General features: G+C 38.0%; 1 protein-coding gene across 1 annotated transcript; it reads left to right on the forward strand.

Moving 5' to 3' along the window:
• The first annotated feature begins 23,004 nt into the window (after nt 1–23,004).
• LOC122226320 lies at nt 23,005–32,389 on the forward strand. The gene is made up of 2 exons (XM_042949298.1): nt 23,005–23,896; nt 25,140–32,389. The coding sequence occupies exon 2, from the start codon at nt 31,348–31,350 to the stop codon at nt 32,329–32,331; it is 984 nt and encodes a 327-aa protein (XP_042805232.1). The 5' UTR covers nt 23,005–23,896; nt 25,140–31,347; the 3' UTR covers nt 32,332–32,389.
• Nucleotides 32,390–72,089: the final 39,700 nt, after the last annotated feature.

Below are 72,089 nucleotides of genomic sequence, written 5' to 3' on the forward strand. Positions count from 1 at the left end.
AATATTTCATTGTGCTTTTCAGTAAGTGTCAGACTCTCTGGGAAGCAAAAGGTTTTGCGCAATCATTATCTTTCTTTCACATTTGGAAATTGAAAACATGAGAGTGTGACTATAATTGATATTCTGTCATGTGGTTAAAGCAAATGTTCCTTGGCCCTCTGACTGTAATGTATATTCCAATTCTACTTTTACTTGAAGCAATTTTCTGTAGTCTCACAGTGTGATTGTCCCAATGTGGCCATCAGGGTTGGCTCCAGGGGGACCTGAGAATTTTGTATTCCTGGCCAATCTTCAGACCATGACCAGAACTCATGAACCTCTCAGCCACTCAGAGTCATTCTGTGTAAAAGGGCCTTTTCTGTCCACACTTTCTTCTTTTGACTTGATTGGAATTCTATGAGCCATAGGAATGAGGTTATGTTTGGGAAAGGCTGAGAAATTGAGGTCTTCTTATGCGAAGCTGTCTAATGTAATATAAGGCGAATAATAGTTGGAGTTAATATTTCTTTACTAGACTGAAGTACAAGTTTTCTTTCACATATCCATCCCACCACACACAAAGCAGAGAATATGAGAGACTTTTAGCTCTTAAGTGATCCTTCATATTTTGTTGACTTGTTAGAACCTTTTTTTAAATAAATGTATATTTATTTATTTTGAGGTAGCACGAGTTGGAGGAGGACAGAGAAAGAGGGAGAGAAAGAATTCCAAGCAGGCCTTGCATTGTCAGTACAGAACCCAATGTGGGGCTCAATACCATGAACCATGAGATCGTGACCTGAGTCGAAATCGAGAGTTGGATGCTCAACCAACTGAGCCACCTAGGCAACCCTAGAATCTTTATTTGCTATTCTATTTTCAATATCTATATCTGTACCTGATAATGTTAAGGATATTAACAGAGCCAATAATAGGAGGGAAGAAAATACATATATTACCAAAAAATATAGGAAGAGATGCTCAACCTAGGGTTAATTAGGAAAACAAGACCACAGTGAGATACCATTTTACATACAATAGACTGGAAAAAATTAAGCGGTCATAATACTAAGTGTTAGTGAGTATGTGGATCACTGGGGTTTCTCATTCATTTCTGTTTGGGATATAAATAGAAAATAATTATTTGTAATAATAATGATAATTATTTCTGGCATTATCTTATAAGTGAAAGCATTGCATACCATTTGACTCAGCAATTCTACAAATATATATATATATATATATATGTGTATATATATATATATATATATATATATATATATATATATACACATACATACACAGTCATGTGTACTAGGAAACATAATATGTTTATAATAGCCCTACACTGGAAACAACCCAATTGTGGCTCCCAAATGAATCAATGATAGTGTCATTAACTAAGGATAATGATTCTGCACAATTGATTGCATCAATGTAAAAGACTAAAACCAGAAGGACCATGAATGTCTAACACAGCAGCTAAAACATTGAATGTATATAATCACTTATTGAATAGATTAATGATAAAAATCATTGATTTGGGGATACAATGTTACTCTAGGTATCGATGAATGTTTAACAAGACTGCTAACTTATTTCCCTTCAAGAGAAAACAAATATTTATTAAGAGCTTTTTTACCAAATATTTTCTCATCATATAATGATCCTGGATTGTATTAGTTTGTATTTTGCTGTGTAAATGGTGCTAAAAAATTGTCACCCTGTCCGTTTTGTAACTAGAACCATATCATGAACTTCTAAAGGGCAAGGACCACATTTTTCCTTTTCCTTTCTCTTTTCTTACAGAACTACATGGAGTACACCATCAGTAGCTGCTTAGAACTTACTCTTGAAACAAAAATCCACTCTAATTTTCTTCCTTTATAAAATATATATGTCATATATATATATATATATATATATATATATATATATAATATATCTGTTTTGAAAAAGGACAAATCATGGTCAAAAGTAGAAGCTTTCAAGTGGATACTTTTAAAGAAAAGCTTAACATATATGGTGAAGGTGTGGCGATTATCTCTGTGTGTAGGAATATTCTTGTGACAAATACAAAGAAAATCTTATGTGGTAATTCTGAGATGTAATGAAATTCTTAGCACACAAGGCATCGGTGATAGAAGAACATGTATATCTAATATACATCCAATTAAAAATATTCTAAACAGTGTACTATGCTCATTATCTTGCTAAGGAAAATGGAATCCAGAAAGCTGTTGATATGTCAGTTCTAAGAGGCGATTTTTGTTGTTGGTGTTTAATCAAGTACTAATCAGGAGAGATGCACTTTATAACAAGAGAGCCAATTTATCTGACTTCAAAACTACCCAGGCAGTTAGCCTTACATGATTATTCTTAGAAGTATGTTAGCCCATTTCCAATTAAACTGTACTTCCTGTTGTTATAGTGGTTACAAGAGGCACAGATTTAAAGAGAAAAAGAAATGTGCTTCCCCACCCTTTTCCTTTTACCCAGTTCATCATCAAACCTTCTGATATGCTAATTTGTTCATAGATATCATATGAAAATCTTTGGAGAGAAACAACAAAAACCCCAAACCAAAATAAGTCAACCAAAAAGGAAGTTTATTGTTTCATTAACTGAACACTCTGTATCTGCCATGACCAGGATTTATTGCTAGTTATGCTTCCTCTGGGTTGGCTCCATTTTAAAATAGGCTTTTTAGTGGTGGTTCCATATCTAACAGGAAAGAGAACTTCTCTCCTTCAAGAGTAGAGCAAAAACTTTGTTCTTATAGACTGATATTGAGCCATGGACCCATCCCTTATCACTGTGTCCAGGGAAAGAGACTTAGTTTAGACTCATGATATGTGCTTCCTTTCATAGACATGCTAGTGGGGAATCAGTTGACTGCAAACACATAGGCTGCATCTAGAATGGCTTGATATTTGGACAAAATTTAGAGTACTGTTACCAAAGGTAACTCTGCCAAATGTTGCAAGTATCTATTATACCCTTTATGTCAGTCCCACATTTTCTTATATCTTTAATAATTATGGGCTATATCTTTTCCTTGAAATAGAGGTATGAGTGATACCCAGCAAGAGAGAACAGTTTTTTGTTTTTTGTTTTTTGTTTTTCTTGCATGGTGAAGAAGCTGCAAGCTACTTTTCTGCTAGGTGACAGTTTGGAGCCAAAGGGTCCAAATTGGAGCCATTTTTCTTAATTCTGAGGAGTTTCTTGAAGCTCTCTTCTTATTCAAATGGAAGAAATGAGAAACTATTGACTTAGGAGAAGCATATATCAGAATATTTTGTGGCTTGATAAGGTTTCCCCCAAAGAACCTTTGCTATGCAAGCTTTGGGAAAGTGAAGTAAATCTGCATTGTCAAAGACTTCTAAGGGGGAAACAATCTCCCCATTTCAATGGAGACCATCTATCAGAAGAGCATCATATGACTGAGATGATTTCAAATAAGTTCCCTATGTCTCTGAAGGAGCATTCGCCCTGAGGGAAGACAGATGTTTGACTAGCGAATTCTAGAACATTATGAAGGAAGATTCATCCCTTAATGGTCTGTGGTTGGAAGACCTCTCTGTCACAACAGGCACATTGTGAGAACAATGTCCCTAAAGGGTAAAAGGAGACCTGTAACTTTGGAAGCCTATATGTGGTATACCTTTGTGGTGTGTTGTGTCACTGGGGAGGGTAGAAGGCTCAAATGGTTGCACTGGACTAGATCTGTTAAGTGCAGTGAGTTGGTATAGCAGTGACAACAGAAATGACAGTTGAATGTTGGGGCTGGTACTGGTCAGACAGCTGGAGTGCCTGACTTCTCTCCTTCTTTAGTATTTCTCTTTCTCTCCCTCCCTTCCTCCTTGCCTCCTTTGTTAATTCTCCTGCTAACAATGAGTAGCTGAGAAACAGAGATGACCCCATTGGGTTACATAAGAAAGGGAAAGATTTCAAGAGGTAGCCATTGGACTTCGTTTTAAATTGGTCCTGTGGGGGATTGAATGATTAATTTGAATATTAAAAAGATTTATGATCTTAATTATACCTCAAGCTGGTAATGAAGGCCACATTGATTTTACCATATTAATTTTTAAAAACCCACAAAAACAGAAACCAAAGCTTAAAGAGTTATTCCTAAGAATTCTGCAACTCCTTCTGCTTTCTAGCTTCTGAACCTGATCAGCATAAAATTAAAATAAATTATTCCCACAACATCAAATTTAGGTGTGGGTGTTAGGAACGTATCTCAAGAAAGAGTAAAACAAGTGGAAGAGGGGAGGGGTCGTGGGTCGGCAGAGAAAAATGAGGGCCAGAGAGTCAAGTATTGGCACTTTCCATCCCTGCAGAGGGACTGCACTGGCAGTCCTGGCTCATGGACCTGTCAGACATCTTGGCAGGAGTATCTCCCTTCTCAGTCATGTTTCCTTAGCCAGATGCCATTGAACAATGAATTCAAATAATTAACCCCTTCCTTTTTAAATTCCATGTTCGTAAAGAAAACTTACATGTTAGCCTCTCCATAGGGAAAGAATGAAGTATGTATTTTACTAAATAAAATACGTATTCAACTGGACTCCTTGGTGGCAGAGGATGGCAACATTAAACTGAGCTTTGATAACACTAATTTCAAAATTAATGAAACAAATGCATTGGAAAATGTAAAAATAAACAAAGGTGGTATCATTCTCAGTTCAAACTAAAATGCATGATTGAAGGATGTCCACTTTCTCACAAAAATCATAAAGAGAGTAAAAAGTTTGTATTAGACTTTTATTTTTCAATTTTTTTTTTGAGAGGCTTGCCACGTGAGATGTGAGGTATATAGTGTGGAACATGATAGTCATGTTTTCTGCTTTGTTCTAGTCTGAGGGCTCGGGGTGGGGGTGAGGGGGAAATAGTATGTGACCTGGGATATGAAGTCTGAGGGAGGAAGAAGATTAATGGGTGGGGAAGATTTCTACATTAGATCAGTCCGGGTTCTTGGTCACAAACAATGGAAGCCAACTGACACCAGATTAAAAAACAAACTACTGAAAAAATATTGGGCCGGTCACAGAATTGTTTAGAAGACGGGAAAATAGGATTAGAGAATGAGAATCTAAAAAAGTTAGACAAAAAAAAAATAAATAAAATAAAAAATAAAAAAATAAAAAAGTTGGACAATCAAAAATACAGTGCAGGACACACCAGGATAATTTTTTGGCTATAACCAGTGCTGTCCCCACTTGATATGAGTAATCTTTACCGCCACTGTATCTTTGTTTCGTTTCCACAGATTTTGAAGTCCTGGCAGGAGCATCTGGCTGGCCAAGTATGGTAGCCATTCTCTAAGATGGGTTCCTACCGATGATTGCTACTTGGTATTCATGCTTTTGTGCAGACCTCCCACCTCCACCCCAATATTGCATTAGGGCTGATCTGTGTGACCAATAGAATATGGTAGAAGTAATGGTTTGTAACTTCTCAGACCAAAACATAAAAGACATTGTTATTTCTGCCTTGCTTTCTCAAGGATCATTTGCATTAGAGGAAGCCAGCTGCCATCTTGTGAGGGCACTTAACACAGCCTTTTGGAGAAGTAGACATGGTAAGGAACTGAGGCCTCCTGCCAAAAACAGCACCAACTTGTCAGCCACGTGTGGGAACCCATCTTGGAAGTGGCTCTCCAGTCACAGTTAAGCATTCAGCTGATGCCTTGATTGCAGCTTCATTAGAGATTAAGCCCGAATGGCCTGGCTAAGCTGCCCCTGAATTCTTGTCCCACAGAAATTGTGCGAGATAATAAAAGTTTATTTTTGTTTTAAGTTGCTAAATTTCAGGTCAATTTGTTATGTAGAAATAGGTCACTAACATACATGCCTGATTCTTCTTACCTGTCAGGAAGAGAGAAAGGCCTCTCTCGTTTTAGAGATGAGGATATTAACTCAGGTTTAAAAAAGTCTACATTTTTTCAAAATCACTTAATAAACAATTTTCATGGCCCTTCTCCATACCAGCCACTGTTCTAAATACTTTACAGATATTAACTTATGTGATTACCCTAGCAGCACTGTGAAGTAGGCACTCTTCATACCTATTAGAGACTGCATTGGTCTCCCCAAAACCAGTATGTTGCAGCCCTAACCCCCAATGAGACTATATTTGGAGATGCGGCTTCTACAGAAGTACTTGAGGTTAGATGAGGTCATAAATGTGGGGGCTCTAATCCACTATGGTTGATGTCCTTACAAGAAGAGGAAGAGAGGGGTGCCTTGGTGGCTCAGTCAGTTAAGTGTCTGACTCTTGGTCTTCGCTCAGGTCATGATCTCCTGGTTCAGGAGTTCTAGCCCTGAGTTGGGCTCTGCACTGACAGCACGGAGGCTGCATGGGATTCTCTCTCTCCCTCTCTCTCTGCCCCTTCCCTGCTTGTGCTCCCTCTCTCTTTCAAAATAAATAAATAAACATCAAGAAAAGAAGAAGTGGAAGAGACACCAGAGATGTAGGAACACAGAGAAATGTAGGAACACAAGAACACAGACCATCTGCAGGTCTGGGAGAGAGGCCTCAGGAGGAAGCAGACCTTAAACTTCCCACCTACAGAGTGTGAGAAAAGAGCTTTCCATTGTACAAGCCACCCAGTCCGTGGGGTTCATTAGGGCAGTTCCAGCTGACTAATACTAGTTCACACCATAGGTCTGCACGACTCAGACTATTCTGATTGCAGCTGTGACTCTGCTGCCCTTTATGCTAGTCACCCCCCACTTTGCCTTTAGTGGTTGAAGTTGTAGATAAAGAAACCGAAGCACAGGGAGGTGACTTGTCCACAGTCACACAGTTGATAATAGTCAATTGGAATGTGAGCTCTCAAAATGAATCCACAATACTGTATGTTAATAAATCCAGGCAAGAAGGTTTTAACAGTTATACTTTCCCTGTGAATTTTGTACCCTGTACATATTTTTTAAACTGAAAATATTGATGTGGTTTCTAAATAAGCTTAATATGAAGTTTAAAAAATTATTTTGGTCTCAGTGTTGGCAAAACTGGAGCATTGTCTTACACCACACACAAAATAAACACAAAATGGGTTAAGGACCTAAATGTGAGACCTGAAACCATAAAAATCCTAGAAAAGAACACCAGCAGTAATTTCTCTGACATTGGCCTTAGCAACATTTTTCTAGAAATATCTCCTGAAGCAAGAAAACAAAAGCAAAAATAAACTATTGGGACTACAACAAAACAAAAAGCTTCTACACTGCAAAAGAAACTATCAACAAAACTAAAAAATAACCTACAGAATGGGAGAAGATATTTGCAAATGAACTATCCAATAAAGGGTTCATATCCAAAATATATAAAGAACTTATACAATTCAACACCAAAAAACAAATAATCCAGTTAAAAAATGTGCAGAAGTCATGAATAGACATTTCTCCAAAGAAGATATCCAGATGGTCAACAGACACATTAAAAGACACTCAGCATCACTAATCATCTGGGAAATGCAAATCAAAACCACAATGAGATAATACCTTATACCTGTCAAAATGGCTAAAATAAAAAACAGAAGAAACAGCAAGTGTTGGTGAAGATGTGAAGAAAAGGAACCCTTGTGCACTGTTGGTGGGAATGCAAACAAGTGCAGCCACTGTGGAAAACAGTATAGAGGTTCACTCAAAAATTAAAAATAGATTACCATATGATCCTGTAGTTATACTATTGCATATTTACCCAAAGAACCTAAAAACACTCATTCAAAAATATAAGTGCACCCCTATATTTATTGCAGCATTATATACAATAGTCAAATGATGGAAGCAGCCTAAGGGTCCATGGATGGATAGATGAATGGATACAGAAGAAGCAATGTGTGTGTGTGTGTGTGTGTGTGTGTGTGTGTGTGTGTGTGTGTGTGATGGAGTATTACTCAGCCATAGAAAAGAACGAAATCTTGCCATTTGCAACCACATGGATGGATCTAGAGAGTATAAAGCTAAGGAAAGTAGGTCAGAGAAAGACAAATACTATGTGATTTCACTCCTGTGGAATTTAAGAAACAGAAAAAGACAAACCAAAAAACAAAAACAAAAAACCAGACTCTTAACTATAGAGAGCAAACTGATGGTTATACCAGAGGGGTGATGGGTAGGGAAAATGGGTGAAATAGGAAATGAGGATTAAGAGTACACCTCTCATGATGAGCACTGAGTAATATGTAGAATTGCTGAATCACCTACATTGTGAATCACCTGAAATTAACATAACACCGTATGTTAACTATTCTTAAAAAAAAATATTTTGGTCCCCATTAGAACAGAGTAAAAGATCCATTCTGAGTTTTCTGGACTATTTGAAAAACTCCACTTATGACTAAATGTTTTCCTGGGATACACTGAACTGTAAACAATTTCAAACTGTCGCTGTGTCCTTCTCCTTCACCTTCTCAAGTTTCTAAATGCCAGCAGCAACATCTGACTGGCCAAGCCTTGGTCATGGACCCGACACCTCTCTGCCAGCTAAATACAGTTAACTTTCTTAGTCGTGTGGCAGGACACTCTCATGTAATAACGTGGATGGAGAAAGAATTCCCAGTGCATGGATTTACTCTTTTGTGTTAAGCCAAAGGTAGCCCGAGATATCCTCAATCCCTGCCTCGTACTGAGGCACTGAACACTTGGTTGGTTCCTCAGAACACATCCAATTTTAGAATACATTTATGAGGTATTAATATTTTACTAAGACTCTTTTGTACCAGAGTGTAGGATTCCCACTCCACACAGCCCAGCAGAACCTCCATATGATTAGTTTGGTGTTCCTCCTCAAATTCCCTCTCCCTCCCAGTGGTCTCAGCTGCCATTTTTTCCCCTTCTCTTCCCTTCCAGAGACCCTAAAAACCTCCTCTGCTGTCTTGATCATTTTGGATCCATGCAAACTGCACTTGGCAAAACAAACGTCCTATCTTTAGCGGAGCAGCAACCATCTATTGCAAACTCTACTGCCTGTGGCTCACACTGCTGTGGGACGGCTTGTGTAAGGAAAGAGGGAGTAAAGGAAGCCATTGATGAGCTGGGGGCTGTCTGCCTTGCTTTAAAGACACTCCAATTCCATGAAAAACATTCACACGAACTGCAAAACCACAAAGACACCTGTGCTAGCTAAACAGAATATTTCTGTGAGCTGGGGTTAGCTGGTTTGTTGCTCCTTCTTCTGTGTCCTCACTCTACCTTGAGTGACTTTTCAAAATACTGATCCAAGTAATATGAAGCTAAGATACCAGTGTACAATGACTTGTAGAGATGGTGAGAGAGAGCTGGGATGCCACGGCTTGTAGATAGGAAAACTGATGAATCCATATTGAAATCACAACGGTTACATTTCAGCTCAACTCTAAAAACCAGCTGTCTATTTTATAATTTCAGTAGCAGCCTGCATCCTTATTTTGCACTTATTTTGCCATGTGGTGTTGGGGTTTCTACTCTAGGACAGTGGTTGAGGTTCTGATGCAGTGCCAGCTGATGGAGAGACTTAAGTTAGAAGAGATATACATGCAAATTGGTAGGGACCTGGCGTTTTGGCAATTTTCTTCTTTTGCCGGTTGTAACATTGCCCTTATCTGACTCAAGTCAGGGCCACAATATATCGATTTCACACATAGGTGAAACAAAGTGATAAAATCCTGGTGGGAGAGGGTATGAATTAGCTTGCTCTGTTTTGTTTTTTTGTTTTTTTTTTAATATTAGATTTTTAGTAAGAGATTTTGTGGCATCTCTGTGTGTGGTATTTTCAGACAATGCGGTAACTGAATTAAGTATTAATGCACTTAAAGCTAAACATTGATGATGTGTAATGAACAATCTGCTAAATGCTAATATAATTTATCCTTTTCAAAATTTATAAACATGACATATTGCATGCACTTAGTGCTAATCTATTTTAGACATTCATTTGGTTTGACCTATGACCATAATACATTATGTTCCTTGAGATATTTATCTTGTCATTTGGAAACAAGATTACAATTAATGTGACACACATGACTTTAAATTACTACCTCAACTAGAGATGTGTGAGTAATGAATTAGCCACAGCGTTGAACCCTCTGCTTATAATTTAAATTACCAGCCCCTTAGCTGAGGCTTCATTGTAATCCACTAAGTAAGTCACAGAATTGAAGAGCCACATAAGGTTTTTGATACTAGACCTAACGATGATATCTTTCCATTTAATTTACCTCACCCTAAGCTGGTGTATACAAATTCATATAATGTAAACAATCATAAAAGAGAGCATTTGTTTATTGATGATGTTAATACTAGAATAAAATAAGAATCAGAGTTCATCTGAACTAGATGTACAAAAATATTGTCCTTTTTTCCTGTATCCCATTTTCGAGGAGAAAGAAATGTTACTGGAAAAAGTGAGCTCATACCAAGGAATTAGTCCAGAAGACATTTTTCAGGACAGAGCTCCATAAGAAAAAGTCCAGTTTGTTATGTTTTTCATACTTCCTTCTCAGCATTGATTTTGACAGACTGTTAAGTTTCTGTTTAGAAACATGCTAAATATTTGCTGAATGATATCTGCGGCAATAAATGATAGCTATTATGAATGATGGCAGATTAAGTTTTGTGCACTATATTCCATTTACGACAACTGGATGGATATTTTAAGAATAATTGACATACGATATTGTATTCGTTTCAGGTGTACAACATAAGGATTTGATATTTGCGTACTTTATGAAACAATCACCACAATGTCTGGTTACCATTCGTCGCCATACAAAGTTGTTACCATATTATTAACTATATTCCCTATGATATACAGTATATTGCCACGTCTTCCTTATTTTATAACTGGGAGATTGTACCTCTTAATCCCCTTTACCTATTTCACCCATCCCCTTATCCCCACCCCTTAATAAATTACTTATTAAGTTCTTACCATATGCTACACACTGTACTAAAGCATATTTTGTGTATAAACTCATGTTTTGTGTATAGACTTATATACATATGTATATTATATACTTACATGTAACATATACTTAATAAAATTACATATGTCTATAATTTAATATAGATAAAATCTCTTTCCAACAAGATAATAAGGTTCTTAAGAGTAGAGATTGCCTTAAGCCTTTTTGGTATTTTTCCCCATCTGCCTGGCAAAATGTTATCACATAATCATCACTCAATAAAGACTTGTTGAATGAAAATTAAGATATTCCTTTGGAACTTCACATTTTATAGTGCACTAGAAGGCAAAGAGTCCCATGGAGTGAATACAGACAACCCAAACCAGTGGCAAAATAGTAATCATCTGAGAAGCATAGCTTTCTGTCTAATACATTAGAATGCTGTAGATTAACGAGCTTCAACCCATCAAGTGAAATGCATGGTCTTAGGCTGGAGTGGTAGACAAACTTCTCTGCATTTGCAGTCTAACTGAAGAGCCCAGAGTAGTAACCGTGAACCCAAGAACTATTAAGTGCTGAATAATTTGGCACTGTGTAAAATATGAGTTCAGATAGAAAAGTATGAGAAAGGGAACAAAATAACAGAGTAATTCCTTACCTCCACAGGTGTCTGAATCAGATACATGGGGCATGAATCTGGACTCTACTACTTGTTTTGCTGTGTATCTTGAGGCAGCTATTTTACTGCTCTGAGCTTTTTGCATCTCTAAAACAGAGTGCTATCTCCCTATGAAGCTGTGATAGATAAGGTCACATATGTTAAGCACTTTGAACATTGCCTTACACAAAGTCAACAGTCCTTTGGGTTAGTCAAAAAAGGTTTCAAGGTGAAATGACACTTTAGCTGAATCTTAAAGGCTTTGCTCAAGAGAGAGAGAGGTCAAGGACAATGCAGGCAGAGGAAGAGCATAAGCAAGAGAAGGCAAGGATGAGAACAGTACATCTTAGCAAGAGTGAGAGAGTCATTTAAAACAGAGTGGAAGGAATTAGCAGAAGGTGAAAATTAAATTTGTTCAGTAAAATGGGTTCAGGTCGTCGGGAGCCTTCCTAGCATGCCAGAGGTGTTTGGACTGGAAATGACATACAGATTCCTCAACTCGTCTATTCTCTGCTTGTAGTACTCCCAACTTAAGTTTTTGGTGGCATATTTTTGTGACTGAATACCCCTTTATATTTTCGTTTTCTCCCAGCATGTGGCACGTTGTCTTGTGTATTATGAGCAATAAATATATTTTTTAATGTCAATTAATGAGTTTGCGTGCTGACAATTTTCTGTTGTAAAGGTCTACACAAGAGAAAAAGTACATATGTATTATAGATGACCATTAAGGGCTTAGGAATCTTACAGTTAAAGCTCTATGAAAGTCTAATGTGAATTGTATTCTGTATAGAGTGTATCTTTATAAATGCCCTCCATCATGTTACTAAATTCTTTGGTATCACTTACAGTATATTAAAATAGTACTCCATAATGTTTTAATAATAGAATTAAGTACAATAAATATTGACTTAGAATATCTACATCAAAAATTTTCCCTGAGTTTTAAAATTATAAATTTTACATCTTTTGGCAATTTTACATTTTAGTTTATTGAACTTACTGTGAAGTTCCACAAATTAAGACCATCAATAACCCCATCTATAGAATGAGTCAAGATGACACATTGTGAAAAAAGAAAATAGGAAATTTTCCAAAATACCAGCCCTAATTTTAAGTGAAATCGATATGTTAGCTACCTACTAGATGGCTTAGTTTTCCCATTCCCACAGAGCTGGGAATAATTTGTTTTTTATTGAACTTGACTATTGTATTCCAGGAAAAATGTTTTTGAAAAAATAAATTGTTATTTTCTGTCCTTTAGAAAGAGCTATTTGAGGAGCTTATAGGATTTTCCTAGATGTCTGATTGAAGCTGTCTGATTCTTATGCAGATTTTCTCCAACATACAACATTTGGTTTGCAGAATGGTGGCTCACAGGAAAATGGCTGCCTAAGAGAGGCAGAGTATAATTATGATATCATTAGAAATATTTAAATATAAATAACATTCTATATTTGTCCTTGTCACTTGTCTAGGTTTTGACAGGAGGAGCCGGTTTTGATGGGATTCCTGTGGCCCCATAGATTTTATCCTGTTATCCAATTTTCCGCTGCACTGCTCTCCTTCTGTCAAACTGACTGCCAGCCAGCCTTACATTTTCCCGAGAGGGGGAGCAAAGCTTTGTATTATAGTGGACACAAGAAGGAGAACAAAAAACTGAGTTTCCCCTTCAAGTACTATAGTGTCTCTTTCTGGTGGAAAATTCCATCATCTGAAGGGTTGGGAGGATAGGGGGATAGGGCACAGGGAAGATCTCACGTTTTCATTCAGTTGTGCAAGATAATGTTGCAAAGCAGACCAGATACCAAGCTGAGCAGCATACAGATCAGCAGTTTTCCGGGATGCTCACAGTCAAAAGAGCTGCTGAAATCCTGCCCAAACTGGTTTGTGCTGAATATTTCGTAGCGTTTCAAATATTGGTTCGCTGTTGTATAAAATGAAAGGACACTTAGCAATGACAGTGTTAGGCAAGAGAATAGGGGCGCTTTCCCTCCATGTGAAGATGTCTCAGTGGGTGCTGTTTTATATGGGGGTTTTCCACTGATGCTGGCTCATGATTCAGGGACTAGAGCAGAGATCAGACAGGTAAGAAAAATGAGTGGATATGATGGAATGTTAAACAAAAGGGAAAAGTGAGATGTGGGGTGATGCGGCAAGGTCAGGCCCCATCTAAAAGCCTTCCAAATACCAAACTGCAAAAACCAAACCACACTGAAACATATTCATGATGCCACCCATATGTTTAAGCCGAATGTGGCCCATGGCATTTTGGATGCAGTCTCTAGATTAGAGAAAGAAAGGTCCCATGGACTCTCCAAGGAAACAGTGATACTGAGGTAACTGAAAAGACAGGTTTTTTGAACTTTGATCACTAATTGTTTAGATCAAGACCTTATAGAATCTCAGGAATGGTATTTTGTCCTTTATTTATATCAGTTAAGCTTCATAATAATCTTTGAAAAATTGATTCGTGCATAAAAAGGGAAAGTTCAGCAAATGTTTCCTTCTTATTTACATCAGAAGGAAAACATTTGTGTTCTAGTAGAATCTTGGAAATGTATTTAGCATCATGTGGGTTGGTTTCTATAACTGTAAGTACAAATGCATTATACAGAATTGAAAATGTTGACTATATAAGAAAATATCTTTATTATAAGAAATTCTGGTGTCACCCATTATAATTTAACGTTCCATTCTGAATTTAGTGAAATGCCTTACCAAATAGGATATGATATCCTCATGAGGGCATGAATAATTAAGATACTGGGAACAAATGTGAAAGAAATTCATTCTTCTTACTTTTCTAGGGTGTCTGTGCTTTAAAATGGAGGTTGTGGGGCACCTGGGTAGCTTGGTGTTTGAGCCTCTGACTCAATTTCAGTTCAGATCATAATCTCACGGTTCATGAGTTCAAGCCCATGAATTCAAGTTCAGGCTCTGCACTGACAGTGTGGAGCCTGCTTGGGATTCTTTCTTCCTCTCACTCTCTCCCCCTCCTTCCTTCTCTCCCTTCCCTGCTCTCTCTCTCTCAAAAATAAATAAACATTAAAAAAGTAATAATAAAATGGAGGTTGTACAACCTCATGGATTAGGGATTTTTGGTTTTGCCCTCAGTTGCATAGCAAATGAAAAAGATTAATATAACTTCAGACATCAAAAGGAAATTGTGATGCCTTTCAGAGTTCTGGAGCTTTGGGGAATTGTTTCATAAATGCTTGAGTGAGGGGCGCCTGGGTGGCTCAGTAGGTTGAGCATCCGACTTCGGCTCAGGTCATGATCTCACAGTTGGGGAGTTTGTGCCCCAAGTCAGGCTCTGTGCTGACAGCTCAGAGCCTGCAGCCTGCTTCAGATTCTGTGTCTCTCCCTCTCTCTCTGTGCCTCCCCCACTCACATTCTGTTTCTTAAAATAAATAAACATTTAAAAAATGCTTCAGTGAATGTATTTGCCAATTTAATGTAGGAATCAGATCATTTAAAGTTATTATATTCTGTTTGTGGGTACAAATACAGTATTTACAACTATACTTTGAAACATTTTGAGGGCATCAAATTTACATTCTTACAATAATTTAGTATCTTTGATGAATCCAATGTGCATGAATTGAGGTTTTGAAAAGAGTTCGGCACCTGAAACCCCACTTAATTTGCTTTTTTGACTCACATTAATGTATATAGTCAATCATGAACCATTTTTTTCACTCTGTCTTAAGAGGCATGCTTATAAGACAAATTGAGAAAAAGGAAGTCATGGTAATAACAATATTTTAGTGTCCACACTAGCTTTTGGCAAAGATAAACTGAGGTAAGTTAGTACATCTGTATTAGAAGAAGCTGAACATCATACTTTTGAAAAAAATGATAATTACTGTTGCTGTCATATCTATATATTTGCTTTACCTCCTGAAATTCTGTTCTATTTTAGTATGAAAGTACATAAATCTGCATAATTCTACTCTTTCCTTATAAAGTATTCTGCTCATTGAACATCTATATTCATTAAAAACTGTAACATATTAACCAGGTGAATAAGATCAATTAAATAACAATTAATTAGGTAGGTGGGTATGTAGCCAGGTTGAATTGCCTGGTTACCTATGCAAGATTGTACTGAAATTATGTGTATAAATGGAAAACAACAAAAAGCTCAATGTAAAAAATCATGAGAATCTTCATGTGTATGTATTATATTTTTAATAGAGTGGAGGCCATGGGAGAACACCCTAAAGATCCCCTGTCTTCCTGTTTGCTTCCAACAGCATTATAATGGAGTCTTTTTTTGCGGGCCAGTATGGAGGACATTGATTCTGTTTTTCCAATAACAGTAGGAGATATGTTTGTGGTTGGTGTTTGGACTAAAAGAAACTCATTGTAGCTTCCTGTTCCTCCATATGTTGCCAAAAATGTTATTGTTGATCAGGTTTTGTGATACTTCTGTACTGCTGACTATTTCTTTTAGATTTTAACATTAGCACATTTTTGTAAATTTAGTGAAACTTGTTGTAACAGTTAGACTTAAAATAATCAGGACTCTCTATCTCTACCAAAGACAGAAAGACAATCAAATTAACCTTTTGGAGTGAGTAATTCTTACAGATTTCTAAAGAAACTCTGTGCGGTGTTTTTTATGTATTAAAAAAATATAGAGAGATGGAACACTTAGCTATTCTAAAGGTTAAAATTCTAAATGAATCAATCACAAATTATAAAGAAAGAAAATGGGAAATATTTAAGAAAAGATTCTAGTTCTCTAAAACCTTGCTGCTCAAAATGTGGTCTGTGGACAAGCAGCTTCAGGATGGCCTAGATGAAATGGTGAACCTTGGCCATACCTTGTAAATCGGAATGTGTATATTAACCAGATCTCAGGGATGTGTGTGCAACATTCAAGTCACAGAAGCACACGGTTGGTTTCTATGCAGTCAGCATAATAATTCAAAATTTGGACTTCTAGATGATGTTTTTAGAGAGCATTATGGTTTATAGAGGCAAACTGCTTTGTAAATACAGCATGAATTATTTGTTTCAATCTGCAACGCAAATAAATTAATCTCTCCAGTGTGGCCGGTTTAATTTCTAATTACTATTGTAAGCTTAAAGATAGATAAGCTTAGAACAGAAAATACAAAATGAAATCAAACCCCAAAGGTCACGTTTGAAAAACTGAAATACCTACCAACATGCTGTAAAATGTCCACGTGCATTAAGTGTGTGAATCTTTAACATCGTGCTTTTTTTTTTTTAATTACTTGAGTTATTAACAGAATAGTTACTTGACTTATTTGAGTGTAAAATTGCCACTGGGGAAGGAAACATATGTTTTTCTCTTCTCAGAATTCAAAACTGGCTGAATGAATTAAACTCAAACTTAGGAAAATAATTCACCTTCAGGTTGAGTCTTTCTTAGCACAGTGGCAACCAGAGTTCAGGACTGACTCGAAGGGAATTCATGAACACCTGCAATCATAGGTCTTAATAAGGGCCATTTCCCCTTTAACCTTATGTATGAGAATTGATGGCAAAAGAGATCCCTGATATTTGCCCTATTGTTTGGATGGCTTTTGATTTGATAGTACAGAAGTGTTTGTTTTCTTGGATGTTCTCATTTTATTCCTCCTTTTCCCCTGTACTTTCTTCCTTTTCTCTCTTTCTTCTCCATCAAGTATGTGAGTGCCTATTATGTGCACATCTCTATTTTAGACTACACGAAGATTCAAAGAAGTTTCATCTTAGACTCTTCTAAGTTTCTAATATTTTCCTGAGATAAAACACCATCTTGACATGGCTTACCTTAGTGGGGTTTTTTTTTGCTGTCATTATAGATTCAAGGCCAGTTACTTCTATTTTTTCACTCTAGTTTCTTTTCCTTCTTCCATATCACTTGTGTTTCTTTGTATCAGTTACTATGGAAACATCACTGTTCTGGGTGTGGTGACCACCACAATTAATGCATGATTCTCTCAATTTGAGTCCATGAAACCAAGATCACACAACACCCTTTTAGTACTTTTCATGCTTTGTTTCTACATACACTTTGCTTTGTTGGAGATGATATCCTGTAAAACAGCTTTTACTTGGTTCAGTGCATTTGAATTTTTGATGTAAGCATACTTAGCAAAAAAAAAAATGTTAACCATAAACATTTGTATTAAGTAAAAATTCTATTATTCTATAACATCTTGCAAAAATTAACAAGATACAGTAGAAAGGCATGCTGATTTGGTCCTTAAATAGAGGAGTAGCATCTGACTATGTGACAAAACTTCCCAAACTCCATAAATTTTGAAAAAAAAATCAACAAATATAAATCATAAAACATGCTTAAAGTCTAGACTTCAGATCTATAGTAGGTTGCCTGTAGAGTGAAAGGGAAGAATTTTTCCCCCCTCATCTCATGTGGGAAAGTGAATGGTTCCAATTTAGGTTTCATTGTGGGGCCCATGAATTAATTGTCGATAGACAGCCTAACAGGAGAAAAATTTATTATGCATGTGGTTGAACTCAGCAGTGAGTAGCCAGCAGAACAGCCAGAGGTAAGGGTTTATATATCTGTGTGTGTGTATTAGGGCTTCAGTGTGAAAGCATGGGAGATTCTATTGGGCAGTTTCCTTCCTGAAAGAAGCCTGGAAGGTGCTCCAGAAGGGGGTTGTAGCAACCATATTTACAGGAGGCTCTACTTTTATCAGATAAGGAAAGTTCTAATAAGATTTCTTTATGCTGATTCCTTCAATGGCTTTTTCAAACTTTCTCAGTGTACTGATGTTTTAAAAGTTCTGGTTAGCATTTGTAATATGCATGAATCCTCATTCAATTCAAATAAATGTAGAAAACGTGTCTTAGTGTATACTTAGAAATTATGTCTCTATCTTAACAAAGGAATGTGGGATTTGGCCTCTGTGCTACCCTATGAAATATTACAACTGATTTGAGGGGTTAGCATAGATTGTTAGAATTATGGCTTAATGATACATTATATAGCTATTGACCAAATGTACCACCTTCTTCACCTCATGAAAGAGGCTTTACAAAGAGAAGTTTAAGGGGCTCCTGGTGGCTCAATTGGCTAAGCGTCTGACTCTTGATTTCAGCTCAGGTCATGATCTCACAGTTCGTGGGTTTGAGCCCTACATCGGGCTCTGCACTGGCAGTATGGAGCCTGCTTGGAATTCTCTCTCTCCCTCTCTCTCTTCCCTTCCCCCCACCCCTGCTCACTCTCTCTCTCAAAAATGAATAAATAAATGAAGAAAAAAGAAAAGAAAGTATAAGGAACGCCCAGGGAACCATGAACATAAATGGAAAACCAGGCACGGGTAGAAGTGTTTGTGTTTGGCTTCCATCTACAGGCTCCCAGTCCCCTGGAGTTTTGGACTGCTCCTCTTACTCAGTGTTTTCCTCTTGCATCTTTGATTGCTGGTTTCTCTTCCCGGTCCCTTCACTGTTCTGTTTACATGCCCATCTTTCTTCCATTAGACTGTAGCTCCTCAAGGGAAAGGAAGGGAGCACTCCTCATCTTTTCTCTCTTGTATCTTGTGCCGGATACATTGTAAGTGGACTACATCTTGTATCTAATATTTGGAGAACCAAATTTGTATTTGTCCTGCCAGAAATCACCAGTGATGGAAAAGTGTAAGGATTGGTGGATACTTTGGATCCTGAAATGATTTCTTCTGGATGATTAATTCTCTGCTTATGCCTGTGACCTGGAGTATGGACAGAGGATATTCTCCCATGTTTGTTCTTTTCCCACGTATGGATGTATTACAGCAGGAAAAGCTACGTGATGCAGATAATTGCCTTACTGACCGGAATTCAGGAACACTGGGGAACATGTGGTTATCATACCATCTTTTCCCAGCTAGCTTCTCCTTGGAATAACTGCTACCAATGTTAAAAAGAAACGAAAAGAAAATCACCATTACAACCATAATTACTACAACAAGCATTCACCATTTACCAAGCCCTGAGCCTGGCACCTGGTGTGTATTTCTTGTTTCTTTCTTCCTACAGCTCTAAAAAAGGGAAGATATCTTCATTTTCATTCGATAAAATGGAAGCTCAGAAAAGCTAACCCAATTGACCAAATTGACACAGGTCAGTAGAAAAGTATTCTGAGGTCAGTTGCTTCAACACACAGTTAAGGAGCATGGCCTCCCCTCCTATCACAGCACAAGTGGTCAGATTATCCCACTGTCAACAGAAAACTAATACATTTGGGGACACAAAGTAGGTTTTGATTGGTTGTTTTGTGTTAGCAGCCAGAGTATGCATGGCTGGGATCTATAAAATGGAGAATGGGGGGCGCCTGGGTGGCGCAGTCGGTTAAGCGTCCGACTTCAGCCAGGTCACGATCTCGCGGTCTGTGAGTTCGAGCCCCGCGTCAGGCTCTGGGCTGATGGCTCAGAGCCTGGAGCCTGTTTCCGATTCTGTGTCTCCCTCTCTCTGCCCCTCCCCCGTTCATGCTCTGTCTGTCTCTCTCTGTCCCCCCAAAAAAAATAAAAAAAAACGTTGAAAAAAAAAATTTTTAAATGGAGAATGGCTCATATGTAAGCTTCATTATTATTACTTTAAAGTCTCCTACCACACTTAATTTGCCTTTTCAAGTCAAGTGTTTGGGAGAATAGGTTATCTATAATTTTACATCTCACATTTGGATTGGCTCTCAAAAAATATTCAACTATTACAATAGTGTAACTTTTGGGGCACCTGGGTGGCTCAGTTGGTTAAATGGCCAATTCTTGACTTTAGCTCAGGTCATGATTTCATGGTTCAGTTCCTCGGTTTGAGTCCCTTGTTGGGCTCTGTGCTGGCAGCACAGAGCCTGCTTGGTATTCTCTGTCTCCCTCTTTGCCCGTCCCCTGCTTATGCTGTCTCTCAAAAATAAATAAAGCATTAAAAAAAAGAATAGTGTAACTTTTGGGGGACCTCAAACAATCTAAGTAAAATCAAAATAATACATAGACATAGTGATGTCTATAGTTCTTCTAGTGAAGAAGGTAGCCAACCACATTGAAAAATAAAAGTGTTAAGTAACTAAAATAAGGTATGTGAAAATGAGGATTCCAACAACTGTTTTCCTTTGCAGGTACTATGTCTTTATCTGTTAATCTGGCTTTCCTACTTTATTTACAATATACATTTGGTTTGGAAAATTTGAGGCTGGTAGCATTATCTAGAAGGAGATAGAAACTGCAGAATGAGTTCCACTTTTATTTGTGCCAAAGGTTGGTCAGTGTCCTCTGGTGACAAGAGCAGTTGACCTTGCCTCTGGGGTCAGCCTTAGTAGCAGAGGCAGCAGGTAGAGGGCTCAGGACTCCTGGGATGTGGGGCCCATGTTGTGCTGCACAAAGCCCCTAAATTGCTTCTGTCCTTTCATAGAAGCACTGAGCTCCAAAACAGGATTTTGTGGACAATTTTCTTTGAGTAGAACTATGGTTTTCAGTCAGACAATATACAATGTTTCATTAAAACATGCACCTTTGAAGTAACTCATTTTATCTAGGCACTGCTTAAACTGTAGATTCCTAGATTAGTTTTAATGACTTGAGAGCAGAGTGAAGAGAATAGAAAACCAGTTCAGCATTGGGGAATGAAAGAACACTGGAATGATTTAAAAGTAATTTATGAAATTTTTGTGTTTAAGAGACACAGCATATCAGTTCCAAATATGTATTTCTTTTTATTTGCTCAAGTTTTAGGACTTGATCAATAGTTATCTCCATGATTTGTGACTAGTTTTTTTTTAAATACATACAATTTAAAAAGTGAGTGATTTATTGTAAGATTACAACCAAATATTTTTATTCTCTTCTCCCTTTTTGATATCCATCACTGATTCTTTATCAAAATTTTTAATGTCAGTCATTACCCACATAACTGGCATGTTTATATTATGCACCAATTGTTTAATTCTCCAGGATCCTGTAGATACACATTTCTAAGAGTTAATCAAGATTAAGCTTGCTTTCTTTTTTCTTTCTTTCTTTCTTTCTTTCTTTCTTTCTTTCTTTCTTTCTCCCTTCCCTACCCTTCTCTTATTTTCCCTTCCATTTTTTCTTTTCTTTCTCTTATTCCTTCCTCCTTTCTTTTCTTTTCTTCCTCTTTTTTTCTTTTTTCTCTCTCTCCTTCCTTCCCTCTTTCTCTCTCCGTCTCTTTCTTTTCTCCCTCTTTCTTTATGCCTTCCTTTTAAAATAAAGTTACTTTTCTTGTAGGATTAACATTCTGAAAAACACTCAAGTGTTTCACACTGTTAAGAAATGAAGACCAGTTTTTCAACTAAAACTATTATCAAATTGTGCCAACTAATCCTTATTCTGTGGTGAGGTGGAACACTAGAAAGAGGGAAAGAGCATGTGTTTGGCTTTCTCTCACCTTCTCCTTTAACACATGGTTCATCTACAAGCCTGGCCACAGGGCCTGAAGTTGGCTTCTCCACTGAGAGTGACAGAAAGTCCTTTATCACCAAACATGAGCCATATGCCTTTTAATTCCACCGTGATTGCTTCATTGTATGGGGTCCAGAAAATTTTCTTGGGTTCCAAGAGTGCCTTTAAAAATGCAAATTCTCTTGAGATGGCTTTAATAGGATACAGTTAACAGTAATAGAGTGAAATAGCACTTAGAACAGGCATCATAATGGATGGGAGGGTACCTGAAGGGTTGGAAAGTTACAAGGAATGGAGACTGATTCAGGTGATTCTACATTGTGTGTCAGTCAGCAGTTTTTTTTTTTTTTTAATAAAAAAATTTTTTTTGTAATGTCTATTTTTGAGAGAGAGAGAGAGAGAGAGCACAATGAGGGGAGGGGCAGAGAGAGAGGGAGACACAGAATCCAAAGCAGGCTCCAGGCTCTGAGCTGTCAGCACAGACCAATGCAGGGCTCTAACTCATGAACTGTGAGATCATGACCTGAGCTGAAGTCCACCTCTTAACTGACTGAGCCACCCAGGCACCCCTCAGTTAGCAACTTTTATGCAGAATATTGATTCCATTTGTAACAGGATTTAACTGTTGAGGAATATTGAGGAGAACCTTTTATATTTGAAATGTCTTAATAATTTTATAGAAATCATCTGACATGGAACTGATATCATAATTACATAGGTCATGCTGCATCAGATAATAATATAGGACAACCTTTTAGGAGAACTATGGATCTAAGAGGATATGGTGGTTTATGTAGACCTTCATTTAGAGGGTTTCATGGACCTATTGACCTCCTGCTTTTGTGCCAGAAACAGAGAAAGTTCTGAACTACCTAATCAGTTTAGTTTGAAGAAGGATTACCACCTTTACACACCCCCCCACCTCTCCCCTTTGGGAAACTCTTTGTCTAGGGACTAGTGTCAAATATGTACTATTTGGTATATCCACATGTATGAATTCTTGAGACTCAAAAAGTTCCTAGCAATGTGTGTGTGTGTGTGTGTGTGTGTGTGTGTGTGTGTGTGTGTGTGTGTGTATTTTTATATTTAAAAGTCTTTGATGCACTGTTACAGGTTAGTTTCTCAGAGTTAGGATGCAAGAGGTTTATCAGGAATTAACACCAGTGGGAGAGAAGGGAAGAAACTAAGATAAGTTAGAAAAAGAAGTCAAATTGTGAAGCAGACTTAGCAAAATCTTGGTGAACCCAGCAGGCACCTCTGAAGAAGGCCTTCCCTGTAAGAGCCTCGGGCCAAAATGTCTGGACTTTTGTACCCTTGCCTGGCTTGGTCACAGGATGCAGACTTACCCAGGTAGGGTGAAACTGTGGGCGAGGTGGCTCTCTGCCATTAAAGCTGATTGCTGGAGGCTACCCCCTGATCTTGCTTCCTATGGCTGCATGGGGTGGGGGGGGGTGGTGAGGGCAGTGCATCTCTGAGTCTTCTGGAAGCCTTCAGTTCTATGATGCCTTATTTACGACTTCATGTCTCTCTATTAACTTTGTGTGTTTCCTTATCATTTTGCTGTATTGGTTAATTTCCCTACAGTATTAGAGCTTATAACTGCTACCACATGAGCGTTGCATAAAGATTGAGAGTAGAGACTTGGTTCAGATTCTCTGCCTCCACCATTTTCTAGCTCTTTAACCCAGAGTAGGTTTCTTAACCTCTCTAACCCTCAGCCTCCCCATTTGTGAGTCATCAGATCATTAAATGAGGAATGCATGCAAATTCATTGGCTCAGTATCTAGCAGGGTGTATGTGCCCAGTAAGTGTTAGTTATCATTAGTAATAATTTTTTTTGTCATCGTTATTCTCTACCCTCACTTGATCCAGAATTTAGAGGCTGAGAGATTTTCTAGATGCACTGGTTAATATTAGAAGAAGAAACCAACTCTGAAATATATCTGCCTATTAGGTATCATGGTAGCAGAACAAAAAGTAAGTCAAAATAATTAAATAAGTGCGAGGCAAGGGGTGAGAGAAAACACCATCTGCCAGCTCTCCGTGAGTCATTTAGGAGTGAGTTGGAAGATAATGAAGCCTATTGCATTCTGGTCATGGATGGGTCCTTCTGCTTGGCTGGTGCTATTGCCTTTCTCTGAATAAAAATAGCCCATGCATCCTTTACTGCAGCTCAGTAAACACAGATGATGTGAATAAAAATAAAAGGATGCACAACAAAATCTTTGGGGAGATTTGCTGCAATTTATTTTGTTTCTTAGTGTACCCATGAATTTCAGTACAATCAACAGTTTAATCTGAGCAGCAAGGCATTCATTTTTTGGCTGTTTGTAGTCAGCGTTATACTATTTCCTAGCAGCACTGATCATATGAAATGCTCATTAGAGCCATGAAACAATCTTCAGACTTAAAGCAATGTGGTGGATTGAGTGCAACACCCCACATGTCACAAACAAAGGCTCCCATTTGGGTTTGGCCACCTACGACCTGTGAGGACAGTCTGAATTCCCCAAGCCGTGGTTTCTCTCCAACCAAATGGTGATGTTAAGCAATCTTGTAATGTTTAAATGAGATCATATGAATGATGAGTAAAGTGTTCTTTTTAAAAATGCTTTGGAAATATTATTTTATCATGATTAATTACAGAAAGCTACTTTTGAAGGGCAGTGTCACATTATAACTTTTGAGACTAAGCTGACTACCAGTTCCTAGCCATGCAAAATGACTTAAACTGGGGGGACTGGGGAAATAACTTGAATTATGGTGGCTCATTTTTCTTATTCACAAAATGGGAATAATAATATACTGACCTCATCGAGTTGTTTTGAGGATGCAATGAGATGATCTCAATTGAACACTCAGGGTACAGGGCCTGGCACAGACTGCTTACTTAGCTGCTACTTTCATGATTTAATGAGAGCAAATAGGAGTCATTTCTTTGTGTCTTGCACCATTAAAGGCTGTACTTTGTGTGTGTGTGTGTGTGTGTGTGTGTGTGTGTGTGTGTGTGTTGCTGGAATGTGTTTACTAATACTTTCGTTCGAATTCTGGGGTTATGTAGTTACACCTATTAACGTACAGCTGGCATTCTGGAGAGACTGTACTAACAGAAAAATAAAAGATGGGGGGGAGGTCTTTGGAAAGGGGAGAGTAGAGAGTAGTTCTAGGTTTTGTTTTGTTTTTGTCTCCAAATTGATTCTATTTTTTTGAAAAAACACAGATTTTAAGAAGTATATAATGTGGAGGACAAGTCATAGGCGCGGCCTAAAGCCTGAGTTTATAGTCCTGCCTCTGCCGCTAACAACTGTTTATGGACATAAAAGAAAACAAGGTAATATCACTGGCCCCAAAAGAGATGGGTCAACAAGATCAATGCTTCTTGAGCTTGGCCCCGTATAGGAATCACCTAGGGTGCTTTTGAAAAATAATATATCTGTCTACATCAGGTCCACATCAGGTCTGTTGGACTGTCTCTGGGGAAGAACCAGTCTCCAAGCTCACCAGGTGTTTGGGATACACAGAAAGGCTCACTGACCACTTGACTGGGTCATTGCTGGGTCTCTGGCTCTGGAATCTTGCACATCTGTACACATCTCTCTTTACTGTCATCACATACGTAAAGAGTGCTTTTTAAACTGGATACAGATATACAGCAGTAGCTAGAGAAGGTTAAGGAATTTGATTTAAGTTATTAGCTTCTGAAAAAGAGCAAGCTATTTTCTAAACCTCACTGCAAACCTTAAACCTCTTCTTAAGAGGGAGGTGATCACTGTACGTCAACCATACAGGCATTATACGAGACTCAGCTACCCTTTTCAATTTACCTGCTCTTTATGTGGAAAGTTGTACCACTAGAGAAGTTTGCTTCCAATTCAGGAGGTATTTTATACAACATTTAAAAGTCACACATAAGGCTTCAACTCTGGATATGGGCAATAAGAAGAGACAAAAAAGTCGGAGACTGTTTCCAGGGAGGGATTTTCTAACTCACTGATCTCAGCACAGAGCATCAGCTTGGAAAGAGCGTTTTTGTAACAGAAATATTCAGTGAAAAAACACCAATGATTTCCATTTATATCCTTAAAATGGTAGAAGGAACATATGGCTTAGATTAGGAAAGTGAGCGTTAGCTATGAGGGTGCATTTGCAGGAGACATTAATTAGGACTGAGAGTACCTCAAGTACTTGGGAAACAAATTTGTTTAATAAGCTTCATGGTTTGCAGATGCCTTTCCCTCTTCCTCCCCTATGATTCCAAATGAAGCCATTTTATCTGTTCAGAGCTAAGCACACTTGAGAAAGTCACATGATTTTTGTGCTTCACTCCATTCATGTTTGAAAGCAAGTTCACAGGACCTTCACATGAGTAAGATCTCTCTTATAGCAATATACACCTGAGTGAGGACCTCATCATATTAAATCAGGATCTTATTTTAAGCTCCCTGTTTTCAGGGCTTTGCCTTTCAAGAGACCTTCATTCATTGGACTACTACAGCCAAATGCTGATGTGCTGTCTCTGTTCCTGGAGACGCTCTGCCCTGGGGTGTGCTTGAGTGGAGTACGCTGCCCATGTCTCTTGTTTGTATCGGCTCCTGCTGCTTCCTTTGATTAGGGGCTGATAGAATATCTCTCAAGATTTGTGGAGTTGATGAAAGCCATATGTCTGGGCTAAAGTATTTGGAACTTGATTTTTGGCATTGTCATCATGTTAATATTCTTCAGGACATTTTAAAACATGAGCATGAGACCTTAGATACATGGAATTCTCTGGTGAATACTGGCTGGGACAGCTGACATAAGGGTTATGTTGAATCCTCAAAAGCATATACTGTATCACTTTCTTAAGCTAGAAGGGCTATAATGATTCTCTTGGGACAAATAAACATTTCCTGGGAGGTCCCTACTTGCTTAATTCTAGCCTTGAGTTTTAAAATCCTTGCTACCCTAAGTGAACTCATTTTAATAAAATAAAAATGTTCAGCTGTTTTATTGGTGCTTGTTGAAGAAGGCAAAGATCAAAAGGGAATTGAGGAAGAACTTGTTCTCTCACTGAGGCAGCATTTGTGAGGTAAAATAGAAAGGTGGGTTATGTGGGCCAGTAGAACAGGGTAAGTGATTAAGAATAAAGATGCTAGAGCCAGACTTCCTGACTTTAAGTCCTGGCTCTGTTACTTCTTGCTTTAAATCCTGGCTACTAAAGCAACTAAACTCTGTGCCTCTCTGTTTCCTTATCTATAAAATGGAGACAATGACAGATTGAATGAGTTGATGCTTATAAAGCAATTAGTTTTCGCACATCAAAAGTATTAATAAATGTGACTGTCCATTGGGCAGAGCCCCGTGCTGGAAGTGCTATTACTTTCACGTGACTATCTGCCTTCAGAACTAGGTTGATTTTATGAGCCTAATCTGTTTTTCTCCCTCTTTTCTGAGGCTGGTGCTAAATGGTTTTATGATGCTAGATAAGAAGCGTGAACCCCAAATACCTAACTGTCCCTGTTTGTAAAATGTAGATTAGCTCAATGTTGCTTATAGCTATGTTGGGAGAAGAAAATAAGACCATTCTTACAAGCACTTTTAGCTCTTCTGGGGAGGTGTAAAGCAGGACCAGAAAATGATTTGTATAATAACTCAACTTAGTCAAAACTTTCCAAAACAGTAACATTAATGCCATGATATGAGACACTTTCTAATAAACATTTTTAAGCATCTAGATCCCTAAATTACGTTAATAAGAAATGTTGCTGAAATGTAACTGATTCCTAGATTGTGTTCACTCCACTACTTGATTTTGGCCATTCATTTATTACAAGCAAACCTAAAACTCATTTGCTTTTTCATTTCTAAGTTACCCCACCTAGTTCCAAAACGGATTTAAGACCACTGGAAACCACTTGTTGAATATGTTCAAAAAATATACTTACTTTTGTCATCTTGTGGCTTTCAGTATTAATACCTTGATGGAAAGAAGTCAATATTTTTCTTCTCAGTTTCATCCGAACACATCTCTTCTGCATGTGTTATTCATTAAAATCCAATAGAAACTGAGTAAGAAATGTTTTCCTAAGGTACAGACACTTGTCAGAAAGCTTGGGATTAAACAGCCATATTATTTATTTTTAGATTATGAGCTGACTATAAATTGACAGCAAGTGGTCATGTTATCGTGGTCTTTGACACCTCATGGAAGGCCCTCTTTCTGACCCCACCCAATCTTCAGTTCCTCTAATGTGTTTGTGGTTACTCTTTCGGTAGTTCTCTAACTGGGTCCTAAGATAAGAGACGAATGTGGGGGGTGAGGGAGTTATTTCCTTTGATGTTAGTGCATGCTGGTGATGGTCTATGTTTCTTTCATACAGAACATAATACATTGGAAGACAATCGAGGGAGCGCGGGAAACGTGGGGTATAGTGCTACCGTCCAACTAACTGGGAATTCAGGCAGGCCATTTTGTTTTCTTCAAACTCAGCTCTGCGTCTATGAAGAGGGTGAACTCCTTCACTAACTATTGTGTAGTGCTCGTAAGATAGTAGGAAGTCAGCATAATCGCATATACTGTAGCAGTTGTATTACAACTTAAGTGGATAATTCCTCAAAATTGTGTTCACCTGACTCAAAACCAGAATGTGGGGGCTGTAGTGTATTAGATATCTGACACAAATATATCCAAAGCTTTTCATTCTGCTTTGTGTAACTTTAGTGACCTACTCTTATTAATATGTGTCCCTTGACTTCTGCTTCACTCACTCTTGGAGGTAGGTACATTTATGCATTTACTTCTTTATTGCATAAAATGGGAACATATCATTGAAAAGGAATATATTCGTGTCAGGAAATTTGCTAAAAATTAATATGCTTTAATTCAAGAGATATTTGGTAATCTAGTAAATAGACTAAAATGATTGATGACCCAGGGAACTTGCCTCAAAGAAGCTTCTGGTGTGGTGGGAGTACAGAGAAGGAAATGCAGAATTATAAAAGTGTACAATGAAGGTGATGATTGGGAAAAGTGTGGAGCAAAGCAATTACAAGTGGGCACCTAATCCACCCCAGGGAAAGCCCTGCAGACTTCCCAGAAGCCATGGCATGTGAGTGGGTGACTGGAATCAGGCAGAATATGTGATCGTTTCAGGCAGAGGAAAGCAGCATGTGAAAGAGCCTAGAGGTGAGAGAGAACCATAAATGTCCAGGTCCTGAAAGTAACTTATAGTATACATTAGGGGAGAAGGGAGTGGAGGAGGGAAGCAGGGAGAGATGAGGTTATAGAGGAATACCAAGAGTTTGGGTTTGATCCTGAGGGCAATGAAGAACCATTGGAGGGTTCCCACAGAGGAGTAACATATAATATTAACGTTTAAAACAAGATGAAATACCAACTGGAGTGTGGTGAATGATTTGGATTTGGAGTGGGGCAGAACTGGAGATGAGAAGGTCAGTCGGAGTATTGTAACAATAAGCTAGGCTAGAGGTAATGGTGGCTTAAGCTAAAATAGAGGCACTAAGGAAAAAGGAAAGATGGATTCCAGGAATATTAAGAAGATAGAATCAACAGGATTTGATGATTGATCCACTCGAAAAATATTTGTTGGATTTCTGTGTCTGAGCATTATGGAAAACCTGATACTAGATATACGTGCTCACTGTAAATAACTATGCAAGCTGGACAAAATATATAAAATAGTATCTGCAGGCATTGCCTAGCCACTCGGTGTTGGGCTACAATCCTTGGGAAAGGAAAAACACATGAGGTAACCTCCAGATTTACACAGGTTTTCTCTCCAAGGACATAGTTCAGACTCTCATACCGGGAGTGAGATCTCAAGAGCATCTGTTTTGCCAAATGAAGGAGTTCGTTGACTGTTCAGTTGGCTGATATTTGGGTTTAGGACATCAAATATGGGAGACCTGTAGAGAAGAAACTCAAGAAATCCTTGGAAATCCTTCTTAGGTCCTTGGTCAACTCCTAAATTATACATGTGTAGGATGAAATTCCAAAAGAGAGCCTCTTCCAGAAGGCTGAGAGCTAAGCAGACATTTCAGTGCAGGGAAGATGTTGGAGTGCAAGCTGAGCCAGAGTGAGGAGACCCTGATGCAACTCCTAGCATTTCACTGGATCCTAGAAAGCACATTGTAGGAGTAAGTATCATGTTTCAAGAGTAAAAGCAAAATGAGAATAGGCCATCCTAACAGCCTCAAACCAGGTCCCAACACGATAAGATAAATCTGCAGTAACATAACTGCCTGCCATAACAAAACTCAACTGCCTTGAGAAGACAAATCCTGCAGAGCCTCTCAAATATATTATTCCCAAGGTTCAGCTTTCAATAAAAAATTATTACACATTGAGAAAAGTAGGAAAAACATCTGATAATCAGGTCATAAAACAATAAAAGTGAACCTAGAAATAGTGCTGACAAGAAGAGTTTACTCTATGCAGATACTAGCTCCAGCTGTGTGCAAGACACTCTCTGAACTCAGAGAACTTATGTGTAGGAAGAGAAAACAGCCAGTAGACAAGACGAATCAGTAAAACATTTAGTACGTTAGGTTACGAAAAATGCCAGGGAGAAGAAGAAATCATGGAAACAAGGTAGGGGGTATTGAGTGGATGGCATTTTATGAAGGGGGTCTGGAAAAGATTTTGTGTACGGGGCTGATGGCAAGGGAAATTAAAAGATGGGAATCATGTTCTGAGCTTGTGCTTTTATATGAACTTGAGATGAGCGACACGAGGAGGAGCTGCATTATTTGTCAGAAGACGATATTTGGGGAATGTTTAGTGTGAGGTGTTGCTGAGGCTCTAATTGGAATTTCATAGTAGGCAACTGGACACACGAATCTGGAGAGCAGAAGATGTCTGTTCTAGAGATGTTAATTTGGAATTGATCAGCCTATGATAAAAACTATGACCGTGTAAAAATGAGAAGGGAAAACCCATGAAGAGGTTCAGGATTTAAAATACAGACATGGCCAAATGAGAGGCGGCAAGTTCAGGCAAAGGAAGACCAGGCCCTGTGCAGACGCCTTTTCCAAAGATGACTCGGTGAGTTGAGACTGTTCCCCAGAGACACCTTGAGAAGAATTAGCTGAAAATCACAGGGCCACAATAAGGAAGGTGACACATTAGTGTCACCGCCCCCCCCTCCCCAACAGTAGATCACCCCTTCCAGGACAGTTGGATTAAATGTGGAAAATGGGCGGCACTGACATCCATGAAAATCTCAGACCCTGCCAGTTCCATTGTTGTCTTAACTTGAAATCTAGGCTCTTGGTACCTCAGGGGACACCTTTCAGTTGTACCCCACCCCCCCTTTTCAACCAAAGACAAGGGCAGAGGGAACCTCAGAGGGGGAGATCTTGGGACATTCGTAGCAGGACCAGGCTGCTGTGAATAGGGGGATGATCCTGGCCCACAGACAGGTCCCATTATGCCAGAAGCACACATGCAGAGGAGGGAGATGGCATGGCCCTGCCACGACCCTCCCTCTAGGTGTGCCGTAGGGCAGTTGGGCCGAGAGAGACCTGAGCTCCAGGGCTCCGAAGAAGTGGGGAGCAGGAAGGCGGAGACCAGTGGGGGCCTTGTCCGCCTGTCAGCAGTCCCTCAGACGGGTGCCGCTGACCATGGGGACTTCAGTGTACCCTCAGACAGTCCCAACGCAGAGAAAGAAGAGCTGTCCAGGGAACTGAGGGAGGAAAATCAGAGGATTGCGAACCTCATAGGACAAAGGACACACCTCCAAGCTGAGGAAGTGTCTTTGCACGTCGAAAATGCCCAGCTGGAGAGTGAGATTCAGCAGCTCCAGGTCAGGCTCCAAATACAGCGTGAGACGTGCAAAGAGCATGTCCTGCAACTGGAGGGAAAGCGGGCTGAGCAGGAAACATCGTGTGGAGATGGAGAGAAGCAGCTTCCCAAGGCATGCGGGAGCCTGGATGCCACCTGTGGGACCCGCAGTCTCCACAAGAAGATGGCTGAGGACCTGGGCAGAAAATCTCAGAGAACCACCTCCTCTTACAAAGAGGCCGTCCTCCTGAGTAAGGGGAGAGGCCGCAAGAGTGGGAGGGCCCCTCTGTCGGTAGAGAGAGAGCCGCAGGAGCTGAGGAGAGAAGACTACCACCTCAGGCAGAGGCTGGTCCACTCGGGGCCCAAGGTCCAGCCTGTCCCATGGGGGCCTCATGCACCTGCTGCTCTTCCTGCAGCCTCCAGAGCCTGTGAGGGGCCAGGGGCTCCCCTGTATCCCAGGTGCCCCAGGAGAGGCAGGGGTACACTGGCAGGGCTCCGGGGCTGGGGGTTGCCTACAGGTCTCACTCAGCTTTCCAGTAGCCAGGCCCTGGACGCCCACGAGCAGGGAGGACACAACAGCTCCTGTGCTTCCCCGCCAAGCCATGGCCACTGCTTTTTAAGTTTAGGTTAGCCCTGTTAATTAGTTGATGCTACCTACATCTGAGTGAAGTTCCCTATAGCAGGTGAATGTGGGCTGGTACTTTTTTTTTTAAGTTTATTTATTTATTTTGAGAGAGAGAGAGAGAGAGAAAGTGAGCGAGCATGAGAAAGGGAAGCGCATAGGAGAGGGAGAGAGAGTATCCCAGGCAGGCTTCTCCCTGCCACCAGAGTCCTACTCAGATGCTTAATTGACTGAGCCACCCAGGCGCCCCAGCTGTATTTTTCAATAAATGTTTGTTAAACATTAAAATAAAATAAGATAAAATAAAAATCAGATATGAGACATAAAAGTCTGTCAGTGAGACTAATAACTAACTGGGCCGATGGGCTAATCTACTAGAATCCATTGTTCTGAAAGTCCAGTGTTTTACCAGGAGGAAGGGGTCAGCAGTTCCAGACACTGAGAAATCATGTTTTCGTGGATTTAGAAACAAAGAATTTGATTTAAAAATATGGTGAGAATTACAACTAAAATGTGAAGCAGAATTCAGAGGGTATTGAGATGAGAAAAGAAGAGGTAAGTTGGTCAAGAGATAAACAACTCTGAACGTGGCTATCAAGAGTGGCCGTTGAAGAGGGATGTCAGGTTCTGGGCGTGAGAAGAGAGGGTGTGTGTGTCACGAATGGAAGACTTAAACACATTTAAGTATACTTACACTTTTTGAAGGACTCCTTAGCGATGCAATGTAGATTGGAAAGAGATGAGAACATGATGATGTCTAGATTAGGTACACGGTATTTTAATTTCTAGGATGATTCTTGAGTGACCCTCTTGATTCACAGAGGAAAATTTTAACTCTTGTTCCACAGTTACTCAAGTGATATTAATGTTAAATCTTGCAATTCAGAACTTCTAGCTTTATCTCAGATTCTCTCTCTCTTAACTAGTTCTAAGTAATTTTTTTATTCAAAATATTAAAAGGAGGCAAACTTTATGGCAATTATCTATCTAGTTCAACTTTCCTTTGTATTTACACACATTGTTCTATAAATAGAATCCTTTAAAGTGTTTATTATGAGCTACTTTAACTACTGAGCCTGAATCATAATCATTTATATTTTTCACTAATCGAACATTTCCAAAACTTTCAAAGATTTCTATGCTAATAGAATCTCTTCTCTTAATGGATGTATATGGACTGTATGTAAATACTTTTAGTTAGAAGTCCATTATCTTTGTTATTCAAGTTCAGAGAAGAAGTATTAATTCAAGATGGTCCTGATTAAACTTCCAGGAATAAAGTGATAAAAAAGCCAAATATTTCTGAGAACTTGTGCCCTCTAAAAAGGAAATTTCTAAGTACCTTTTTATGTCAGTGAAAATGAATTGTGACAAAAACATACACATTGAATGTATTAGAATTGAGTCTGACAGGATAGACATCAGTACTAAAAAATGATAATAATCACAGAAAGATTTACCTAATCAAAATACATATTTTTCCAAGGCTCACCAGCTGATGTTTGATACATTCAAAATTTCAGACTAATTTAGGAATTTTTTTTTCTGAATTTTGATACTTTCTGCAGACAGTTTCTTATACATTTTGATATTTTTTTGCACTGAAAACATCTAGTTATCCTAAAGTGTCTCTTTATTCATGAATGAATAGAAATCATCAAGAAAGGTAAGCTATTTCAACAAGTCATTTTAAAGAACTAATTATTGTTTTATTATACTGCTAATGCTCAAAGTGATCATATGACATTTAAGCTATCTTGGTTCTGATAAACTTGAAAACAACCAAAAGAATTTAGTAGGAATAATGGCACTCTTTTATGTAGCTTGAGGGAGTATACTGAACTAGGTGACCTGCTGTGCTTTTCAAACCCAGGGAGAAAGATTATTCTTAACAGGGTATAAAACTAGATACTGATTTGTGTTCAGTTAGCATTTCTAAAAGCCTAGAAACATCTTGAAATATATAGTATGTGGTTTATATTTAGTAGAGTTCATATTCCAAAGACGAATATGATTCATTACTTGGGAATTAAAGTCAGGTTTTCATTTCAGTAGGTTAAAGGTAGTTTATAGAGATGTGCAATTCATATTTTGCATATAGATACCTCCTTCGAAGGAACTTACGTAATTGACACGGTGTAATGTAGTATTTGGGTTTGAAGTTAGACTCTCAAACTTTTCTTTATATGGATGAAAGCTGAAGGAGAGAGATACACATGTTTTTTACCCTGCCATCCTATAGTGTTCACCTGAAGTGTGGTTTCTTTCCAACCTCAGATGGTCTGAAACAGTGGCCACACCTCCCTATAAGACAAACACACCAAGGCCACTCAAAGAAAAGCTTCATCCCTGGTCTTCCTCCCCTTCCTCTCTTATTAAGAATATACTGGATACTTTGTCTTATACTTTGAGGCCTTTGGGAGGACACTAAATAGCCAAGCTCTCAGGAAATTAGATATCTAATTTTCATACAAGGACTAGCTTTGGTTTGTGAGTAAAGATTCAGTAAGCCACTTTACCTGCCAGTGGGAAGGCATTTTACACAAGGACTGCTGGATTATATTTTCTGCCTGCTTGTTTGGAATGGAGAACCTGAGTATTGTCTCCTTGTATACCAATTTCTGTGAGTCCCTGGATTTTCCTAGAGTTTGTGGCAAGACAAATTAAAGAAAATTTACAGCTCTTAACAACTCTTCTGTGTCCATAAAAGTGATTCATTAAGGGGTGCCTCGGTGGCTTGGCCAGTTAAGTGACTGATTCTTGGTTTCAGCTCACGTCATGATCTCGCAGTTTTGTGGGTTCAAGCCCCACGTTGGCACTGCATTGGCAGTGTGGAGCCTGCTTGGGATTCTCTCTCTCTCCCTCTCTCTGCCCCTCCCCAACTCAGTCTGTCTCTGTCTCTCTCAAAAATAAATGAAATAAACTTAAAAAAAAATGTGACTCATTAATTCTCTTAGGCATTGGTGGGCCTAAGAGAATGTGTCTACTAACTAGTCATCCAATCAGGCATCATCAGTAATAAAGGAACCAGAAACTTGTTCTCGTAATTTAAAGCCAAACCCGATTTCAGTTTAAAGACAGCTCCTGATCTACTTGTGGCCTTGCTTGTGATGGTTAATTTTATGTGTCAACTTGACTAGGTCATGGTGCCCAGATATTTGGTCAAACATTATTCTGAATGTTTCTGCGAAGGTGTTTTTATGGATGAGATTACCATTTAAATCTGTGGACTTTGAGTAAAGCAGTCTCCATAACCCTCATTGGCTGAGTTTCATCCAATCAGTTGAAGGCCCTACTAGAATAAAGATTGACCTTCCAGGGCAAGAAGTAATTCTGCCAGCAGACTGCCTATAGACTCAATTTGTAACTCTTCCCTCCATCTTTAGTCTGCTGGTCTACTCCATCAGATTTTGGGCTTGCCAACCCTCCATAATCAGGTGAACCAATTCCTTAAAATACATCTCTCTCTCTCTCTCTCTCTCTCTCTCTCTCTCTCTCTCTCTCCATACATCCTCTTGGTTCTGTTTCTCTGGATAACTCTTACCCATTGCTTAATCATACAATTAAAATAATGCCTGAGGGGTGCCTGGGTGGCTCCATCGGTTAGGCGTCCGACTTCGGCTCAGGTCATGATCTCGCGGTTTGTGAGTTCCAGTCTGTGTAGGGCTCTGTGCTGACAGCTTAGAGCCTAAAGCCTCCTTCAGATTCTGTGTCTCCCCGTCTCTCAGCCCCTCCCCTGCTCATGCTCTGTCTCTCTCTGTCTCTCAATAATAAATAAATGTTAAAAAAATTTAAAAAAAATGCCTGAAACATGAGAAGAACCTAAAATTATTGAGTAAAAATATACACTAGAAATTTTATTTGAAAAAGTAGTCCAATAATGAATCTTAAGGGGATGAAGAATGGTTCTTAATACCTTTGAATCCAAAATACATTAAAACTAGGTTAAGGTTCAGCTTTCCTTGTATCTTGTTAAACTTTGGGTAAAAAAGTTTGTACTAGTTTAGGAAACAAAAAGGTCTGCACTCCTCTTGGCATTGTTTAGCATTAGCTTTGTGACCCTTGATCTCTCTAGGTCTCCAGTTGTTTTCTTCAACTGTAAAATGACACTCGTGGGTTAGTTGATTTTTCGAGTCCCTTTAGTTATAAAATGTCTTAATTCCACAATTTCCTCTTGAGGCCCCTGCCACCATGGTTATTCTGAGCATATCACTAAATCCTCTGGATTCCACTAACCAGATGCCAATGCAGTGATATCATAGGGTACATCAAGTCCTAAGAGGTATGTGGTTAAGGGGGAAATAAGAGTGCCCTCACTGAATGTACTAAGGTGTTTCCTCTCCCCAGTAGGCACTGCATTGATAAGTTGGAGACAACAGAAGTTCACTGCATTTACGGTTGACAAATGAATGTTAAAATCCTTCTCACGTTTTTCTTTGAGAATAAAGGAAAGAAGGCCGCGTCACTAAATTGTATCATGAATAAAAGTTCTCTCATTTACATTCATTGCCTTGCCTGCACAGGAACTTGGTTATTTGCCAACAACTTAATGTCTTGAGAAAGCTGTAGGTCATTTTGCAAATAGTATTGTCTAACAAATCTGATTTAATCTTTTCACTTTTGTTACCAATTTGAGAGTACAACACCAGCTCCAAATAATAAAGCTTTAATGATCTGAACAATATTTTATGTTTAATCTCCGAACATATCTCTTTTATAGAAAATTCTGTGAATTTTCTCTGTCATATACCTTGAATGGAGATATTCATCTGAGCTGAAAAATAAAAGATCATTGCTGTTGTGAATCTTGTCAAAGGACGAATGAAAATGTGTTCATTTTGGAGAAGGTGTAAGTTACAAAGTGCCTACTTTTACTAAATATCATGGAGAAAAACTAAATAGCAAGATCAACATTAACTGGAATTTCAGGTGGTTTTCCCTAAAATAAAGTTGCTTTTTTATTGTTGAAAACTCAGTACTTGATATCAGAAAATATAGACAAAAGAACATTTCAAATAATGAGACTCCCACCTGCCCAACAACAGCTATGCTTATTGCATTGGTATTTATTCTTTTATATGGGTTTTTATACACACCAATAGACATCTCCCTTCACTCCCTTCCCAACTCACAGACATAAATATGCACATAAACCAGATGTCTTCAAGACTCAGTAGTCTATGACACCAATGTGAGGCCATGTTTCCATCAATATTAAAATTGAAAACTTCCTCTGTATGCCCATGGTTATGGAACCCTGGTCTTTCCACGCATCTTAGCGTTTTATAGGATGTGGCCAAGAATTCCAACGTTTTACACTCAAGCCAGAGAAGCCCTCTGGTGCATCTCACCTTGATGCAGAACCTGGCCAACCTTCAGTATGCCCCACTCACCTTACTGCTTCCACTCCACACAGTGCTTCCTTGGCATACAGGAGAAGGAGGCAGCTTCCTGGGGTGCTAAGTTCAGTCATGGATATACCTCTCCTAAACTGGTAAGCCCCAGAGTTACAGCTCTCAGTAATCAGTCTGTGGCCAACATATGGTGATTATTACTTTTTTCTCCAGGTACACTTCTAGGTACTCAGGGGATTGGATCAGGTATTAGCATTAGACTGTTCTCAAAATCAAGTGTCTCCTGATGGCCTAGGTCAAGTGTCAAGAGATAGGACCATAAGTACAAACCTGCTGGCTGTAGCTGCCTAAGTTTTTTCCAGATTCTAGTTATTATTTCCTCCAATCATGTCTCATTCAGGTACCCCCTGCTTCAAAAGAGCAGATATTTGAATCACAAAATGAATTGAATTTTGACCTTGATCCAATTTCTTCTAGAAATCATCTTGACTCCTACATAAATTTGTGGATATAAATGAATACCTGGGGGAAGGGGCCTATCTGGCTTCACCGATCCAGAGCATCTAAGAGATGGGCCTTGCCTTGCCATATATACCTAATTATCATTTTTTCCTCTGAACATTGACTAGATGCTGGTCTTGCAGCGACCTTTCTGCTAGGGATGGTGTTAGCCTAATGGTTAAATACCTTTAGGGATCCAGACAGCTCCCATTTAAAGCTCTCCCCTGTCATTTTCTGGCTGATGACCTTGTGCAATTTACCCATCAGCTGTCTCCATCAATAAAGCAGGGCTGATAATAATTACACCTTTCTCATGTGTAGTCATGGGGATTAAATATATGAATATGTGTTTAACATTGCTCCAGGTACAGTGAGAGCTCAATTAACATTAGCCACTAGTACTTCAGTGATTCTAATAATTGAAAGAGCTTCCAAAAGTTGTTGCGTTTAGAACAATCAAAGGAGAAACATCATTATTAAAGATAAAACAATTAATAGTAAATGTTAAACATCACTTTTCCATTATATGAAAAAAATAAAGTCTTAATCAATTGGTGCCCTGTTTTGTATTACCTAAATATATATACATATAATTACAAAAGTTGTTTTTTAGTCCATATTTTTTGTAACTTTTTTGTAATTTTTTTTAACTCCCCCCAACTGTGTATTGCGAAAACTCTTCTCCTTGTCAAAGCTATACTTCTGTAACATTTTAAAATGTATTATCCTATTTTATACAACTATATTTTACCAGTCACTTCTTGTTTCCATATTTTCAGTATTATAAATGATAATGAAAGAAGGTCTCATGAGCAGGTGGTCACCTGGCTTCTTATTTTCTCTTATTTCAGAAAAGGAACTTTAAAGCTTTTAAAATACACTGCTAAATTGCCTCCAGAAACACCTACTAGTTTATGCCAAAGTCAGTGGCCCTGCACCTTTACCAAGAGAAAGCACTTAAAAAACTAGATGTTCAATAGTTTGATAGAAAATGCAGGTTTCCATATGTATAGTTTTTTACTAATAAGTCAAATGTGTTATTATAGTAGGGTTTTTAAAAAAAAATAAACCTTATTTTTTTAGAGGAGTTTTAGGTTCACAGTGAAATTGAAAGAAATTTTCCGTACACTCCGCCCCCACATCCCCACCTGTGCATAACACACCCCCACTAGAGTCATGGTTGATAAGCCTACGTTGACACATCATTATCACCCAGAGTCCATAGTTTACTTTAGAGTTCACTGTTGGTGTCATGGTAGGTTTTTAATTTGTTCTTTTGTGAGTTAGTTATGTTTTTAGCCCATTTTTCTTTTTATTGCATTAAAAGAGCTTTTTATATATGTAGGAGAGTCACTGATTTCCTTAGTGCTATCAAGAAAGAAGGAAATTTAGCTTATTAATTTTCTACAACTACTCTAATCTTTCTCCTGGGTAAGGGGGTTGGTAAAAGTTGTGTAGAAGCAGAACTTAAACTTATCAGTGAGAATATTTCAGACAGCTCTAATTTAAACAGATTTATTCTTTAGATAATTCAATCTCAAGTAAATGCTCAGACTTTAAGGTATATTTTCCTTCTCCCTGCTCCTTAACCACAGTGATATCTGATTAAATTTGTGTGTTGGCAGGGATAGGGACTTATGTGATCCCTACAGTGATCCCTATGTGATCCCATCATACAGTGGCATGGGGTGGGGGGGGGGTGATTTGACAAAGGGTACAAAGGTGTTTTTGTGTAATACTCTGTGATTTTTATTATCTATCTAGTTATCTGGCTCTCTGATGGAATCTTCTACTGATGCTGGTCTCGGCTTGGTCAGCGCCTGGTGACCCCCTTGGCAGCTTCAGCTGGAGCCTCGTCACATTCTATCTAGCTTTGGCTTAGTTTCTCCACTTTTCTGCCTTGGAAACATTTTATGCTCAGCAAGAGCCAAATAAAGACTGGTACTATTAACTCAGGCTCTTTCTCTTACTATCACTTCAGGTGGCCATTTTTGTCTTTTTCAGTTTCAAATTGGAAGTGGGAGATAAGCCTCTCCTGCTTATGACTTTTCTCTTCATCTTTCTAAAACCCCACTCCTAGGGCGCCTGGGTGGGTCAGTCGGTTAAGCGTCTGACTTCGGCTCAGGTCATGATCTCATGGTTTGTGGGTTCGAGCGCTGCATCAGGTCATGATCTCATGGTTCATGAGTTCAAGCCCCGCGTCGGGCTCTGTGCTGACAGCTTAGAGCCTGGAGCTTGCTTCGAATTCTGTGTCTCCCTCTTTCTCTGTTCCTCCCCTGCTCATGCTCTGTCTCTCTCTCTCTTTCAAAAATAAATAAAAACATTAAAAAAAAAAAATTAAAACCCCACTCCTGCCAGATTTTGGTTCAAGAGAGAAGAGCTAGGGTACTTTTATCTGACTCTTTACTTCCCCTACATTTTTCTTTTCCACACTCAGGTAAGGTAGAATCAGCAGGTTTTCCTGCTCTTCCTGCCTAATTGGAACTTCCTTTGGAACTCCCCTTATATTCTGTTCCTGGGGTAAGTTTGTGTTTGTTTGTTTGTTTGTTTGTTTGTTTTTAGAGAGAGAGAGTGAGCTAGAGTGAGCAAGTGAGTGTCAGAGAGAGAGGGAGAGAGAATCCCAAGTAGGCTCTGAGCTGACAACACAGGGTTCCATGTGGGGGAACCGTGAGATCATGACCTAAGCCAAAATCAAGATGCTTTAAAATGGATGCTTAACTGACTGAGCCACCCAGGCTCCCCTGGGGATAAATTTTAAGCATGGAAGAAAGCTTTTGAGCTGAATCCACTAGTTTTGACAATTAGAGATGGGCACCTCAGGACAACTACAAACCAGAGCTTATTCAGGGCAAAATGCATTATTTTGATATTCCCTAGATGTTATTTGTTTTATAAATATATATGTACATACAGATTCAGATGTTCAGATCAGAGAGAATTGAGGTCTCTCATGTAGGGTGTAAATATTTATGCCCCCATTTTTCCTTTTCTTAAAAATATTGTTTCTTGTAGTAGAGAATTTCTACATTTTCATGTAGTCAGATCTACCAATTACATGTTTTATGGTTTAAACATTTTGTAAAACTTAAAAAGAACTTTCCCTCATTGAGGAAAAATTATATTTACATTTATTTTGTTCAAATATTTTTTGGCTTACGTTTTTCTTTCACTTTACCTGGAGGCATTTGGTATAAAGTATAGTATAGCCATATATATTGTGTACATGATAGCGATCTAAATATAAATACATACATTTATTTGTAAATAAATATAGGTAAACATATATATTTGTAGACACGCATACATACATATATATTTCATAACCAATTTGAGCTCAATATGCTTGTATAGTCCATTTTTCCTCACTGATTGAAGTGTTACCTTGTCATATGTTAAATTCTTATTTGTTCGTTTTTGTTTTTATCCTGTTCCATCAGTATACCTATGTGTTCTCTTCCTACTTCAAAAATATATTTTTAAAGCTAACTTTGCAATATTTGAATATCTGTTCATTTTTCTGCATTTTCTTGTATCTTTTCATGACTGTCATTCAAGTGATTTCTAGAAAAATTTTTCTTTACCCCAAAATTGATTGTCATTCTCTTTGGAATTCATTAGATTTTAAGATTAAGTTAACTTAAGAAAATACAAAATCTATTTTTTTTTTCATAGAGCTTGTTAACACTCCTTGATTTAAAGCATGGCAATTATTACCTGAATCTTTAGCCCTCCCGTCACCCTACTAAAGCCAAAGTCAATTTAAAAATTGTCAGGTAGAGTGAGCTGTCCAGGTTTATCTAGGTAACAAAAGCCAAGAAGATATTTATGTCTTAAATATTTGGGAATTAGACAGAAAATAGTTTTGCCTTATATTATGTAGATAAATAATGTAAATTTATATCTGTACATGTATGAATTCCAAGATTCTCTTTCTTCTTATTTCAGAGTTAGTGGTTTTCTGTTATTACACTTATCAAATTCCAGATAAATACACTTATCTGAACTTTTTAGCCACTTCAATGACTGAATATTTACAAAATAGAGATTAACTATCAATTTTATCCTTGCTTTTCCTTTTTCCTCTTATTTCTTACGTTTTAATTATATCAAAATTTCTTTATGTGGCCTCTAAATTATAGTTTTATTTCAGTCAATATTTATTATTTTCTCAGGCCTAAATTTATAAAAATAACCCCATATTAATCAATAGACTCATTTTCTCCTGTTAGGATAGATGGATGGTTGTATCCCCTTTGAACTAAATCTCTTCTCTCAAGAATGGTCGTGCTATGTAACTTGACAATGAAGATTGGGTTTAGTGGAGGAACTTTGGGGTCTTGGATTTTTGCAAAGTCTCCTATGATGATCTGCACTGTGAATAGTCAACTCATTGGTCATCCTTTATGCCCTCAAAATACTCAAGTTTGAATGAATTAAGAGAGACAGAGAGGAACCAATGATTTGGGTGAGTGGTAAAGTCATCTATAAAAACTACAGAAGTTTATAATCAATATAATCACTCATCTGAGAGTTTATAAGCAAAGTAAAGGAGCCAGCCACTTGGTAAGTATACCCCTTCCTTACTCTAGACATTTCTCCCGGCTTAATATTGGGAAATAAAGGAGCAGAGCAACACAAGATAGACGGGAGAAAAAATAACGAATGCCAACAGATAATTTGACCTGAAGAGAACCAAAATTAGCCATGCCATCTTTAGGTGCCACTGGTTGCAGACAAGTGATTACAGGTTTTCACTCATGTATAGAATTTCTATACTTTTTTTTTCATGTAAAATATTTTGACACTAATATTTAGAATATTGAATTTCACAAAAAATAAAGAAAATAGGATATTTCTTCATATAAAGCATTATGTTCTATGATTTTAGCACCTTGTTATTTTGAATAAAAGAATTGTGTTATAAATTTTAGCTTGTGGCAATACATTAGCCAAAACTGAATTTACTTGGTATATCATAACCACCTACATTTAGCACAGATGTTCAGCAAAAGATTTAGGAACTGATTTGGAAGCTCTCATTAGCTGAGATAAATTAGCAGAATACCTATAATATTAAACTGTTCAAATACATATTTTCTTTCTTGATCATTTTATAGAGGTCTCATAAATATCAACAGCTGGCATGCTTGTCTCTTGGGAAGTTCTTAAATGTATCAGTAGCACTAAAACTCAGTATTTTAATGGTTCTAAATGTCAGAGAATTTGGCTAGCCATAGGACACTGATCAAACACAACCCAAACTCAAACCCAGCCAATGAACCTCATCTCATCTCCAAGGCCCTTTTGTTTCTGAAGCAGCTCATGGAATCTGTATAGACCAGAGTGGTTTTTCCTAAGCAAACTAATTGCTTATAGAAACAATGGTGAGGGTAAATTTTGAGCAAGAGGAATTAAAAGAGCAAAAATTCTACTGCAAAATATAATTTATGCTGGAAGGGTTCTGGCTTTGGGGGAAAACAATGACTTTAATCAAATAACCCTGGGACAGATCCCACATAAACATGTCAGATATTATGATAATAAGTTAACTTTCTGATTACTTGCCAATGTGGCATTCTGAAAAGGCACAGGTTAGGTGAGGACGGGAGATGAGTTATCACATGCTGACACTCTGAAGCCACTAGGTCCCTGAACAGAAACATGAAGTTAGGATGTGGATGCAAAATGAGAAAGAGGAAATAATGGCTATGGAAGCCACCAGACCCCCTAGGACTGGAAGGACACAACGGAAGTGGTGTAACTGGAGCCCAGAGACTGGGACTGTGCAATGGAAGCTAGAACCACAGAGTGAGGAGCTATTTGCTGGAGATGGAATCAGAGAGGAGCCTCAGTCAAGGTTAACAATGTCACTGAAGGCAGAGAGGAGGGGAGAAATACTTTGGCCTCACTCCTTAGCACTCCTCCAGTTTTCTATCATTGCCTCCCATCTGCCAAACCTACCTACAAGCTAGAGGGCAAGGGAGCCTGGGAAATGTGGCTTCCTGTAACAGAGAGCACAGGAAGGGAAGGACTTGAACAGATCTGGCCAAAATGCGGCACAGCCAGCCAGCCCATATTGCCTTATCTAACACAGAGTATTTTAAAGTTTTGAGGGCTGCCTCCCAAGAAACTTTGGGACGTAAATATTGATGAAAATGTTGATGTTTTTCTCTGCTCTATAACTGCAATCCAAACAAAATTGCAATTCTATTGAAATAAGAGAATTTTATGGTCGTCAAAAATAGGAACACATGAGTGTTCAGTGGCCAGATCAGACTTCAGTCTACATTTCCCCCTTCATTTCTTTATCTTGTCTATATCACTGCATGCTGCTTATCTAGTTATCACATAGCTGAGAATCCTCAAAAAAAAAAAAAAAGAATAGTTCTGCCATTTTTAAAAGAACAGATGAAAGTTTTACATGATGCTAGAGTGGTTTTGAAAAGATAATTGTGCTCCTCCTGTTCTATAATTACAACTGAACTTTATTTTGTATTCTGCAAGTGATTTATGATCTCCTGGCTAGAGGATTTAAAAAGACTCCTATTTTTAGATGCGTTGCCTTTGACCTTCTATGGGTTTCTTAGAAGACACTTATCAGGGATTGTGCTTACCTACATAGAAATAAGAAAGAATCCAAAGACAGAGAAAGGGAGTTACAAATAGGAGCATCATGGTGCCACCAAATAAAGAAATCTGTTATTTGTTTTGGTTCTCCTTTGGTATAACTGTGGAACTGAGTCTGGTATTTGGTTGAAAATAATAACTAACATTTATTGAATACTCACTATTCGCCAGATAAAATTTTAAATAGTTCACATGTGCTACCTCATTTAATACTCAAAACAAATCTACGAGGGTGGTACCTTTATTACCTTGCTTTCTAGGTTAAGTAAACCAAGGAGTAGAGGGGTATTTTCCCACCCACGTGGCATGTGGCAGGGACCATATTTGAATTCTGCAGCTCATTTTCAAACTCCATGCTGTACCATCGTGGTATGCTGGCTACTCTTTCAGGTAGTCTCAGACAGGGAAACCTGAAGGGCTAGTAACATACTCATAGACTTTGTCAAGAGCAAAGGTGCTGATCTGAAGAAGTGGGTTAGTGAAGTTCTTCTAAGGCTCTGTTTGGACAATTGTGTTTGAACATCTACCAACAGGGGGGAAGAATTGTCTGGTGTCCAATGGGAGTCATGAGACAGTAGTGGTCAAGCATGTGCAGCCTGGCCACTTTAACCTGGATTCTTAGGTATTTAATGTAGATTTGGCATATTAGTTACTTCATGTATGAAATAATGGGTATTCACCTCATAGGGCAGTTGTAAGAATTAAATAATATAAATAAAGTATAAATAATATAAATGAAATAATATAAGCAAATGAAATAATAGGTCACATATACTATGTCACATAGTAATTACCATACTCAGTGAGTAGTTGTTATAATTATTGCTATCATTGTTATTGTTAAATGAAGGAGGGGATCAATTTGAAACCCAGATTATCCCCTGTCTATATTACTATGATAAGTCCTAGATAACCACTGATTCATCCCCTCACATTTAACTTGCTATATAAGCACCTAATATTAATTAACCCTTCCAAAGACTACAGTTTAAACTATAATTTAATTCTAAATTCTCTACCCTTACTTAAAGGCAAAGTAAACGAAAATCAATTTCCCACTGAAGACCTCTTTCAGGCCTACACAAATAGTAAAAATTTCTTTAGGGCTTTAATGTTCTTTCCAATATGAGCCCAAAAGTATGTTGTAATAGTAGCTCTTTGGTCTTCTTCTTAGTTAAGTTCCTAGAACATTCAAACTATGTAATATCACCTAGACTTGTCCCATGCCTCTGTTCTCCTGGTCATGTGGTGTTTCCACTATACCTAGAAAATCACCCCCTCCTTCAACCTACCCAGTTCTTTCTCTATCTCAAGTCTATTTTACATGAATGCATTCCGCAAAGCCTTTTGTTATCTACTCAAATGTGATCTCTCTTTAATCTCTGAACACAGCAGTAATTTGCTCCTCACCTATGCAGGTATCATTTAGCACCTTGTATTTTGTTTGTGAAGTTTTCTTACCCCTCTTGTTAAGATAAAGACCCAGGAACTGATTTTATATCTGCAACATTAATTGTGCCTTGCACAGAGAAGTCCTTCAAAAATATTTGTAAAATTAAATTTAATATAGAGAAATTTTTGAGGAATACCATTTCCACTTCAGTTCTCAGTCTTGGTCCTGCTTCTCTGCTCAGCTGTTAGCGGCTGAAGACTTTCTTCTCTGGTTTCAGATTAATCACTGTCCAAGTAGACTATGCATTAAAGAAGCCTTCATTGAAAGATCTGTAGTGAGAAACATACTGTCATTCATTTTGCTATTACATCAGGCCAAAAGAGTTTTGCATTTAAACCCAACCTACTACAGCCTTTGGAATGGCTCTTTAACTGACCAGTAAGCATGTGCATGTACACATAAACTCTCTTTACTGAATAGAGAAATATTCCGCCAAACAAAGCTTGCTTCTCCCAGCCATCAAGGGCATAAGCATTTTTTGAATGAACCAGGATTTTCTTCACTAACTCCTTTCTTCTGAAGAAGATCCTGTTACTTCAAAGGCAGGACACTCAAAACTCATAGCTCAAAACACACATGCATACAGAAACCAGGTTCCAATTTTTTTTCTTTTCAAATTCATAGATACTATGGAAATTGGTTAAGATCAATCCAAGGAGAAAAATTCTGATTTCTTGAATTTTATGTATGTATCATGATAAAGATAAATGTTGTAGAAAAGTGAACATAGTTTGAATCAATGGTCACAAATGCTTTTGTTGCCATGACTTGGCAGTAGGGTTTTCTGGGAGTGTGTGAGTATATATTAAACAGTGTGGAGTGAACTATTCTGTGAGGGAAAACAGGGTAAAATGCAAAGCCCCAATCTTTCAGACCCAACTGAGGGTCTCTGTAACAGTGTGGCAAGGCTCCAGGCTTGAAGCACTTAGCCATTGCATTTGGATTTTAAAAATTCCCTAGTCATAAATTCTGGTTGCAATTAGAGCTGCTAAAAAGAAAAATACCCTAGGAATTATGAATATGTACATCTAATAATTTGAGAACTTGAATGATCTCAGATTAGGGTTTCTGAATTCATGCAATCTAATTTTGACCAAAGTGACATCACACTTCAGCAGTTCTGCATAAGTCGACAGCAAATTGCATAATCTCCCTTTAAAATCAGCACAGAGAAAGAGTGCTTAAGGAGAGCATAAGGCAAGAACACAAATATGGCTACAATGCATCATACCAACGATCCACATAGTCTGAACTCTCATCCTCGAAGTAGCCAATATCACGTTTTGGTAGGAAAAAAATTCATTAACAAAGGAGATCAGATGGGGCAGAATGACTCCTTTAAAAATGTTCTCTTTTATCTCTGTCAAACTTAGAGTGTTTCATCTCAATACTAGTATAAGCAGATTAACCAATCCTTCTTATCTCTGCTAGTAGTCCTGCCAGTGAGAAGGATAGTGTTGATAGGTGGAAATTTTTCTTGGAATTGCTCAATGGCCAAGCCTGTAGACACAGCTGGAATCAATCATGAAATGGAGTGCATGGCTAATCAGTTTACAATATGGACATAAGATTTGACTGCTATTATCCCACTTACAAGCACTTAAAACAATTTCAATTGTTTTTGGTTGATTTGTTTTGAAACCTAGTCATATAGTTCTTTTGCCTGACTAAAACAATAAATTGGTATATTTAGCAGGTTGCATTAATCAGTTTATGTTCTCTTAATATCACAAACACCAAGTGGCACTCCATAGTCTTTTATCATGCTGAAATATGTTTGAACCAAATATTGGTTCAGACCCAGATTCATTGCGTTCAAGTCTGTCTTTACAGTTACATGAAGGGCAGGTTTGTGAAGAAAAGCATGCTTCTCTCAAAGTTAAGAATTTTTAAATATCTTTTGCTTTACGTTAATAATCTTTTGTGAATGTGTCTTGTTCATAAATGTAATTGTTTTTATGTGGCTATTTGTATTTAATCCTATTACAGTCCAGCCTCTGTGTAAAGAAGTAAGCAAGCCTCTTGTTTTTCAAAAACCTAGCTAAACTCCAAAAATGTTGCCTGGTTTGAATATTCAAGGATTTAGCAAGTTCAAGTGAGTCCATCTATTTGGGAAATGAGCATTGGCCTTGGAGTAAGAGAACTTGGGTTTCGATGTTAACTCTACTGATGAGTTGGCTGGATAGAGCAAAACTAATTTAAATTTTGAGTCTCATTTTTCTTTTTAAATTTGGGGTTAGTAGTCTCTATCATAACTTCATTCATTCTTTCATTTATCTAATATTTATTAGACACTTTCTATGTATAAGGTACTTCACTGAATTTTAGTGATAGAATGAATGAATAATTATTCAGGCACTACTGTCCAGGGACTTATCTATAAGTTAGACGTATTTAAGGCACTATAGTGAGAGGTGTCATAATTGATATAGGACCAAAATGCCAGGAGATTAAAGATGAAAGTGAATTTATTTCTCTGCTTTGGGGGAAGGTTTAAACAGAGATAACATTTAATATATCCCCCACAAAGCAAGAAGAAGATGAATAAGCATAGACATATGAATAGAATGGCTTCTTTAAAGAACTGTGAAGAATATTAAGAGATTGTTATAGATATGGGGGATGGAGTGAAAGAAAATATTCCTTTGGCATTGAAGTCTAACTGCAGTATCTATTGGTCCCACATCACTTTCATGCTTATCTATCCTTTCAAAAAAATCTAGTGGTTTATTCAAGCATTTGTTCTCTTTAAAAATATGTTCCCCCCTCTCATATGGTATTGTGTGTGTGTGTGTGTATGTGTGTGTGTTTAAGTTTTTACTATGCTTCTTTTTATTATGGGTTTATTCAAATTTCTAGATGTGGGGGGAAAGCTGACCAATCTTTATTTTCCAGAGTCATACTTGGATAGTATCTTAGGGTAGGGAGTTATACTGGCCGTCTATCATTCTTTTGTAACATGGTGGTCTAAACTGCAAAGATAAATATGTTGGTCAAGTTTTATGATTTCAACACCTTGTCCCCATAAAATTCTTGGTTGATTACCTTTTAGTCCCACTCTCTGAACAATCATGTGGCAAAAAATTGTTCATAGCTGTGTAACCCAAGAAAGTTCTGTGTCAATGTGAAATTTTATCTAGGTCTTTTTTTAACTTTAATTTTTTAATATTTATTTATTTTTGAGAGACAAAGAGACAGAGCATGAGTGGGGGAGGGGCACAGAGACAGAGGGAAACCTAGAATCCGAAGCAGCCTCCAGGCTCTGAGCTTTCAGCACAGAGTCTGACGTGGGGCTTGAACTCACAAACTGTGAGATCATAACCTGAGCTGAAGTCGGACCCTTAACCGACAGAGCCACCCAGGTGCCCCATAGGTCTTAAAGGATAAATCGAAAGTGAGTGGACATTCCAGGCAGAGGAAACTCCATAAATAAGATAAAGAGACAAACTCAGATCAGGGAACATGAAGGCGGATAGAGGAAATATAAAGTCACTGAAGGGGATATGATGATTGCTTGCATCGGGGCTTTATTCAATAGATACTTCAGGATAACCAAAAATTTTACATCATAGAAATGTGACTAGAGTTATTCTCTAGGAAAATGAATCATAGATCAGACCATAGAGAAGACTGGGGATACGTGATACAGCTAGTGAATACTTAAGAGAATAAACACATGGTAAAAACGGAATTGTGATTGCAATATGGAAAACAAAGGGAAGAAATGGGAGATAAATTGTGGAAGTTGAATCAATCACTGAGCAACTGATGGGGAAATGGGGCTAAAATGAATCCAAGTTTTGGAACTGAAGTTATGTTAGTTCCATTAATAGAAAGTGAGAGCACACAAGGAGGAGGAAGAGAATATTTCAGAGAGAATACAATGAGTTAATTAGTTACACATATATAATATTAGTGGAGATAATAGGCTAATAAAATTAGATATGTTGAATTAGAGAAAATAAAACCTCTTCAGTTGTTTAACATCTGTGTCTGTTTCTTTTCTGGTCTTTGACTATAATAGACTAAAATGAAAGGTGAATTACAATTACAAATCTATCCTCCCAAGTTACTGGGAATTAAGTACAATATTGTTGTAATCTAATCATACAATGTCCTCAATCAATGTAGCCTCTTTTCACACTAATATGCCTTCCCTCACCTAGGTCTCTAACTCAGCAGTCTCAATTAGATCATCAGCAAACAGAGAATCTCTGTCTCTCCCCTTTACTTCTGTATGACAGCTGGAAAAGGTTATTGGTTCTGAACTCAGATAGCTTCAGTGTAAGTCTTTCTCTTTCTAAACTCCCATAATTAATCTTTTTGCAGACTGACAATAATTCTACTGTCTTCGTTTTGCAGACACAAGCTCATATGGCTTTGCAACACTCCAGATAACTTATTACTATGTTAAAAAAGAATGGAGATACTCATTCAGGTTTCTTCACTTCTGCTAAACGCTGTCAGGTCAAAATTCTCAACACAACTAAGCAGGGACAGATGGTGCCCATCTCCTCAGTGACAGAATCATCCAGCAATGTCAAAGGCTTTTACATCCTTGAGAGAAGGAAAGATGCGTTACGACCAAACGTTTCCCACCATATATATTCCAGAATACAGAAATTAAACTTCAATAAAAATTCATGTCCAATTATGTTAAAGTATAATTACATGAATCATTTAGAAATAAACTCAGTTACTTTGTTTTATTATCAATTCTCCAAGGACTTTTCTAGAAGGGCATTATTGTACTTGACTTGAAGGTGTCTCCACGAATGATTATGTAAAATTCAAAATTGGACACAGTGTCCTCTAGTGAATCCTATGTATTTTAAACTATCGCAGTAAAATTGAAAAAGGAAAACTGAAATGTTTAGGAAAATGGCCACAACTTTGATAACATAAACTATGTCTTGTGTTCCTTAATCACGTTTCTTATTCTTTATTTTATATATTACTGCAATGGACTTACCTGTATCAGTTCTAAAACAGGATCTTAAATTATCTGCTAAAGTAACTTGTAAGTTTGGTACTAATGCCATTTTAAACATTTCCCATCCTGTTTCCTTCTCTACTGTGAAGATAGCTAGTAATAGTTTTTTAAACTATAATTTGAAACTCCTGAAGAATCTAGTGACCTGAATTTTAGTACCAGTTCTGGCATTAACTATTTGAATTATCTTTGCCAACTGTCTTGTTTTCTTTGAATCTTAGATTCCTCATATATAAAGGGCAAGGGTTATTTAGCTAAGATCTCTTCTGCTTTTGAAATTCTATTGTTGAATCATTTCCTCAGATGAAAACAGTAAATAGATAGTGATTTAAATGTAAAGTACAGTTTAGTGAGATAAGAAGATTTACTTTTCCTCATTAAAGTTCTATTATTTTTTTGGTCTAAAAATATAAATTAAAAAACCTGTAAAGCTGGAAATAACAATATTTTATCTTGAAAATACCCATCGTAGGAGCACATCTTCATTTTCTATATTGTTTCTACCTCCTGACTTTTCTACCCACAGGGATTATGTCTTCTGAAAGCATCTACTTCACTAGTTGAACTGTAATTATGCTGGAGGAAATACACATGCATTGCCTGTATTTATTCAGTTACTCTTAGCTTGTTGATTTCACCCTCATAAGTATGTTTAAAATATTATGGGGTAAAAAGGAACAAAGTAGCAGCTCTTTAAACTCACAGATATCTAGGGAGTTAGCTGAAAGTGAGCTGCTTGTTTATCGTAGATGCATGTTCCACTGTGTTGGAATGGATCACTACTTGGCTCTATTCTCTCCAAGCCCTTCTGCCATTAAGTCTATCTTATGGTCCTGATACTGTGAAAACTCACTGAGCTCATTGACTTGGTTTTGGATAGTGGTGCCATCATAAAATCTGTCAAAGCCAAAACCTAGAAACATGAATTTGAGTTAGATTATGAATGTTTTTATTATATAAAATTGGAGTCATCAAAAATAAAATATTCTGAAAAATTTTTGTAAGTCATAAATGTCTAATTGCTTTTCTTTTTTTTTCCATTTTAATATGTAATTTAGATACAGCAAGATCAAAATTTTTGGTGTACGATTTGTGAGTTTTGACAAGCTTAGCACAGTTGTGTAACCACAACCCAAACTGAGATATAGAATGGTTCTCTCACCCTGTTCCCCATTTTCCACATTCTCCTTTGTAGTCAATCTCTCCACCTTTCTTAGACTTTAACAATCACAGATCTTTTTTCTCTTCCTATCGTTTTGCCTTTGCAAGACCATCACATAGTGAAATCATACAATATTTACCTTTTTGTGTCTGGATTCTTTCACTAAGCATAGTACCCTTGGCGACATCCATCTTATGGCATATATCAGTAGTACCTTCCTTTTTACTGATGAATAGTACTTGATCTGTTGATGTCACCTACTGTGTCTGCCTATTTCTTTTTTTTTTTTTAATTTTTTAAATGTTTATTTATTTTTCAGAGACAGAAAGAGTGAGAGCAGGGGAGGGGCAGAGAGAGAGGGACACACAAAATCCGAAGCAGGCTCCAGGCTCTGAGCTGTCAGCACATAGCCTCACCTGGGGCTCAAACTCATGGACCACAAGGTCATGACTTGAACCCAAGTCAGATGCTTAACTGACTGAGCCACCCAGACACCCCTGTCTGCCTGTTTCTTAGTTGAAGGGCATTTTGATTGTTTCTAGTTTAGGGGGTTAATAATAAAGCCAATGTAAACATTACCATCCACATTTTTGTGCGATCGTAGGTTTTCATTTTTGTTGTTACATACCTAAGAATGAGATTTCTGAGTGATATGGTAGGTTTATATGGCTATGCCATTTTGAATTTCCACCACCAGTATATGAGTCCTGGTTGTTCTATATCATGGTCAGCAACTGGTACTGCCATTTTTCAAAATGCATTCTAATAGGACATAGTGGAATATAAATGTGGTTTTAATTTGCATTTGTTAAATTTCTAATTTCTAATTGTGTCGAGTATCTTATGTCTTCATTTGTCCCTTGCATACCTTCTTTGGTGAAATAACTGCAAATATTTTGTATATGGTGTGAGATAGCGATAGAAGTTGTGTTTACTAAACAGGAATATTCAATTTTTCTATCACGATTTGTTGAAAAGATTATCTTTTCTCCATCAATGTGTTTTATACCTTTGTCAAAATCAATTAACCATATAAGTGAGAATTTATTTCTGGATACTTTATCCAGTGCCATGGATCAATATGTCTGTCCTTTCCAGTATACGACACTGTAATGATTTATGTATGACAGGTCTGAAAATCAGGTAATGTGAGTACATTATCTTTGTTCTTTGAAATGTTTTTGGGTATTCTAATTCCTTTGTGTTTTCATAGAAACTTTAGAATCAGTTTATAGATTTCTTTAAAAAAATGCTTGCTAGGATGCTGATGGAATTGCATTGGCTCTATAGATCAGTTATTTAAAGTAGCTTCACTGAAATATATTGCAGATACCATACCATTTGCTATTTCAAGTATGCAATTCAGTATATTCAGAGTTAGACAGCCATCACCATAATAAATTTTAGAAATTTTTTGGTCACACGATTTTTTAAAAGATTTTATTTTTTTCCTTGCTATTTATTTTATTTTATTTTATTTTTATTTTATTTTATTTTTTAAAATTTACATCCAAATTAGTTAGCATATAGTGCAACAATGACTTCAGGAGTAGATTCCTTAGTGCCCCTTACCCATTTAGCCCATCCCCCCTCCCACAACCCCTCCAGTAACCCTGTTTGTTCTCCATATTTATGAGTCTCTTCTGTTTTGTCCACCTCCCTGTTTTTATATTATTTTTGCTTCCCTTCCATTATGTTCATCTGCTCTGTGTCTTAAAGTCCTCATATGAATGAAGTCATATGATATTTGTCTTTCTCTGACTAATTTCTCTTAGCATAATACCCTCCAGTTCCATCCACGTAGTTGCAAATGACAAGATTTCATCCTTTTTGATTGCCGAGTAATACTCCATTGTATATATATATACCACATCTTCTTTATACATTCATCCATCGATGGACATTTGGGCTCTTTCCATACTTTGGCTATTGTTGATAGTGCTGCTATAAACATTGGGGTGCATGTGCCCCTTTGAAACAGCATACCTGTATCCCTTGGATAAATACCTAGTAGGTAATTGCTGGGTCGTAGGGTAGTTCTATTTTTAATTTTTTGAGGAACCTCCATACTGCTTTCCACAGTGGCTGCACCAGCTTGCATTCCCACCAGCGATGCAAAAGAGATACTTTCTCCACATCCTCGCCAACATCTGTTGTTGCTTGAGTTGTTAATGTTAGCCATTCTGACAGGTGTGAGGTGGTATCTCATTGTGGTTTTGACTTGTATTTCCCTGATCATGAGTGATGTTGAGCATTTTTTCATGTGTCAGTTGGCCATCTGGATGTCTTCTTTGGAGAAGTGTCTATTCATGTCTTTTGTCCATTTCTTCACTGGATGATTTGCTTTTTGGGTGTTGAGTTTGAGAAGTTTCCTACTTTTATTTCCTTACTGCACTGGCTAATTTCCAATGTAGTTTTGAATAGAAGTTGTAAAATGGATATCTTTGATTTGCTCTATAGCTTTGGGGGAATATAGTCTTTGTCTATTAAGTATAATGTTGGTTATGCATTTTCTAGATACCCTTTATCAGCTTGATGGAATTTTTGTCTATTTCTAATTTGCAGAGAGGATTTTTTTTTATCTTGAACAGATGATGGATTTTATCAAATATTTTTCCTGCATTTATTGAGATGATCATATGGTTTTCCTCTTTAGTTAATACATATGGTGAATTTATTTTTTATTTTTGGCTTTGTGTCATAACTATGCTTCATCACAGCATATCAGAGTTAATTTTATAGACTGAATTTCTTTTTTTAAATATGAAATTTACTGTCAAATTGGTTTCCATACAACACCCAGTGCTCATCCCAACAGGTGCCCTCCTCAATGCCCATCACCCACTTTCCCCTCTCCTCCACCCCCATCAACCCTCAGTTTATTCTCAGTTTTTAAGAGTCTCTTATGATTTGCCTCCTTCCCTCTCTGTAACTTTTTTTCCCCCTTCCTCTCCCCCGTGGTCTTCTGTTAAGTTTCTCAGGATCCACATAAGTGTGAAAACATATGGTATCTGTCTTTCTCTGTATGCCTTATTTCACTTAGCATAACACTCTCCAGTTCCATCCACATTGCTACAAAAGGCCATATTTCATCCTTTCTCATTGACAAGTAGTATTCCATTGTATATATAAACCACAACTTCTTTATCCATTCATTAGTTGACGGACATTTAGGCTCTTTCCATAATTTGGTTATTGTTGAAAGTGCTGCTATAAACATTGGGGTACAAGTGCCCTTATGCATCAGCACTCCTGTATCCCTTGGGTAAATTCCTAACAGTGCTATTGTTGTGTCATAGGGTAGATCTATTTTTAATTTTCTGAGGAACCTCCACACTGCTTTCCAGAGCGGCTGCACCAGTTTGCATTCCCACCAACAATGCAAGAGGGATCCTATTTCTCCACATCCTCTCCAGCATCTATAGTTTCCTGGTTTGCTCATTTTAGCCACTCTGACTGGCATGTGGTTTTGATTTGTATTTTCCTGATGAGGAGCGACGCTGAGCATCTTTTCATGTGCCTGTTGGCCATCTGGATGTCTTCTTTAGAGAAGTGTCTATTCATGTCTTCTGCCCATTTCTTCACTGGATTATTTGTTTTTCAGGTGTGGAGTTTGGTGAGTTCTTTATAGATTTTGGATACTAGCCCTTTGTTCGACATGTCATTTGCAAATATCTTTTCCCATTCCATCAGTTGCCTTTTAGTTTTGTTGATTGTTTCCTTTTCAGTGCAGAAGGTTTTTATCTTGATGAGGTTCCAGTAGTTCATTTTTGCTTTTAATTCCCTTGCCTTTGGAGATGTGTCAAGTAAGAAATTGCTGCGGCTAAGGTCAGAGAGGTTTTTTCCTGCTTTCTCCTCTAGGGTTTTGATGGTTTCCTGTCTCACATTCAGGTCCTTCATCCATTTTGAGTTTATTTTTGTGAATGGTGTAAGAAAGTGGTCTAGTTTCATTCTTCTGCATGTTGTTGTCCAGTTCTCCTAGCACCATTTGTTAAAGAGACTGTCTTTTTTCCATTGGATATTCTTTCCTGCTTTGTCAAAGATTAGTTAGCCATACTTTTGTAGGTCCAATTCTGGAGCCTCTATTTTATTCCACTGGTCTATGTGTCTGTTTTCGTGCCAATACCATGCTGTCTTGATGATTACAGCTTTGTAGTAGAGGCTAAAGTCTGGGATTGTGATGCCTCCTGCTTTGGTCTTCTTCTTCAAAATTACTTTGGCTATTCGGGGCCTTTTGTGGTTCCATATGAATTTTAGGATTGCTTGTTCTAGCTTTGAGAAGAATGCTGGTGCAATTTTGATAGGGATTGCATTGAATGTGTAGATTGCTTTGGGTAGTATTGACATTGTAGCAATATTTATTCTTCCAATCCATGCGCTGGAATGTTTCTCCATGTCTTTATATCTTCTTCAATTTCCTTCATAAGCTTTCTATAGTTTTCAGCATACAGATCTTTAACATCTTTTGTTAGGTTTATTCCTAGGTATTTTATGCTTCTTGGTGCAATTGTGAATGGGATCAGTTTCTTTATTTGTCTTTCTGTTGCTTCATTATTAGTGTATAAGAATGCAACTGATTTCTGTACATTAATTTTGTATCCTACGACTTTGCTGAATTCATGTATCAGTTCTAGCAGACTTTTGGTGGAATCTATCGGGTTTTCCATGGGTAATATCATGTCATCTGCAAAAAGTGAAAGCTTGACTTCATCTTTGCCAATTTTGATGCCTTTGATTTCCTTTTGTTGTCTGATTGCTGATGCTAGAACTTCCAACACTGTTAAACAACAGTGGTGAGAGTGGACATCCCTGTCGTGTTCCTGATCTCAGGGGAAAGCTCTCAGTTTTTCCCATTGAGGATGATATTAGCTTTTCATAAATGGTTTTTATGATGATTAAGTTTGTTACTTCTATCCTGACTTTCTCGAGGGTTTTTATTAAGAAAGGATGCTAAATTTTGTCAAATGCTTTTTCTGTATAGATTGACAGGATCATATGGTTCTTTTCTTTTATTAATGTGATGTATAACATTGATTAATTTGCAAATATTGAACCAGCCCTGCAGCCCAGGAATGAATCCCACTTGATCATGGTGAATAATTCTTTTTATATGCTGTTGAATTTGATTTCTTAGTATCTTGTTGAGAATTTTTGGATCCATATTCATCAGGGATATTGGCCTGTTGTTCTCTTTTTTTTGCTGGGTCTCTGTCTGGTTTAGGAATCAAAGTAATGCTGGCCTCATAGAATGAGTCTGGAAGTTTTCCTTCCCTTTCTATTTTTTCGAACAGCTTGAGAATGATAGGTATTATCTCTGCTTTAAATGTCTGGTAGAATTCCCCTGGGAAGCCATCTGGCTTATGACTCTTATTTGTTGGGAGATTTTTGATAACTGATTCAATTTCTTCGCTGGTTATGCGTCTGTTCAAGCTTTCTATTTCTTCCTATTAGAGTTTTGGAAGTGTGTGGGTGTTTAGGAATTTGTCCATTTCTTCCAGGTTGTCCAGTTTGTTGGCATATAAGTTTTCATAGTATTCCCTGATAATTGCTTATATTTCTGAGGGATTGGTTGTAATAATTCCATTTTCATTCATGATTTTATTTATTTAGGTCATCTCCCTTTTCTTTTTGAGAAGCCTGGCTAGAGGTTTATCCATTTTGTTTATTTTTTCAAAAAACCAACTCTTGGTTTTGTTGATCTGCTCTACAGTTTTTTTAGATTCTATATTGTTTATTTCTGCTCTGATCTTTATTATTTCTCTTCTTCTGCTGGATTTGGGGTGTCTTTGCTGTTCTGCTTCTTTCCTTTAGGTGTGCTGTTAGATTTCATATTGGGATTTTTGTTGTTTCTTGAGATAGGCCTGGATTGCAATGTATTGTCCTCTCAGGACTGCCTTCACTGAATCCAAAGCGTTTGGATTGTTGTATTTTCATTTTCATTTGTTTCCATATATTTTTTAATTTCTTCTCTAATTGCCTGTATGACCCATTAATTCCTTAGTAGGGTGTTCTTTAATCCCCATGCTTTTGGAGGTTTTCCAGACTTTTTCCTGTGGTTGGTTTCAAGTTTCATAGCGTAGTGGTCTGAAACTGTACATGGTATGATCTCAATTTTTTTTATACTTATGTAGGGCTGTTTTGTGACCCAGCATGTGGTCTATCTTGGAGAATGTTCCATGTGCACTCGAGAAGAAAGTATATTCTGTTGCTTTGGGATGCAGAATTCTAAATATATCTGTCAAGTCCATCTGATCCAATGTATCATTCAGGGCCCTTGTTTCTTTATTGATCCTGTGTCTATATGATCTATCCATTGTTGTAAGTGGAGTATTAAAGTCCCCTGCAATGACCACATTCTTATCAATAAGGTTGCTTATGTTTGTGATGAATTGTTTTATATATTTGGGGGCTCTCATATTCAGTGCATAGACATTTATAATTGTTAGCTCTTCCTGATGGATAGACCCTGTAATTATTATATAATGTCCTTCTTCATCTCTTGTTACAACCTTTAATTTAAAGTCTAGTTTGTCTGATATAAGTATGGCTACTCCAGCTTTCTTTTGACTTCCGGTAGCATGATAGATAGTTCTCCATCCCCTCACTTTCAACCCGAAGGTGTCCTCGGGTCTAAAATGAGTCTCTTGTAGACAGCAAATAGATGGGTCTTGTTTTTTTAAATCCATTCTGATACCCTATGTCTTTTGGTTGGAGCATTTAGTCCATTTACATTCAGTGTTATTATTGAAAGATATGGGTTTAGAGTCATTGTGATATCTGTAGGTTTCATGTTTGTAGTGATGTCTCTGGTACTTTGTGGTGCTTGCAACATTTTACTAAGAGTCCCCCTTAGTATCTCTTGTAGGGCTGGTTTAGTGGTGATGATTTCCTTCAGTTTTTGTTTGTTTGGGAAAACCTTTATCTCCCCTTCTAGTCTGAATGACAGACTTGCTGGATAAAGGATTCTTGGCTGCATATTTTTTTCTGTTCATCACATTGAAGATTTCCTGCCATTCCTTTCTGGCCTGCCAAGTTTCGGTAGATAGGTCTGCTACTACCCTTATGTGTTTACCTTTCTATGTTAGGGCCCATTTATCCCCAGCTGCTTTCAGAATTCTCTCTTTATCCTTGTATTTTGCCAGTTTCACTATGATATGTCATGCAGAAGATCGATTCAAGTTACATCTGAAGGGAGTTCTCTGTGCCTCTTGGATTTCAATGCCTGTTTCCTTCCCAAATCAGGGAAGTTCTCAGCTATGATTTGTTCAAGTACACCTTTAGCCCCTTTCTCTCTTCCTCTTCTGGAATTCCTATGATACAGATATTGTTCCATTTGATTGCATCACTTAGTTCTCTAATTCTCCCTTCATACTCCTGGATTTTTTTTATCTCACTTTTTCTCAGCTTCCTCTTTTTCCATAATTTTATCTTCTAATTCACCTATTCTATCTTCTGTCTTCTGCCTCTTCAATGCATGCTATGGCTGCCTCCATTTTATTTTGCATCTCATTTATAGTATTTTTTTAATTCCTCATGACTATTTTTTAGTCCCTTGATCTCTGTAGCAATAGATTCTCTGCTGTGATTCAAGCCCAGTGATTAATTTTATGACTACTATTCTAAATTCTTGTTCTGTTATATTGCTTAAATCATTTTTGATCAATTCGTTAGCTGTTGCTACTTCCTGGACTTTCTTTTGAGGAGAATTCTTCCATTTCATCATTTTGGGTAGTCCCTGTGATAGCTCCAAACTGCAGGGCACTTCCCCTGTGCTGTCCGGAGAAACTTGTGTTGGTGGGCAGGGCTGTAGTCAGACCCGATGTCTGCCCCCAGGCCATTGCTGAGGCCACAGTCAGAGAGGTGTTTATCTTATCTTCCCCTCTTCCAGGGGCAGGACTCACTGTGGAGTGGTGTGGCCCCTGACTGGGCTGCTTGCACACTGCCAGGCTTGGGGTGCTGCTTCCACGGGATCTGGCCAAGGGCCTATCAGATGGGGTGGATCCAGAAGGTGCACAGGGGTGGGAGGGGCAGGCCTAGCTAACTTTGCCATCCTCGGTGGTCCCCTGTGGGAGGGGCCCTGCAGCACCAGGGGAGGCAGGCCCATGGGAGGGATGGATCCACAGAAGCACAGCCTTAGGCATTTGCATGGTGCAAGCAAGTTCCGTCTGGAGTTTTGGCTGGGGAATGTGAGAAGGAGAAGGTGCTTGCCAGCGCCTTTGTTCCCCCCCCAAGCTCTGTCCTTCTGGGACTCAACAACTCTCCCTTCTGAGGTCCTCTTGCCCCCCCCCCCCACCAGAGCAGAGCTGTTCACTTTTAACATTCCAGATGTTAAGTCTTGCTGGCTGTCAGAACTCACACAGTCCAGCCCCTCCACTTTTGCAAGCCAGACTCGGGGTCTCTGCCTTGCAGGGCCGGCTGCTCCTCTACTGCCCCGGCTCCCTCCCACCAGTCTGTATAGCACGCACCGCCTCTCCGCCCTTCCTACCCTCTTCCATGGGCCTCTTGTCTATGCTTGGCTTGGGAGAGTCTGTTCTGCTAGTCTTCTGGTGGTTTTCTGGGTTATTTAGGCCAATGTGGGTGGAATCTAAGCAATCAGCAGGATGAAGTGAGCCCAGCGTCCTCCTATGCCACCATCTTCCCTGTCTCTGCATATGGTGAATTTAATTGATTGATTTTTAGTTGTTGAACCAGTCTTGGATTTTTGAGATAATGCTTGACTTGGTCATAATATATTATCCTTTTTATATATTGGTGGATTAGATTTGCTTTTGTTTTTACAGGGTTTTTTTTGCTTATACTTATGAAATATATTGACCTATGGCTTACTTCTTTTGTACTATCTTTTTCAGTTTTGACTTCAGAAAAATGGTAACTTCATAGAATGAGGATTAATTCTCTGAAAGAATTGTGTAGAACTGGTATAATTTCTTTTTTTAAGTTTTTGATAGAATTTGTCAGTGAATCTATTTAAACCAGAGTTTTCTTTGTGGAGAAAATTTTAAACTATAATTTCGGTTCCTTTACTATATATAGGGTTTTTCAGGTTAGCATTTCTTCTTTAGTGATGATTCACTGTTTGTGTCCTCAAAGGGATTTATTAATTTATTAATTAATTAGATTTTAAAATTTACTTACATGAAATTTTCATTATCCATATAATCCCATTAATAGCCTGGAATCTGCAGAGATGCTTCCTTTCTTATTCCTAGTATTGGTAATTTGCGTCTTTTCTGTTTTCCCCTGACATTTTGGCTGGAGGCTTATCAGTTTGATAGGTCTTGTCAAAGAATTATCTTTTGGGTACCTTAAATGCATGCTTAAGGTGTTGGAGAGAGAAAAGAATAAGCTTGCTGCAAATTTGCATAATTTCATGCTTAGGATATGAATGATCTATGAGGGGAATGCCCCAAAAGAGAAGCTTCTGTTCACATTTTATCTGTCTGGAGTCAGTGATTTTAGCTTTCAAATTTAATATGGAGGGAAAATACATCACTTATAATCAAAAGGCAAAGAGAAATCTATCTTCTTTAAAAAATACAGCATTATAGTATGATTTCCTTGAGAAGATAATTTGTTGAAAACAACAACAATGAAACACACCACCAAAGGCCTCTGTAAATCTAACTGCAAATAATAGCTCCAAGAGGGAAAGGTTGATTGTATTATTTTAGAACTCCTCAGAATCAAAAATGTTTCTAGTGTTTAGGGAATCATTGTCTCTTGATAACTGTCTATTCTCTAAAAATATTATCATACAAAATACTTGCCATACTGTAGATTAGGGAACATAACCATAATTTAATATAGGAGACTTTACAATTGGACTGTAACAATAGAAGGAATAGTGCACTCATACTTGTAAAACACATGCAAATTAATTATTTTAAAAGGGGGATGAATAGAATCCCTTTTCTCTCAGGATAGCATAGAATCTGTAGCATCTTCTTGGCTCAATCCAAAACTGAAGGAGATATTTTTTCTGACTCTTGTCCAGAAGGTTGGGAAAGATACCACACTGACAAGGGGTTGGGGTAGAAAATGGCATCCAGAATCATTTATACTCTCCATATGTAATAATGTAGCTACTTCTCTTTCCACATGAACTCATATTACATTAAAAATAAATAGCTCCTTTGCTTTATGGTCCTGAAGGTGCCATTCTGGAAGAGAACCACAAGCTAAGTACAGGGAGTCAGTTCAGACAATTCAGTTTTCTAGTAGGACAGTCATAGTTCTAACATTTGGACCAACTGACTGTGGCACAGCCTCTAAAGGAGATGCAGAATATGAGTTTGAGGCCAGGGAGGCCCGTAGAAGAAACTAGCAAATAGATAAGTATTTCCATAAGCATCTCCCTATTTATCAGTGCCACTGTCCCTTTCCTAATTTTGGTCTAGCGTTCTTTCCTTTGAGTTTGGATGAGTCTGAGCCTAAGAGGGAAGTGATGCTTCCTGACTTCCAAGTCTTGGTCACACACATAAAAAAACAATACAGTTTGCCCTTGGCCCTTTCTCTTGGGATATGTAAAAACTAGCTACCCTGAGGCCACCATCCCAGAGAGATCATTTAGAGAGATGATATAGACATAGAGAGAGATGCCCGAGGAGACCAAGCTGTTCCTGTCCCCAACTTCCAAGATTCCTCTTACTGTCAATCACAAGATAAGTGAGAAAATGAGCCTTCAGATGCTTATAGTCCCCAGACTTCAAGTCTGCTGAGAGAGGCCCAGACATAGTGAAACAGAGGCAAGTGGTCCCTACTCTCCCTCATCCGAAATCTTAACCCACAAAATCCGTAAGCATAATAAATGGCTATTTTATGCCACTACAGTTTTGGGTAACTTGTTACACAGCAGTAGACAACTAATACAGATAAGCATCTGACCTGAGGACCGCCAAATTATAGAATGAGTATGTGGTTTACTCCCAGAATTTTATTTGGTAGGGACAATTTAATTTCCTCTAAAATTTGAACTTGAGATAGATAAAGTAGGTTGACAGTAAGAACAGGAGTATAAAGACACACAGAGAAAAGTCAGTGGCAGAAGCTGTGAAACATCACCTAACAAGCAAGAGTGTGAGTACTATCCAGAGTGGAGGATAAGGTGGTTAGTGAGTAATGACAAAAAGAGAAACATTAAATAACTATAGCAAGAAAAGTAAAAGAGAGAGTTTTGGAGCTAGACTTCCACGTTCAAATCTTGGCTCTGTGTACTCGGGAAGTCACTTAAATTTTCTATGCTTTAATTTCCTTCTCTATGTACCATCAAAGTAAGGCAGTTAGAATAATGTCTATGACCTAATCTATGTTCAGTAATACTATTGATACTGATGCAACTCTTTTCGTAGGGGTGCAAATAGTTAACCAAGTAGAAAGAGCTACTCTGGAAAACCGATGTACTTCTAGTTCCTTAGCGTGTTTAGGGACTCTGTAGACTGAGCTCCTGTGACTTGTGGGATTCAATGAGGCCCAGCAGGATGTCCGAGATTCTCCCCTTTTTTATTTTAACATATACTTGAGAGCACTTATTTAAGAGTTGTTCTTTGTAACCAGAGAAATTACCATTGATAGCAAGGCTCTCAGTGTATTTGGAGTAAAGTGTACTTGTGTGTATCTGTTGGATAGACCAAGAGGTAGCTCTCCATATTTACATGATTACCTCCCTTTTCTTTCTTGCAAAGCTCTGTGAATTTGCAATTACTTACAATTTTTAAAATATGTTGTTTAATATCTTTCTGACCACTGAACTCTAAGCTCTGTAAGGGCAGTGGCTGCATTTTTATCACTGCTGCATTGCCAGAAGTCTGCTATAGGGAAGGGTTCCCTGACAGGCTTGAAGTCTATCCTGAAGAGTTGGAATGCCTGGGACCTTCCATTCAGTGAGTCTTACAGTAAATTACCAGGAATATGGAGGAGTGTTTGATGTTGGTTATCTGATCTGGTGAGCAAGGAGGCATAGAGCCAGCTTCTCTAAAGCAGTCCACGGGTGGGGTTATATAAGAAATTTAGAATAGCAAAAGTGAGCATTTTTAAGGCTCTGACAGGCTCATCACCCTAATTAGGTGGTATTTATGCATCATCTGGGGGCTCTGAAGATTGTTGCTCCACTGGGACTTTCACTATGCCTCTAACTCTGGAGAGCTGTTCATTCACAGATGATTTCTTGCATTCTTCTCCTGTACTTTTTGCTCTTGGCATCTTTACTTCAGTCACTGTCTACCTTGTAACAACCTTGTACTAGGATAGATATGGACATAGAAAAATCTTCAGTACGTATTTGTGAACTGCTCAACTGCCAAGGATGGTTCTCTAGAGTGAAGCCACACAGTGTGATAGAGATTGCAGCTGAGGTTGGATAGACTCCCCTTTCTTTAGTTTTTTCCTTGTCCATTTTCATATGGTTGTAAACTTCCTACATTGAAGAAAATGTCTTCTGGATTTTCCCAAGTGATCTGCTTCCTTTGGGAGAATAATACCCCATATACCCACTAAGAAAACTGCCAAACATCTACAAAGGAAACACCAGAATTAGCATGTAACCAAGAAATTCACTCTTGGAGATTAGCTACAGTGCTCTGTGTTGGCTCCCAGGCTTGTCAGTGGGCAGCAGAGTCATCATCTGGCTTAGGTCTTACTCATGAGTGGAAGAAGGGAACAATTATACTCTCTAGCATGTTGTTATCACAATCTGTGTATTTTTGTTGTGTCAAAAAGGAACCACTGCAGCATGAATCAAATGAACACCTGATCTTTATTACGGGGAAGCCCCTAAGCAGAATCCTGGTTCCTCTTGTCAGGAGAAGCAGCCATAGAGAAGGAAGAGCGGCTTGTGCTGTGACCTTGGCCAAGTCCATTAGCTTCTCTGTGCTTCAGTTCTGGTTGAGTAGGTGAGTTTATTTGATGCCTTATTTTTAGACAGTTTTTAAAGTTATTTATTTATTTAAGAGAGAGAAAGAGTGTGTATGTATGCATGGATGAGCAGGGGAGGGGCAGAGAGAGAGAGAGAGAAAAGGAGAGAATCTTAAGCAGGCTTCACATTGTCAGCATGTCCAAGAACCCTGAGATTTTGACTTTAACATAAATCAAAAGTCAGGTGTTTAACTGTCTGAACACCCAGGCACCCCTTTAGACACTTATAATAAAAACTTTCAAGCACACAGAAAAGTAGAAGAAATGGTACAATGGACATTCGTATATACAGCATCTGGGTTCAACAGTTGCTAATATGTTGCACAATTTGCATCATCCATGCATGTATACTTGTTTATGATTTTGTCGAGTCATTTTACAATGAATTATAGATGTCAGGACACTTCATCTTTAAGTACTTCAGCTTATTATATTAAGAAATTAAAAATATTTTCCTCCATGATCAGAAGCCCACTCAAAGGATGATTTTAGAGTCCTATCTCTGGATGTCTTGGACTTAGTTTTCAACAAAGATATATGAGAGGTCAGACAGAGACAGATGTATCACGAAGCTCTTACCACTACAACTTCTGGCCCTCCCAATTATATAGGCTCCTTTTAAAGTCATTTACTTTAAACTTGTCAAGGAAAACTGTCTTAGCCATAATTGCTTAAGACCATTATTGCATTTCAGTCTGGCTTCTCCTCCCTTGCAGTATCCCCTGCTCCTCACCCCCAAACACACACACACACACACTCATATCAAAGTGGGATTGGAATGACTGTGAACATATTTAGGATTGAGCTTAAAACATTGTACTTAGTTTGCTCACAATGACTACTGTGCAATGTGAAGTTATTGCTAGCTCTCCAGGGATATGCATGACTTCTAGGAACACTCTTACTATCCACGGGCGGAAGTCTTAAAACAACATGAACTACAGTGCCTGGTGCAGGAAGTACTTGGGGATTGAAGGAAACAATGGGTCAACATCAGTGGAGCCACAGCTAATCTGGGAAAAGCCATCCAATCAGAATATGAGCAAATTGGGAAACTGAGGACATGATTCTCATGCATGCGTAATCAAAAAGCAAGTTCTCCTCTATCAGGAATATACTGGTCAATGTGGCATATATTAACTATATGTGCAGTATATACACTATGTGGAGGAATTGCACAAAATAGAATTTGTCAGAAACTCTAGTGCTGTACTATACAGTGAATACCTCTGAGTGCAAATTGCATGTTTTGTGTATCTAAATGTAGCACATTATGTTTTAGAGAATCTTGCTCATCTTTACCTAAGGAAGTCTGGCAGGTTCAGATGAAATAGCATGCAACATAGTTACTGGTACTGTAAAATGACAAATATATATGTGAAGTAAATACGGTGAAATGTTAATAATTGTCCAGTTGATGGGTATATGGATGAGGATTGTGCTGTTGTTCTATATTTGAAAGTTTATAATGAAAATAATCACCCTATAAAATCAACTTAGTTTACAGGAAAGGAAATTGACATATATCTATCAGTAAGTCAATATATATGATAGAAGAATTTATTACACAAGTATAGTGCTCAGTACTGTGGAGCAGCAAATGGTTTGACCTACTATGTATGACTTAATTTCAATTTAATTTCGTATATTTTTCATAACTGATAATCAGATCAACATTCAAATATAACTGGTATGAAGTATGGTGGAAGTCAAAAAAAAAAAATGATAGGAGGCTGGCAGAGGCATTGAAATGTCAAATACCCCCTTAGCATATTACAATAGAATTTAAAACCTCCAATGTTAAAATCATTAAAGTATTTTCTAATCAATAAAAGATAACTTTCCAATCATGCAAAAGCAAGACTAAATATATTCCTATTCTCTATTTGACATTGCAAATTATCATCGTATGGAGAGGCAATCAAATAGCACCCATCCAAGGGATGCCTGGGTGGCTCAGTCAGTTAAGGTTGATTTTGGCTTGGGTTGTGATCTCACAATTGTGAGTCTGAGCTTCAGTCTGGGTGTGGAGTCTGCTTAAGATTCTCCCTCTCCTTCTGGGCCTAACCCGCCCAGCAAGCATGCTCTTTCTCTCTCTCTCTCTTAAAAAAATACACAGTCAACAAATTTAGGACAGTTTTCTAAATTTTATTTGTACCACTTATTAGCTTTTGAATTTTGTAATTTGTTCTGACTTTTTTCTCATTTAAAATAATATACATTCCTAGTAGTTCTATTGCTGGATCATAGAAGATGTGGTTTATATATACAATGGAATACTACATGGCAATGAGAAAGGATGAAATCTGGCCATTTGTAGCAACATGGATGGAACTGGAGAGTGTTATGCTAAGTGAAGTAAGGCAGGCAGAGAAAGACAGATACCATATGTTTTCACTTATATGTGGATCCTGAGAAACTTAACAGAAGACCATGGGGGAGGGGAAGGGGAAAAAAAAGTTACAGAGAGGGAAAGAGGCAAACCATAAAGGACTCTTAAATACTGAGAACAATCTGAGGGTTGATGGGGGGCGGGGTGGGGGACAGGGAAAAGTGGGTGATGGGCATTGAGGAAGGCACCTGTTGGGATGAGCACTGGGTGTTGTATGGAAACCAATTTGGCAATAAATTATATAAAAAAAATAAAAATAAAAAAATAAAAAGACCTTTGTACTCACAGCCTTTCATAAATTGCATATTAATATTAATGGACTGCAATGTTGATTTACAAATGGCTAGGCACTGGCATGTTTTATATAGTTGTTCATATAACATTCTCATTTTCAATGAAGAATGCCTCTTGTCTAAAAAAAATACACTTTTGTAGAGGGTTTTGAATTTATAACTTAGTAGTCCTAAAGGGGGCTGCAAAATTCTACATGCCCCAGGTCTCAGGATTGGTCTCTAGTCATCACTCTGAATTTTACACATTGTTTAAATGTAAAAATCATGTTTGTTTTTTTTCCCCCAGCCTAACTTTTTCATGTAGCAAACTATAATGTTTAGCTAATGGAATATTCGGAGGCGCCTGAGTGACTCATTTGGTTAAGCCACTGACTTGATTTTGGCTCAGGTCATGACCTCACAGTTTGTGAGATCCAGCCCTGCATCTGGCTCTGTTCTGACAGCATGGAGTCTGCTTGGGATTCTCTTTCTCCCTCTCTCTACCACCCCTGGACTCGTGCTCTCTTTCCCATTCTCTCTCTCTCTCTCTCTTTCTTTCAAAATAAATAAACATTTAAAAAAGCTAATGGAATATTCAAAATTCAAACATTTAAAATGTTAATGAATTGAACTTCAAAAAAATGGCAACTTGTCCCAAGTCAGGGAAGTATGTCGTGACAACACAATGGTCAGGATTCAGGGCTCCCGACTCTTGGCTCTGTTCTTCTCATCGTGCTGTGTCATTTCTCTTAAAGACACATGTTATGAAATATGATGCTCAAAATATGGCATTGATGGGATAATTCTGTAAAGTTTGCTCTATTGATTTACTCAACCACTAACATATGCATCAAATATTCAATACGCACTGGGGATTCACAGGTGGCCCCTTACCTTAAGCAGGTGACCTTAAGAAAGCTCATAGGAGCATAATTCTAGACTAGTACAGAGAAATGTTGCAGATCGACAGTAATTGTATCCATTGGAAATCTAACAGGAAAGAAAAGTCTTCTGATTCACATTTTGTGTGCCCCCACATATTCCTTGAAGAGAGAGAGGAGCACTGGTCTTTGCTCCATCAGCTACTATAGAAACTCTCTTGTCAGGCTTATTGCACACCCCTACTCCCCATTCCTACTCAAACTCAAAGGAAGGAAGAATGTTAGGAACTTCTTTACTTCTGAATCTTCCTCTGTATCAGGGTTCTGCAGAGAAATAGAACCAATAGGAGCTAGCTAGTTAGCTAGCTATCTACCTATCTTATAAAGAATTGACTAATGCAATTATGGAGGCTGAGAAGTCCCAAGATCTGACCAGGAGTGCCAATGGTGCAAACTCCAATCCAAGTCCAAAGGTTTGTCCCAAGTTGAAGACCATCAGGTGGAGAGAGTGAATTCTCCCTTACTTAGCTGTTTGTTCTATTCAGGTCTTCAAATTAGATGAGGCCCACGCACACTGGGAAGGGCACTCTACTCAATCTACAGATTCAAATATTTATCTTTAAAAATTAGAAATACCCTCACAGACACACGCAGAAATAATGTTTATTATTATTTATCTACGTACGTTTATCTACGTACCTTGGAATGCAATAAAGTTGATGCATAATATTAACCATGATATTCACCTTCCTCCTATCCCCCTCTGTCTCCTTCTTCATCACTAGTTTGGATCAGGGTTCCCCAGAAGAAGACCTTCAGATTAGAATTTGTAGAAAAGTGGTTTACTGAGAAATCCCCCCAAGAAAAAATGGAAGTGGAGCAGACGGTAGGACTGGAGAGGAGGCCAAGTAAGGTTGCAATATTAAGCCAAATTCCAGGAAGGTTAACTTTGACTCAGTTCCATTAACAAACTCAGGAGGCATGTGGGCCACGCCTCAAATTGCCATGGCCCAGGTCTTAGGAACTGGTGTATTAATACCCACACAAGATCAGCCAGTGGCCACAGGGAGTACCTGGATGACATAAATCTCCAGGTTCTTTCTGTTCTTTGTCTAGGTAGGGAAAGTAGGCTCTGGAAGGGTGAGGGTAGCCTACCCTTCTGATGAAGTGTCACAGCTGTGGCTTTTGGAAGGTAAAACACTAGATCCAGGAAAATATAAAGGGAACTGAGGGAATTTGGCAGACCACAGACATGAGCCACAATTTCTATTGACCTCATAGCAATGATCACAGTAATATCAATGTCATCAAAGACTCCTACGTGGGATACTGGACTACGTGCTTTCCAGACATAATAGTATTCAATCCTCACATCAAATGTATGGTACTTATTATAATGTCCATTCCACAGGTGGGAAGACTAAGGTTCAGAGTGAGTTAGTGCCTGAAGGAAAAACACAGCCTGGACACAATTCTCCCTTCTTTCAGATGCTATCTGTCCTTTGTTCTGTGTCCTTGCCCACCACCCTGAATTACCTGGTGAAAACGTTATTACTTGCCATGTAAGAAAATTAATAGAATGCCAACATTTCCATTTGTGGTAGAGAAAACCTGTCTCATTATTTATGGTTATACTATCATATATCTTGTTAACTTCCCAGGACATAATCTGCATTAATTCAGAGCAAAACTTCCTAGTTCTGATAAAGAGTAATGTAGGTCTAAGCTGGAAGACAAAAATATCTGCGATTTCCCTGAAAGTTTATTTTTTAAAGCTACTTAAAAGATGCAATACTTGGCTGATGGAATTTTTTTACACCCATGTTTACACTCTGGGTTTCAGAAATTTACTGAGTATAAAAGAAGTCTTTAGACTACAGAGTGTAGTGTTATTTTTCAGTGACAAGACATAGCATTTTCCAAATTAAGCCATTCACTACCAAATGTAAAGAACAAGTTGTGAAAAAAATTGCGTGTGTAAGCTATAAATGCTGGGAACTTCCTGCAGTGGTGACTCATATAACCACCTCCTGAAGGCTCTCAAAGGGACAGCTGTGTGTTTTTTAAATGAAAATAAATAGGTTTGTATACTCCATTACTTACTACAGAGTTAGCAATTACTTTGAGTTTTTCATTAAATATGCATATAAGTGAAGATATAATTAGGCAGATTTAGAAAGCTTTATGTTTTTTGTAGTTACTATTTTGCAAAAGGAATTTTAGGGAAACAGTTTATTCCTCTTAAGTGTTCATTTTGAAAGTGACTTACCAAGGGATATAGTTCAACCAAATTACAGCACTGCTTTAAATATTTTTATTTTTTATTTTTTACAGGAGAGGCAGAGAGAGATCTTAAGAGGCTCCATACTCTGCACAAAGCCTGATGCAGGGCTTGATCTCATGACTGTGAAATCATGAGCTGAGCTGATCAAGAGTCGAATGCTTAACTTACTGAGCCACCCCTGTGCCCTCGGCATTGTTTTAGAATGGATTTCAGGTTGTTTTTCTTCATGAGTGATTTCCTCACTCACCATACAATTAATATTTTCAGTTACTGGAATTTCTCAAAGATTTGAATAATTGAAAAAGTTATTTTAAGAGACATCTCCCAAATTAGAGCTTTTCAGTTATATGTGTAGAGAGAAACTACAATTTTGATAAGTTTGCACAATACTGAATATGTTAAAAAGTTACTCTGAGAGTTCTTTCTTATTAATTTTCACCTTGTATTTTAGCACATATCTGGCTTATTTTATTGTGGCGTCTAGCATTACTTTACATACAGCACTGCACTTCAAGAATGCTTTAGCATGTGTGGGTATATTTTAAATTACCATATAATGGTGTGGAGAGAAATTCTTGCAGTAATTGGAGAAAAATATCTTGAAGCACCCAAATTATGTCGCTCCAACTGGCCTGCTTCTAATCACCCCCATTTTGAAAAACAGAGCTAAAAGAGGTTAATATCTTTGTTTTGTGAAAATGTTTCTTTTTTTATTAAAAAATAAATTAGTACTTAAAAATCTCAATGCAGACTAGTAGAAGAAGAGCAAACCATTTCAATACAAGTCCTTTAATTTTCTGGTGTATTTATTCCTGTTTTTTCCCCAGACACTGGTGGGTGATGGTTACTATTTTCACATGGCAGTGTCATATGCATGTGACTTCTGACTGCAGGAACCCCTACACACACACACACACACACACACACACACACACACAC

Source organism: Panthera leo, chromosome C1 (assembly GCF_018350215.1).
Source record: "Panthera leo isolate Ple1 chromosome C1, P.leo_Ple1_pat1.1, whole genome shotgun sequence".
NCBI lineage: Eukaryota > Metazoa > Chordata > Mammalia > Carnivora > Felidae > Panthera > Panthera leo.

Excerpts from the sequence above, each read along its gene's own strand:
- LOC122226320 (XM_042949298.1), top strand. The coding sequence starts at position 31,348 with ATGCCAGAAGCACACATGCAGAGGAGGGAGATGGCATGGCCCTGCCAC.